We start from the raw sequence: 72089 nt of genomic DNA, 5'->3' as shown, positions 1-72089 counted from the left end.
CTAAAATTTAGTTAGATAACAATTATGATTGTTTTCATATTTAGGAATAACAATTAAGACACTTGATTTGAGTGACAATTGTAACTTTAAAATATTAAATATAAATACTTTTTGTAACTTCTTAGAAAACCTTTATAAAATTTTCTCAAGTTGATGGATAAAAATAAATATAAGTTAAGTATTCAGGGCGAAAAGGTGTAAATTATTGATGGAAAACAAAAGGTGTAAATTTATGAGACTTTTTCTACAAATTAATATAAATACTAATATAATAATATATTTGGATAATGATTATAATGAATTTTAATTTATAGTTAATATAAATGATGACATAAGCGAGAATCAATTTTATGAAATTAAGCGATTTGATTAGTTAATAAGTTATTAGTTCAACTGTTTTATAGTATATGTATGTATGTATATATATATATATATATAGATAGATTTTAGTTTGAAATTAATGTAAAAATTAAATTTTTTTAGATAAGTTTCAAGTTTATATAAGTTTGACTCGTTTATAGAGATATAGACTCGTTTGATATGTAGATTATGTACGAAGTCAAGTTTGACTGCATTTTAATTATAATATCCACCAATTTCATCTTGCCACCCCGTCACTAATTATATTTTGCCCACATTACAAGCAATGAACAAAATGGGCAAATGGCCTTAATTTTTCAAAGAAAACCAATTAAAAGTAAGGTGAAGTTGACCGCCACTGCGATCAGGGCGTAGAGAGTGGACTTCTATAAAACCAACCACTTGATCATATTTATGTAAATCTTTGGTGCTGTAGAAACAAAATTTCTTGTGTAAAATTGAATATTAGAAGAATTCGTAAAATTAAATTTATTTAAGGATTTTGTTCAATTGTTGGCCTCTAAACCACAAAAAACTACCCTCACATAATCTCTTTATATAACTAAAAAAAGATAGTCTAGAATCTTTTTTTAGAACGACATTCTGAACTACTGCTACTCCTAAATTACACGTATGTTTGGGATGAAACCCAAAACTCTCGAAAAATTTTAATTAATCAACCCCAAAAATGTGGATAATGAGACTCTAACCCAGATAGATCCTCCCAAAATCAATGACCTTACCTATGGGCCACCAACCTCATTGACAAGATAATCTATATCTTATGTGGTTATGTTTTTTGTTTGATAAATCATCTAATTTAGATAGAACCCATGATCTCCCGCATAGCACGAGTACAACATAAGCACTTGAACCACTATTGTTTTTGTTAATAAGTTATGTTTTGCTAGAGCAAGTTTAATTTTTTTATCCTCTTTCCCTTTATCGGAATTTATTCCAAAAGTTAAACACATTGACAATTATTTTTGACATGATTGGAAAGCAAGAGTCATGCTTTAAATCCTTAAAGCTACCAACAAATAAACTATACCATTTAATTCTTATATCAGCAAAAAATTGTACTAAAATACATTATAGAGAGATTTTACTACGAATTCATTGATTCTATATGATTTATTATATTATTATTCTTTTACCACTTTATTCGTACATGAAGTCGAGGGAGAATGGAATTTTCATGCTGTTAAAAGCTTTTAAAATCTTGTTGCCAAGTGTACCTTTAATAAAAGTTATTGTGCTTTCTTATAACCACTAAAACACACATGTAAAACTTAATTATAAAGGATCATACATAATTAGTTATCATATTTAATTTTCTTTGATTCTTTTATCAGTTAAATTTTATTTTTGATATCTATATCTATACTTCTTTATAAAACAAAACTACTCTTCCTCCTCCTTAATTTTAAGAAACTGAAATGACACATTTACCCTCAATCTTAATACATTTTTATTTTTATTTTATAGACTGTAACTAAAATGCCTTTAAGAAGAATTCAACCTCTATCTCTCTTTCACGCAGAAACACATAGCAAAAACCCTAACTCAAATTCCCTCCCCCCTCCTCCCCTCTTTTATATCCCAGGCAACAATTTATCACATTTGCGACCACAATTAAATTACCTTATGTTAATAACCACACCATCACTGTCGTCGTTATCGCCGCTGTATTGCGCGAACACCAATCTAGTATGTAGTAATGCAAAAGTCATTAAACCATCTTTAATTGTGAATGAAATCAAAGGTGAAATAACGTTGAGAGACTAATGATCTTTATATAAGAAATAAAGGTTACGGAATCGCCCCCGATCAGCGCATCAGGCTTGTATGGAAAGCGACGGGGGAAAAGAAATAAGCAAAATGGTTCACCGCGGTTGAAAATGAATAATGGGCTCCGTTCTTTTATTTGTTTTGTTTTTGTTAGTTTGTTATATTTTAAGGTAGAGGTGAAAAAAAAACCGGTTAACCGAACCAATTCAAAAGTTAACCTATTCAAGATCATACATCGAGATATAAAAAGAAAAATGAAGTCACATACATCTGGAAAGAAAGAAAAAGCATCGGAGACCGGAGAAAGAACCAACTGATCACCTCTTCAAGATCCTCCACTGAATCACCTCTTCAAGATCATCAAAAATATTACGTACCGTGTGGCTGTGTGCCTGTGTGTGTATGTGTGTTCCACTAACCGCCCAGTCATATATATATATATATATATATATCAATATATGTGGCGGCTATGAGGGGTAGATGATGATGAAGAGAAATGGTGTTATCAGTGGTATTTGTGGGTAGATCCGAACGGAACAACTTGTTTTATGTTGAAAAATAAAACCCCTTTTGGCTTATATATTATTGATAGTGGGCGGTTAAAAAAATAACCTATTAGGTTAACCGGTATCGGTTAACCGGTTATTATTAACCGAAACCGATTACACCAGTTATAGTTTTTTAAAACCCAAACCGGTTATTAACCGGTACCGGTTAACCGTAATCGGTTTTTTCTTCTTTTAAAAATAACCGGAATCGATTACTAAAAAAAATAACCGGAACCGGTTAACTGGTATTTGCACCTTTATTTTAAGGTATGACAAGATCTTAAATTTAAAGATAAAAAAAATAAGGAAAAACAAGGTTCTGATAATAATAAAATAGACGTTTGCTCGCACGATGCATCAATAATGGTAGTAGCGAAGACGACACCGGTGACGGCGATGTGCAGCGGTGGTGAGTGTAAAATTAATTGATTTAAGAAGGGTTAACATGATTATTTGAGAGTTGAGGGATATATGTTGTATATTGTCTTAGGGTATAATAATTGTACTAGATGAAGATTTACCATTTAAAATTTTGAATTGTTTAAAAGAAAAATATGTAATTTATTTTATATAATAAATGTAGATATAGATAATACTAAAATGTCAAAAGGTAAAGGTAAGTGATTCTGTATACCACCCAATTTTGATCGTACACCACCAAACATGCTATATAGTATTGTACTGTACAACACTCTAAAGAACATTTGGTGGTGTACGGTCAAAACCAGGTGGTGTACAGATCATCTCCCAAAGGTAAAAGGTTAAAAATGATTTACCACAAATTAAAACTCTAAACTATCAAAAATACCTCACTCCTTAATTAATTAATTTAAATATCTTCACCTGATATACCTATAATGTCTTTAATAAAATATTCATAATTTACAATACAAATCCTTCAATCCTTAAAATAACTAAATTGCCTCCTTTAACGTCAATTACTTTTACAATTTACCACCATTGCCGTCTCCACCACGATCCCATGCTGCAACCACTATTTCCGTTTTAATATACGGACATCTGACTCGTACAGGTGATAAAAGTATATGAAAGTAAAAGTTTATCTACATCTATTATTGAAAATGTACCGCATGAAACAGATATCCATCGAGTCGAAGTATTCATCGCTCCAAATTAAGCAAATATTAATGCACACAAAAACATTGATATTTTTTTTCGTGCGTGTGAAAATGACTTGTTTTTCACCAAAAATGACATTTTAACCCTCGACAAATCCTTTTTATACCACAACATCATCTCTCCCCATTATTCCAAATCTCTTTCTCTTTCTCTCTAATAAAAAAAAAAACATACACCTATGGAATCTCAAAATCATTGCTCAGTTATCATCATCGGTGCAGGAATTTCCGGTAATTAAACATCAAACATATTAATAAGATATATATATATATATATATCAATAGTTCTATAAATTAAATTACATACACATTTGTACATATATTTACGAGATATGTAAAAATATGTTTCTATAGGGATATCGGCGGCACAAGTTTTAGCCAAGAACGGAGTAGAGGACATTTTGATTCTAGAAGCATCTGATAGCATCGGAGGAAGGATTAAAAAACAAGATTTTGGCAACGTATCGGTCGAACTTGGTGCCGGATGGATTGCGGGTGTGGGTGGAAAACAATCCAATCCGGTTTGGGACCTTGCGGTTCAATCCAACCTTCGTACATGTTTTTCGGATTATAGTAATGCTCGTTACAACATTTACGACAAAAGGTACAATATGACATTTGTTAATTAGAAAATGTTATACACGTAAAATTAATTTACGTTTATATAACATTTTCTTGTAGTGTGTTAAATTAGGCAACACACAAGTATTACACTTAGTTTTTTTTTACCTTTTCTCGTATTCTATCTACTTATGTCGTACCATATGATGAAAAATGACATATATCAAAAAAAAAAAAAATTTCTTAGTTACTAGTAATATTGAATTATTTTAGGTATTTTTTCTGAACGGCTGTTTTATTAGAGTAACATATTGTGCCGGTGGAAAAAATTCAAATGTATATAATAAAATTGTTACATCGAAATATAATGTTACATATGATGTGTTGGCAGTGGGAAGATATTTCCGAGTGGGGTGGCTGGAGACACGTATAAGAAGGCGGTTGAGATGGCGATTGAGAAGCTACGAACAGATCAGGAAAGCCTTCTATCATCGGCTCATCATGTCTCCCAACTTTCCACGTAAGTCCTCTTAATTATAATCTACATATTGCTTTCACGCACTACACACGTACATAAATGTTAGACATACGCACAACGTGTGCTTTTTTGGCTTTCTTTGGTAGCTTCTATATATCTCTTTTTTTTTTTTTTTTCTTCTCACACTTCTCTTTCTTTATCTATATCTATACTACGGAGTACATTGGTATATAATTCAAAATATCTACGGAGTACATTGGTATATAATTCAAAATATCTCGTCTTTTTTGTTCATTAATTTATATTGTCCCACGTAATACATCTACAATATATGCCTTAAACACCACACTAACATTTTTTATAAATTTATTTTTATATTAATAACCGCACTGCTACCAACGTTACCGCCACCATCACCACAGTACACTATCACATCGCGTGCATGTGCACGGACATTTACGTGACTAGTATATAATATATAGTATCAAGAATTTCTATCTGTTTTTTTAAACTTTTGTGTATATGAAGTTTTAATTACTTGTTGATTTGCTGACCGATATGATTCACATCTTGTCCTTTTTTTTTTCTTTAGTAAACCAGAAACACCTATTGAGTTGGCAATTGATTTTATTCTTCATGATTTCGAAATGGCTGGTTAGTATCCTAGCCACTCCTTTTTTTTTTTTTACTTATGAATATCATTTCCATTTAGTCATGTAGATCAATTAAGACAATTTTTTTATTTATCAAAATGGTTGATGGAGCCAATATAGGATTAACTCGTTTAGTAGAAATTCGTGTTTATTGAGGTCATGAGGTGAAGTTCAGAATTTAATTTCTGACATGAATATATTTAAGATTATTTGGGGGTATTATAAAGTAAAAGTAGATTCATCGGTTTTTTTTTTTTTATGTTCAAAAAAAAGATTCATCGTTTTTTACCATATAGAATAAAAAAGTTGATGGAATGTGATGAAGTAAATGACACCAATGAGTAGTTTATGATACTTTGACTTAGTTCCTTTTTATTTTAGCTTGAAAGTCAAGTTTAAGTTGTGAACTTAATACATATTCGTGATTCTTTTAATATGATTGGTTTTTGGAAATAATATGTCATGATAGGATGAATGACTAACCCATATTATTATAACAAATTAAAATTTTCGTGGATCGGTTGTATTAGATTGATTAGTGGAAAGATAAACTATTAGATTATATATATAAATTTGTTGTAACAAGACTCTCCTATCTCATATTCCATTTCCATTTGGGCATTAGCTCGCAGTTTTTGAAGGCTTTTGCAACTTTTTGGAAGCATATACAATTTGAAACATATTATATAGTTAAACTAGACCGAAAACATGCACTTTGAGAAAAACAAATATATCTCACTACATGCATGGGTAATAAAATATATGATGAAATGTCGTTTCTTGGTACTTCAAGTCATGCTATCTTATTATACTCGGATTTTCTAACTTGCGTGTTAAAGAACATACAAAAAAAAAAAAAAAAAAACAAACAAACAATTTTCAGTTCAAGTGGTTAAGCTGAGATACCAATAACAATAATGGAGAGGTTTTGCACGTTCAAGTCCCACATTAATGACACAAGTTAGAAAATCCCTATTATATGCGAATTTATAAAATTTTGACGCTTTATTAAATCTTTTATTATGTAGAGGTCGAACCAATTTCGACATACGTGGATTTTGGGGAGAGGGAGTTTTTAGTGGCGGATCCAAGAGGTTACGAGTATTTACTATACAAGATGGCGGAAGAATTCTTATTTACATCGGATGGCAAAATCCTAGACAATCGTCTAAAACTAAACACGGTTGGTAGATACGTACTGCTGATCATTTTAGATTTGAGAGTTGTGTTTCGTATTATATGCCAATCAGTTCTTTGTTTTATTAGCCAGCATATATACAGCCAGTTTTCTTCTGTCCATTTTAAACGTGAAGGACAGATATGCCATAAAGTGGCTAAATTTATTTAGGAAATAGTACATTTGATGGATCAATTTGGAAGATATATAAACATTCACATAGTAGGGTGTGGCTAAAATTAATAGATAATGATAAATATGTCGCGTCTTCTGTAGCGGCTAAATTGGTGTGGTTTTCCCTCCCCTGTGGTTCCTTGACTTTGTGAATCGGTCGCTAGTAGTAACTGCCTGCCCAATTGGATGTAACGGCTAGCCGTCCCGTGACACGAACGTTAAAAAAAATGTGTCTAAAAGTGTGTCTAATCTATTCAATTTTTGACACGTGAATTATATATTTTCTCTTTCATAATCTTTATTATTGAATTTACCATGTGTCAATTCATTCTTATTAGACATACCTTTAGGCTTATATTTTAGGCACATTATATATCACTTGAGTCGTTTGGATCATGATATTTTCATAATTAGGAAGAAAAAAAAAGGTTTAATATCATTGAATTTTGACTTCGCTGTGTCTTCATGATATTTTCATGTCGTACGATTTCTTTTGAATAGATACTTCTCTGACCATAATACATTTCATTTTTTTATGAACGAGAGCAAGTACCTGCCGCAATTGATATCTAGGTCATGAAGTATGATAAGTTATAGGAGTTGATATGTCATAGAGTTTGATAGTCAAATGCCTTAGCCGTATGGGCTCCGCCCTCGGATTTAAAAATTTGTCGAAAGTATATCGAATGACAACTCTAATGAAAGAGCATGAAATTTTTAGAACACCCATACAATTTTTATAATTTATCGATGTACGGTTTTTGAGATAAAAGATTTTGAATGAATTGGAGGAATAAATGATTTATGGAGGAGAGAGAAAAAAGATGATTGGTTAAGATTTGAGGAGAGAGAAAGAGTATTATAGTTATTTTAGATAAATATAGAATAGATAGGAGAGACATTTTAGGGAAGTACTTAAAATCAATATTGAAAATTTCAATAGATAAAGTGAGAAGAAAATTGTGAATTTTAAGTAATAGACTTCGCTACTTGTAATTTCTTATGAAGATTGAAATCTTTAATAAGTTTGGTATTGATTTTCTTATTGTTGTTAGCCAGAAATTTTTACATGATTATTTTGGTGCTTTTTTAGATAAATTTGGTGCGCAAGTTAAGAACGTTACGCTTTGTCAAATACTAATCATAAACGTAGAAGACCCAAAGTTTCCAATGCCAACCTTTGATACTTTATGTGCAATATATATTTGAGATTTTTGCAAGCATTTATGAAAGCCACAGTCACCAACCTCTGTCTTTGACCCACTTCTTTTAGTGCCTTTAATTTCCAATCACAACCTCCTACGAACGGCAAAAGTATCAAAGCCCGGTGTTGGGAACGTCAGGTCTTCCACTTTTATAATTATCTAGCGAAGCCCGACATTCCCGACTTGTTCTACAAATATATTTTTTTTTACAACCCCTATATATAAATCCATCCAAAATATACCATTCATCCAAAAAAGAATTCATGTTAGTCGAGTGCTTTTGAAAGACGACAACTAATCTAGTTGCACTTATAAAACGCACATACATATAGGGGTTGATCTACTTCATAGATTTATAAAACATTTCTTGAAAAGAGCTTTTCCCAGTGCTCTATGCACGGTTATGAAAGTACATAAAAATTTAATCAGACTACACATTTTTCTATAGACAAATTAGTTTGTACCACAATTTAATATATACGAGTAGTTGTTAAGCTCAAGTTATTCTATGCACAGAGCTCATTATCTTGCATTGTTTGACTTTGTTTAAAGAATCTATGATGTCTGTCTTCTTAAATTACTACGATGTACAGGAAGATAATCTAAGTTAAATTTAACTTTACTAGTAAAGTTAGGAATATTGACCTTTAGATTAAAGTCATCTTTGAGTATTGATCTTTGATTTTAACCCAAGAATCATGATATTTTTAACTTACTAGTAAAGTTGGAAACAACTCTAGCTAGATGATCTATATTCTGTGATATGTGTGTTGGTTCATTAATTAAAATATTGTGTTATCGATATTTACTTTTGGAAATAAAATAAAGAAAGTAAAATAACGACGTTCATACATGTTTTCATGAATGCAGGTTGTCCGAGAAATACAACACTCGAGGGATGGCGTTACAGTTACAACAGAGGACGGTTCTGTTTACGAAGCCACCTACGTCATTTTGTCAGTTAGTATCGGTGTTCTTCAAAGCCAACTCATTTCTTTCGAACCTTACTTGCCTGTGAGAATCCTTCACTCTCTCCCTCCAATTATTTGTGACATAAGACTTATTTACCTTGTATATAGCTAGCTTGGTGTCTCTTGTGTATTCGTGTGATGATGTCTTATTATAATTGACCCGAAACAACCTCTATATATTTTCTAATCAAAAGTACAACCCCAAGCCATGTGGTTTACTTGCACGTGCATTCGATCTACATTTAATATTAGGACAGAATCATCAAGAAAACAGAAAAATAAAGGGCATCTGCAATCTAATTTCATTGCACAATCGGGCTATATGATATGCATATAAAATTTGATGCCATATATAAGTTAATGCCATGAATTCGACATCATCTAGTTAATGTCTATAAGGTGCCATTTGATCTTACATAAGGCACATGCCTACGACAAAGCTATAAGACATACTATATATAGGGATCAAAATTTGTGGCCACCACCTAGTATATATGTTCCAAATCTTTATCACATTTTGCAAGCTACCATTTTTCATTGTGTTGTCCTTATTAGCTATCTAGGTGCTTTCCATATCTACAATGATTTAGTAAAGAGTTCCACATCTTTTAGCTAGATTAATCTCTTCTATCGGATTTTCTAGTGACGGGGCCAGAACTGAAAATAACCTGTAACACATATTTTTTGACATTACCTTGTATCCGTGCATAGTTAACAACTAGATTAATACGATTCTTAGCGATTTTTAAGGATTTTTAGTAAGAGTTTTTTGAAACTTTTAGTAGTTTTCATTTATCATTAAGTTGCACAGATACAATTTTATAAGCTTCATTGCTAAGAGAATATCCAAAAGTTTAGAGTTAGTAATATTGACGGGTATCTTATATTTTTTAACACATGACACCAATAAAGAACACAATGTTTATTAAAGAAATTTACAGTATATGGATTAAACGAATATGTAGACCGGGCTACCCCTATCTTCAATGTAGTTCCGTCCCAAAGATTTTTTGTTCTTGGACCATATACCAGCTGCGTCGTTACTGAGTCAGTTCTAACAATTTAGGGTTTATTTTAATGAACACATTAAGGTAAGAGTTGTTAGCATCATGGGCCATGTATTAGTTGGAATGTGTAAATAATTTGTTTCTATCGAATGGTGGGGATACCTTTGTCAAATTTAATGTTCCACAGCATTCCCCTAAATCCTATGGATGAATATGCTGGTTTTAGTACAATCCATCCAATGGAAAGCGATATTACTTGTCGACATATTAATTTTTTATCTTTAGATTATTCTTTGCATTGCAGCTTGGGTTATCTCAATTGCTTTAAGGACCCATGATGAAGTTATAAAGTACGATCTTATTGGTTAGAAATTTTGCGTAATAATACTTTCTACTTGATTGTAACAAAGCTTATACACATTTGTCACTTGTTTGCTTAGAGTTCTTAAAGTAATACAAAAATGAGACTAAAAAACAGACTTGGAATTTTCATTTTTTTGTTTCAGCAACAGGCTTTTATAATAGGCGCGGCACACACAAGTAGGGGTTAAAAATATAAGCTTAATTAGAAACTTTATCCTGAGACACGACACCACCATAATGGCAATTGTATAAGTTCACGGACTTATAATGAAAAAGAAAAGGATATCCACAAGTTCTCAAGGTGTTTAATGTATTATGGTACCATGGTTAAAAACTTACTACTAAGTAATTTATTTATTCTTGAATGTGACTTTCTGTGAAGTAAACTTTCTTGAGCACATATGGGCAATGCATGTCTATTGACTTAAAAATACTAACCAGTTTGTTTTGATGAAAACAGAGATGGAAAACAGAGGCCATTAAGAAATGTGATATCATGGTGTACACAAAAATCTTCTTGAAGTTTCCAAGTAAATTTTGGCCATGTGGTCCCGGAAAAGAGTTCTTTATCTATGCCCATGAACGAAGAGGCTACTACACATTTTGGCAGGTATGTTTGGATATATGTAGCTATCAATTAGCCCACATTTACCATTTATGTATACTTTATATTGCAACTAAATTAAGATATTTTTAGTAACTAACAGAGTTGTTTACCTCATGAGTTTGTCTTCTTGTATAAGATCAATAGAACCCAAATGAGTCGATTGGCTTCTAGTTGAGTAATATAGATGAGTTCACCATGATGCACTATATGCATGTCTTATATTCAAATAGCATAACATATTTAATAAATATTGCAACACAAAATGTTAAGGTTGTCACACTTTTTTGTCCCCCCCCCCCCCCCCCCCCCCCCCCCTTTTAAACGATATTATCTAACATAAAGTTATGAATTACTCCATTTAATATGTAACAACTTCACAATCGTTATGGCTCGGGGATGAGCAAATAATCCCGAACATCGAACATGAACCAGTACCAGGACTGGCCCAGCCCGATCATACCTGAGCTACAAATTCTTCTCGGTTTCTACGATTGCTTGACTTAAAACTATAGTCAACCTTCACTTGCCTAAGTCGCATGCTTCTAAGGTCCTAATTTTACCAACATTTTAGTCTTCAGGTTTAGCCTGTCTGGGCCATTCGGGTCTTTGACCCGTGCTCATCTCTACTACATACTCTACTTTTCTACAATACGTTTTGTAACTTCACAACTCACATATATGAGTTTAAAATATACTACACATATTCAACCAAAAACTAACCAAAATACACGAGACATCGATAAAGTATGGCCTGTCATTATCGAATTCTTTGTACATATAAATTACTAATATCAAATGAATTTACGAACTTAAGGGAGTTTTTGCATATTTCTTTAATATCTATCAAAGAACTAAAACTAATATCTTTATTAATGATCAAGTCATTTGGTATACATTTTGAATACTAGTAGTTTAACATATGGACTGAAAATGGTTTCTACTTGAACAGCATATGGAGAATGCATACCCCGGGTCAAACATTCTTGTCGTAACATTGACAAATGGAGAATCCATACGAGTTGAATGTCAATCAGACCAAGAAACAATGAGAGAAGCAATGGAAGTGCTTAGGAACATGTTCGGTCCTGACATTCCGGAAGCTACAGACATACTCGTGCCACGCTGGTACAACAATCGCTTCCAGCGTGGCAGTTACAGCAACTACCCAATCTATGCTAATTCTCAACTCGTTGAAAACATTAAGGTACATCATCCTGCCATATACTTTTCTTATGTTAACATTAGAACATTCTAAATTGATTACAATACCTGCAATTGTGGCAGTTAAGTTTTATTATGATTTCTTTTTAGGCTCCTGTCGGGCGTATTTATTTTACGGGGGAGCATACTAGCGAAAAGTTTAATGGCTATGTACATGGTGGCTACCTAGCCGGTAAGTTGTGATATATGTTGTGGTTTTTTACGGCGAAATTGCATCTAACATAGTTTGCTCTTATTTAAGTTACTGTGATGTTTCCTAGCTAAAATCATCAATATGTCGAGATTGAAACTGAAGACGGTCCACGTATCTAACATTTAAAACTTTTGAACTGCGCTCTTTGAATAGGTATAGACACAGGAAAAGCTTTGTTGGAAGACATGAAATCCGAGAAAGATATGGAAACAAATAGTGAATCCATTTTACAACCATTACTAGCACTAACATTGTCACAAACAGAAGCAGTAGCCGCCGGTCTTAAAAAATGCGATATTCACAGGCAGATCTTTCATGGTAATAGCAAAAGGGGTCTTCCTGAGGCCATCTTATGACTACAAAAACCATCAGCCAAAGATACAAGGCGTGATATCCAAACGCCAGGTTTTGGCAATGGGCGAACTTTGAGAAGTTGCAAAGCGGCAGGCGTTGTTAACCCAATGACACCGGGTGGCAAAAATGAAAATTGATATAGATTGGCAGGGGAATAGGGGATGGGGTGGCACTAGTACCGGGTACATAATACTGAGGTCAATTGATTTGTAGGTGACTTATGAAAGGAACTTTTTGAACATTGTAATCTCTTGGTTCGAATTGACATATACAAATGTTTTTTTCAAGTCATTTTAGATGAATGGCAATTGCATAATCTAAACAATTATTGAACAAAATCATGTTAGAACAATAGAAACAACGTTATATGCCAATATTTTGGTTAGCTTGAGGTTTATTTAGTACTCGTATTATTTAGGGGTAAGAATGGGCTTTTAGCCTTTACCATTCAAACTTTTGGTTCATGGTCATCTGTTCATATAAAAGATATAATATCTTAATTAAAAGGTAATATATTAAAGGAACTTTTTGAACAGATCTGTTGGCTCGAGTCAACTTAAGAAGTAATGTCCATGTTTTCAAGTCATTTTAGACAAAAGGGGAATTGGATAACCTAACCAATGTTGAACCAAATCATGTTAGAACAATAGAAACAACATTAATGTCAATTGTGTGGTTAGCTTCAATGTTTGCCTTGATAAAAAAAAAAAGTATGGTTTATCAAAATTACTTAATGCATTAAGTTATCAAAAGTTTTTGTTTTCTGACTTAAAAAACAAAAAAAGAATTATATTGACTTAATCCATAAAAACATTATCTATCCAATTAATCACTTTATTAATTCAGTTAATTAAAAAAAGGAAAAAGCCAAAGGTCTTAGTTGTTATCTGGTTTTACGGGCCAAAATGGGCTTAATTTCAACTTTTTGGCTCATGGTCCATAGTCCATATATACAACGTCTACAACTCTAACAATAGTATACGATAATCTTAAAAGATAATTGTCATAAACTCAATACCAATCAGATACTTTTCTAAAAAAGAAAAAAATAAAACAATCAGATAGAGTCTTGGGTTTCTCATCTCAAAGTATTTTACATGAGGAAAGATTGAAGGTCCAGCGATTTGTTGGTTAAAATTACCTTTAGCACGTCTGAATCGAAATAAACTTTACCAAAAAAAAAAGGTTACTTTATAAAAAGTGTTTTATAATTAAATGATGTATATGCATATTAAAAATATTATTATACACGAAAAATCAATTTTAATAATTATAACATTATAGTCGAGTGTGGTTTTAGCCTTTAGGGTAGTATATTGATGTAAAATTTAGTTCGGAGTAATTTAGCACATATACCTGTATAGTAGTTTAATACTATTAAATTGATCATTATTGTGATTGGAAAATTGTTGTAGTAAGAATATCATTACCTTTAAATACAAATGCACCTGTTAGATCATTCATTGAAATTGAATAGAGAACGTGTACATGAGTACTTGTAAATATAATTACACCTAACATAGATTAATTAACAAGTTGAAAGGTGATATAAATGTTTTTTAATAATTTGCTCTTACGTGAGAAGGCCCATGTATACAATCCATATTAACTAATTCTTGTTTTAGTTATATGACATTTGGTTACATTTTCCCTTTGTTGATCGGTGGTTAATAAAATTAGCCGTTTAAAAAGTAAAATTGTCGAAAACGTATATCTAAAAATAAGGAATAATAATAATAATAATAATAGAAAAAATGAAACCACTGTCTTATTTAGTACAATTCCAAACTTTCTTATTGCTTATATAGTTCCAAGCTTTATTTAGTTAAGTACATTTATCTATTTGTCCCCATTGATAAACAAAGACAGTGCCTTAAAAAGATTCACTGCATTTTCACAAAATGGTGTGAACAAATGAAAAGCATGCCCCTCTCCTTTGGCTTCAAGCATATCTACTTGTCCATCCCAATCACTCTTTCTCAAATCTTCATAATACTTCCATCCTCTATCCCTTAACAAATCCTTTTCAGCCACACAAACAAGCACCCTTTTGCAACCCAATTTCGAAAGATTAGGATCCAAACCCGGGTTAATTATCGGGTCATCTAACCCATTAGCCAACGGGTATCCAACCCGCCACAAATTCCCTAGCAAGTTTGTTTGTGTCATGTCAGCAATAACCTCGTCACCAATTAAAGTTTCTCCCCAAAAATACGGATGGATCAACACAATCCCACCTAGCTTGATTCCATCTTGATCAAATGTATCGACTGCCTTCTCTAATCCAATCCTAATCCCCAAATGATGACATATAGTAGCACCAGCACTTTCTCCACCACAAAAAACTTTTTTAAAATCAGCATGTTCATTAAGCCATGGCTCATTACCCTCTCCACTTGCATGAGAAGCAACCCATTTGAAGGCGGTCCAAGAATCATCAAATGGAGCCGGAAAAGTATGCTCCGGGGCATTTCTATAATCGATAGAAACTATAATAATATTTGCTTGCAATGCAAGTTTATTCAAAAAAGGTTGGAAAAAGGCACTGGAGGCGGTTCCAGCTACAAAACCGCCTCCATGAAAGTAAATTAGTACCGGGACTTTTTGCTTCTCACCAGCAGTTGTCCCGGGCAAGTATATCCTTGCGGACAAGCCAGTTTCTTCTGATACTAGAATATCTTTGGAGCAAACACCAGTAGATTCATCAGTGCCTGGAGGAAGGACCTCTTCTCCGACAAGCCGTTCGATCCGACCATTTTTGTGGATTAATATAAAGGGGGAGAGGTCATGAAGTATCTCTGAAGGGTTAGGTAAAGGAATTGGAGCAAAGGAGAAAGACATATGTCTAGTTTGAGATAAAAGAGTGTGTATTGAGGTTTTGACATAAAAATGCATTATATATGTGTTTTAAAGCCAAAGTGTGGGACACGAAAGTATTAATTTACACTACTACGAGTATTATTTTTCTTAGGATAAAACGCCTGTCCTTGTACGTTAATTATTGACTCTAATTACTTTCGTACTCGACCATCTCCGATGCCCGCCTTGGACATATCGTCTCGGGCAACGTTGTGAACACGCGGGGCTTTATGCTGCGCGACTGGGTGTGATAGGCGGGATCGGCGTGGAGGCCTTAATGGGGGTCGAGTGAAATTTTTTTTTTTTATTTTTTAGGTCGGAGTTTTTATGTCTAACTAGATTTTCATAAAAAGATAATGTACTTTTTTCTAATCGTAAAAGGCTGTTTCTTTTCTTCCTAAAAAATTACAACAATCTTTAATTCTTTTTAGTAATATATTTATCTCATGTACCATAACACAACTAAATTTCGTTCATCTTAACATCATGTTTTCCAATTCCAATTAACCTTGAAAAGCGTTTGAGGTGTTGTATGATGATTCTGATGACCGTAACAAGGTTCTTTAATTAGTGTAATATTTGTTAATTAGTTTTCTTTCAATGTTTTTCATGAATAAGTAATGACTTAATTATTAATCAATACATAGAGTTTCTTTAACTTAAAGTAATGTGTTTTTTTTTAATTAATGTAATTTTTGTTAATTAATGTCCTTTGTAATGTTAATTTTATAATGAAAAAATGTCACTAATCAATTTTATACATAAAAGGCCAAAACATTATCAAAGTGTGTTTTTCTACCGTGATGGTTTTACCTTTAGGATGGGTTTACGTTTTTTTTTTTTTTTTTTTGAATATATTAGTGATACTTTTATTATGATAAAGTTAATTCTACACACTTATATCATGAAACAAAAAATAAATATTGATTGTTTTTTAAGCAATTAGCCTTTTCTTAATTGATGATGATATAATGTTATAATTTAAGACTTTGGGGTGTGATGACGGATGGGCTCTGTTTCTGTTGATATATATTAACTAGAGCGGTACTAACGCAACGCACTATGAATACGATGTAGGTGGCGGTGGTGGTGGTGGCAGTGATGGGTGATGGTGGTACGTGAACGGCGGTGGCAGCGGTGGTGGTGGCGGCGAAGATTGGTGGTAGTGGTGACGGCGACGACTAGTGGTGTTAATTATTGATGTATTTTGAATTTGATAAAATGTTGAAACTTAAATTGTTAAACAAAGTAATTATTTAATTTGCTTTATAATATAGTTTATATATAGATATAGATCTAGATAAATAAGTATAACGTAACTTCCTCATGTATCAAATGTGGATATTTGTTCTGCAGGTTAATGGTTTACAAAGAAAATTTACTTGTGGTTAGAAAAAATAATAAATTAAATTGTACCTCTTGTAAAAACTGAGAATAGTTACATATATATGCCTTTTAAAAAAGAAAATATATACTTCAATTCCAATAATTTTTGTTAGTTGAAAAACAAAGGAAAAAAAAGAAAGAAAAAATAGTTAAATATAAGGGCATGCATATTGTATTCAAGATTATAGATTTAGATGATGTATAATTAGTATACAGTGGATTATTATTAGGTCTAATCTTGCTTATAACTTTGTTAACGACTAAATTTCAAGATTGTAAGAAGTAAAAACAAGCTATTTGCATTTTAGACATTTCAGAATAACTCTACTTATAACTGTGGTATTGATTAAATACGGAGATTGTAAGATACAAACTATCTATTAGAGTATTAGACATCCCATTTCACGTATGAAGTTCCATTTCATTTATGATAGATAGCTCATAACTGTGGTGTTGATTAAATATCGAGATTGTAGAATACAAACTATCTATTAGAGTATAAGATGTTCCCAGAAGCCAGTTTAATATTGTAGTTCATGGACAACTTATATATTCTATACCACTTATGTAATTTGATGTCTTTTGGTATAAATTTCATTTGTTTATGTATGAATTCAAGACTACGTATGTATCTTAACCTTATCTGTATTTTGGGTATGAATTTTGCAATGTTTATGGACAAGTATGTCTTATGGATACAAATTACCATTTGTCAAAGTTACTAAATTGTCAAACTTGCAAATTGTCAAAACATATCAATTTTCCCATTCATATAACTACTAGTTTACAACATACATCTTACCAAAAAAAAAAAATATACAACAAAATTACAGTAGAATTACAATTACTGTTAACAATAAAATACATAGCTTAGGTTCATAATACATACAAAATAACAAGAAACACAATTACAATCAAGGACACCACCAACCAACGCTTATATTCCTTAATTTTATCATCTCTTTGTTTGAGTTGTGCTTCAACTTTGTTCTTGGACCTCAACAAACCAGGTATAATATCTCTCGCACGCTGACACATTTGTGAATCAACCCATCCGATGAATCTGCACGCACTTAGAACCCTAATCAAGATTTAAAAAGTATAAAATTAGATCCAAATTGTTAACCTAATTGAACATATTCATAATACGTCACCTGTTTGGGACAAGAGTAAAAACGTCTTTCTGCGTTCTTATCCGTCCATTATGTACGGATTATAGGTTCCTTAACCGCACAAACAAAGTACCATGATCTGGTTCTTCGTGTTTATACATTGAAAGAAAAAGAAATAGAACTTTGATGTAATTGTATGGAAAATAAAAAAATGGGATTGATTTTGTTATATAAAGAAAAAGAGAGGGATACACAAAAAAAAGGGGTGGCAAAAGTCATAATTGCCCTCACTAGTTATCCATGTGCGAGGGCTAACGGATTGAAGCAAACGAACGTGTATGTAAAAGAGTGTATGTGACCCTTATCCTCCCAAAAGGGCTGTCAGTGTCATTTCAGATGAAACTTGATCACTAGGGTAAACCACAAGGACGATGTGGGCTGTTTACTCTATATTAAGTCATCTTCTTTACCTCTATAATACCACGTGCCTGCAACTTAAATCCGTAGCTTCCACTCTAATCTTTTCACTTTTGTGAAAGTTTTTCACACCGCAAAAAATATGATTAAACAATCAAACATACAAAAAGGAACCACTGAATTTCCATATAACCATACGAAATAAAAAATAATTCAAGGCACCCCATGTACGGTTTTCAAGTTGTTGGCGTTGAATGATAGGGATGAAAACCAGTGACCAAAAAACCGGCTTTAAAAAGGAAAAAAATGAAATTCGGTGTCTGTAAGGCCGGTCTTAAATCCAACATACCCACCTGGGCATGAAGACAATCCACGTAATGTTAAATCGATGTCTGGCCTTCAATTAGTTGTACAAAGCCGGCATTGTCAATGACGTTTTCCGTAGTTTTACAAAACCTTCAACAAAAATTCGCATATACACCATATGAATCGAAGATTTCTCCCCCATCCAATTTTTTTGACCCATTACATCCGCCACAGTTTTCACCAATTTGATTATATTATGACCAAAAGTTACCATACATGACAAACCTGGCCAACGGAACAATTTGATGGATGTAGAAGTGTATAAATAAACGAAAACATGCGGACATACCAAAAATTAAGTCTTGGTTAGTTAAAACAGTGTTCACCTTTTCAACCGTCCATATATATTTTTTTCTGTTGGATAAAGGTTGTCATTAAAAGCTTATGACAGCCCTAAGGGTTTTCATTAAGAGCTTATAACATGCATAAAAAAATAATACTTTATATATCAATAACCGCCCTGGAATTTTCACAAGACAAAATATAAATTTTAATGCATCAAATTAATTGATACTGAACAAAACTTGTTTTTTTTTTAGCAAAATAACATTAGAACCCAAACTTAAAAACAGAAACATAGTTGTGTACATATAATATACAAGGGGAATTAACTCGTAACTTGCTGATCACAAGAAGAAATATATGCATCTATCTATCGCCATATAAAATAGGCTTTAATCATTGATCCAAACAGTAAGTTGGTTCGAAAGCATTGTAAGTAGAACGAAATAAAGCAACCCATATATGCATAAATTTTTTATGGTTGAACCGGCTTGTGGCTACGGTTTTTTCCTATACACAAACATTGTATGTAAATCACTATTTTAATTGTGTACATAAATAAATCCTAAAAAGTTATTGTGTGCATGCCAAATAAGCAGTAACGGCACCTAAAGTTTGTCTACAAAATAACTTTTTGAGATTAGTTAACTACATTCTGGCGCACTTAGCCCAATTTAAATCCACAAAAGTTGTCTGCAAAACATAAACCCACACACAACAAAAGTTAAGAAAGCTGCCAAAGTTAAATATGAAGTGAAATAATATACAAGTATGATATACAAATAAACTATAACAGTATGATAAGATTGAAAAGGATACATCAACTGAAATAACATCACAAAATTTTCACATGTTTAAGCATCTTCATGTATCTAAACATTACAAAATAGGCAGAAGATGTAACTGGACAAAACAGAGTATATAAGTTTTATAAAAATTGTATTTGGTAAAAAATGTACAAAGTTATTTAACAATTAATATTACATAAACTTCTCAGTTGGCAGTACCAATCGCAAGACTTGTTCCCCTAGAGAAAACTACCCTCAGTCTAATATTAAATGTCCAATTTTGACTTGTCAAATCTTCTGCTTGCAACTTTGACTATAAATATCTTTTTTTTGTGTTATATAGAGGTAACGAAAGTTATATCAATGAAAAGTACACTAAAAACTCAATCTGTTCATATATTTTATATGGATTGTTAGTTAATATAAACAAATATTTTCACAGTAAAAGTTTAAAGCATAAAATCTGACAAGTTAAAATTGAACATTTAATATGAGGCGAAAAGAAAATAATAAAGTTTAAGTAGGATACCTGATACACGTACTATCATTAGCACATGGTAGCAAGCAACAACAAATAACAACTAACACTTAATAAAGTTTAAGTAGGATGCCTGATACACGTACTATCATTAGCACATGGTAGCAAGCAACAACAAATAACAACTAACACTTGTTTGCGACATTTGATCATTCACCTAGCAAGCACCCTTAGGCTATCTCCAATGCTAAGGACGTTCTTAGGCGTCTTTGAGCTGCCACATTATATCCTTATACATCCTTACGAATCCTTCAAATCTTATAATTTTATCTCCAACCATACAAACATCCTTACATATTCTTACATATCCTTTTACATCCCCTAAAAACAAAAATATATTAGGTAATGCCCTTAAGTAAGGACATCCTTAAAAAAATACTTAGTTTTGGACAAGCTTATACGACAAAGAATATCCAAGGGCAACTAAGGGCACCCAAAGGCATCCCATTGGAGATAGCATCTATAGTATCAATTAGATCTCAATGGTGTTAAAGAAGCAATGAAGAAATGGAAGTCTAATTTATTTTATCTTTTAATTTTATTTATTTATTTATTTTTAAAACAGTAAGGGTCGGATCACGTTATCTGAACTGGATAACGCGAACCTACATGATACCCTCCCCGCCCGCCCCGCCCACCTTCATACGATGATTTCTGGAAGAAAAAAAACATACATAAATTACCCAAGACTCTAAAATTGAAGCTGCTCCATATCCAATATGCTTAAAATCTGACAAAACATAAAGAAATTATCCATAACTGATTCATACCAGGTAACTAACCACGATATATTGATATGTGAGTATCGTAACAATGGAGGAGGATAAACTTTGTAGATAAATCAACAGATAAAACAAATTTAAATCCACAAACGTTGTCTGCAAAACATAAACCCATACACAACAAAAGTTAAGAAAGCTGCCAAAGTTAAATATGAAGAAATAAAATATAGAAGTATAGCAGTATGCATGATAAGATTGAAAAGGATACATCAACTGAAATAACATTGCAAATTTTCACATGTTTAAGCATCTTCATATATCTAAACATTACTAAACAGACAGAAGATGTAACTGGACAAAACAGAGTATATATACAAAGATGGAATAGTTTATCGAATATAAGTTTTATAAAAATTGTATTTGTTAAAAAATGAACAAACTTATTTAACAATCAATAATACATAAACTAGAGAAAATCCCTCCGTCCATATTAAATGTCTAATTTTGACTTGTCAAGTCTTCTGCTTGCAACTTTGACTCCAAATATTTTTTTTGTGTTACGAATATATAATAGTTGACGAAAGTTATATCAATAAAAAGTACATTAAAAACTCAATCTGTCCATATATTTTATATGAATTGTTAGTTAATATAGTCATATAGACAAATATTTTCACAGTCAAACTTTAAAGCATAAGACTTGACAAGTGAAAAATAAATATTTAATATGGAACAGAAGAAAATAATAAAGTTCAAGTATGATACCTGATACATGTACTATCATTAGCACATGATAGCAAGCAGCAACAAATAACAACTACCACTTGATTGTGACATTTGATCATTCCCCTAGTAAGCACCCACACTAAGTTTTTTTTTTAAAAAAAATAAAAGAGAAGATTGGATAAAAGAAAAAAGGATAAAAATTTATATTTATAAAATGCATTCTTGAGTTTCATCATTTAAAATAAAAGAAACTGAATAAAAGGACTTATATGCATTATTGAGTTAAAAAAAGAAGAATAAGAAAGGATAAAATATGTAATTTTACATTTATAACCTCATAGTTGTTATATTTCATATAAAGGTTTGAAAGGTATATGGATAAATAACTTATCTTTCTTTCCAAATCTTGCCAAATATGGAGAGAAAGTTTTTAGGTTCAAAAACCTCCACTTTTCCTTTCCATCACTTTTCTTTCTTTTAATAAATTAAACTTAAGAATGCAAAAACATAAGGGGGAGGGAGCCGAAAGGTTGAACCTTTCCATCTCTCTTCAACCATCCAATCAAATTACCCCACCTCATTTCAACCCTCCAACTTTTTTCTCAACCTTTTTTAGTGGCAACCGAAGCTCCCAACATTTTCTTCAAATTTTCATAATTTATCCTCAACACTATAAACTTTATATAATTAACCATTTTTTTTAATTTATATGTTTTATTAATAACAAAACACATTACATAATATTAAAAAAACACATTACATAATAAAAGTAAAAATACTACATAATTGGAAAAAAAATAGTTTATACTATGTTAAAAAAAAAGGTTGGAAAAAAAAACAAAAAAAGTTGAACAAGAAAAACAAAAAAGATTTATTCATTTTTATTAGTTTAAAAAAAAATTAAGCAAAAAGTTGGGATTAATTGGGATTTAATAAGCAGCTAAAAAAAAAAAAAAAACTTACTTACAGCTAAAAAAAAAAAGAAACAAAAGAAACTAAAAGTTTCAGCAACATGTCAAGTTTGGTCCCTGGATCTTTCTTTCTTTCACTTCTGGTCCCGGTCCCTGTCTTCAACCTCCCCCTCATCTCCCAGGCCCCAGCGAGCTCCAAGCTCGCGCCACCCATCTCCCTCTGAGCTCGCGGCCATGGCATCCGAAGCCCTCTCCATCTCCCACCTTCGGCTCCCTCCCCCTTAAGTTTTCCTCTCCTTCCCTTTCTTACCCCATAAAAATAAAACTCAAGAATGCACCCTTAGTATCAATTAGATATCAATGGTGTTAAAGAAGCAATGAAGAAATGGAAGTCTAATTGAAAAAAAAACATACAGAAATTATCCATGACTATAAAATTGAAGTTGCTCCATATCCAATATGCTTAAAATCTGACAAAACATAAAGAGATTATCCATAACTGATTCATATCAGGTAACTAACCACGATATAGGTGAAAACCATATATAAACCTGATACAATTAGTGTAAAAATAAATATTGCTAAAAAATTTACCTCTTTATCTTCTTCTTATTTCATTTGATTAATGAACAGATAAAAAGGAAAAAATATAACTTGAGTCATTCCGTCTTCATTTTACTGGAAAGCCTTAAAAAAGAACATTGCTATGGTTAATTGAGGTCAATGAATTGAAAAAAGAAAAAATAACAAAAAAAAATAAAATGGTTGTTGATCTTGTTTGAGAATGATCAATACATTATTTAATACCGAATACAAAGAAATCAATAATTAATAACTGTACATTAAGCATTCAGCCAAGGCTCAATTCAATACCCACAAATTCACTGCTGGTCGAAATTAAGGAAGATTAACCCAATAACCCAAGTGAAATCATAAATTCCCAGTAAGTTATTTTAAACCTTAATCAAAATAAAGCAACCCATGCATCCATCCATCCAACCGAAAGTAGTAAAATCTCGTTAGCTAGCTACTTGCGGGTTCTTCTACATGCCCATGATCACGAGATAGAGCTGCTAATTGTTGTCGAAATTCTCCAATGGTATCGATGCAGGACAGGTGATCTCTGCTACACGTTTGTACTTAGGTCGACTGTACTTTTGTCTGATTGCTGTCAACTCATAATTCGGGGATACGAAAACATGAGTGTGCCCCTCATTGACACATTCTTGTAAATCTGATGGCTGGTAGCAAGTAAAATGCGTCAAGTACGAACACCATGGTTTCTGCGATGAATCATTGTTAAGTAGTACATACCTTGCTAAGAAAATAGCCGATGCAGCAATAAGGGAAGGAGCGTAACAGAGCATATCATAATCGAGAAGAGACAAGTCACATATGTAGCTTGCCAAATAGAACTCTAACTGCCTTGAATCACAGGCCATATTATCATCCCGTTGAGCAGCAGGCACAGCAAGAGCGCTGCCGTATATTAGCCATAAGAAACATACAACAGTAGGAGCAGTCATGTCAAACTTGAAGAAATTTAGAACAGAGGATTCCATTTGCAATACCTCATCCTTGGAGTAATAGTCGCAGCCCTCTGCTATCACTAACTGCGGTGCACCATGGCCACGTCTTTCCTCATACTTTGAAGCGATCACCATACAAGCAACACCAAGCAACTGAAATCTTTGACAATCAATGGGATTACCCGAAAGGAATCGATCTATGTAGTTGATAGTCAGATACAATGTTTTGGGCAGCAGCCTATAATCTCGAGCAACCTCAACAAGCCAGTCGATTAGCATTGCACGCATGCTCGGAGTAATTTCTTCCGCCTGCTGGACCGTCTCCAGGAAATCTACTGCAGGCTTTGTCTTTGCTTCGGAAGCTCGAAGACGCTCATAGAAATACATAGCTTCACACAACTTTTGGTAAGTTTCAAGACCAAACTTAGCAACAATCTTGTCTTCGTCAATATACCCCATCTCGATATGTATCTCGATCGATCGAATCGATCCCTCTTGCAAACTCGAAAGTCGAACCGATTAATAAAACCCCACCAGCCAATCCTTACCAACAAATATATATTTTATTTATATTTATATATAATATGTGTGTATATAAATTTCGAATGACTTGTTTCTTACGTACGGTACCAAATTAGCGCCTAACCCGACCATGGAAAATAGTGTAACCCGACCACCCACTATTAGCGGCGACGTCGCCGCAAATAGTGGGCCCCTCTGTCAGTCAACGCCTGCAACCATTCATGTGATGTCTGTAACGATTCCGTAGTCTCGTGGGTGTGGACCCCACTATTAGCGGCGTCGTCGCCGCTAATAGTGGGTCCCCCCACTTCGATATAACCCACTTTTTTTATATAATTGTATTTAGGACATCATATTAAATTTAATCCCCATTAAAAAGTTTCTTAAAAATAGCCAAACTTAATGTAAATAATATATATATATATATATATATATATTTTTAAAGATTATTTATACTAACATTTTTTTAGAATAAAATTTTATTTCGAAAAACATTTGTTACGTCATTCATTATACTTGTTTTAGTTTTGTTTTCATAAATTATGCCTCGTCATTCATTAGCACACGTTGTAACAATTTTTTACTTAGACTATGTAGCAAATTCACCTAAGTTATTAGACAATATTAATACTTATATTAACATTTTAGTAGGTTTATATGTATAACCAGTAGATTAAATTTAATTATTTCATCTTTATCAAATATACCCTTCTTAATTATATAATATACCATAAATAAAATAAATATATACGTTTTAAATAAATATTAATGTTAAAAAGTGTAAGTTAGTTGTGGAATGCAAAAATATTGTAACTTGTAAATTACAATATACTCTTTTCAATTATTATAATATATCATAAATGTATGATAATATGTAAATCTTTCAAGTTTCAAATTTATATATAAATCCATGTATTGAAAAACTAAGTTAGGCAAAATTCTCCAAATCCCACTCATTTCTTACATTTTTTTTACTACGGTCTTTTTTCACTTAGGTTATTTTTATATAATATATTACATTTTCATGACTTTCGAAAGAGACAGATATTTCAAAATATGTGTAAAAATGTGTAAGTGCTTTTTTTTAAAAAAGTTTTATACTCCAATGATAAAAAGTTTTCAAAAGCTTAAAGTTGAAATTTATATTTTAGATGAGAAAAAAAATTAAAAACTTTTTATTTATCAACCTATTATTCATATTTTTGAATTATTCTTACACTAAAGTAAAATGTTTAATTTAATTTTAAAACATTGAACGAATTTAATCATTTATTATAATAGGAGGGTCTGGTGGTACTCTTGGCATGTTTGCGTACAACCAATTTTGATACGCATCTTCTTGATTTGCGTACGTTATTGCTAGTCGACGTGCAGGATCGGTTGCGTGAAATTCCCATTCCGGATTCTTGTAGGCCATTGGGTAGTCGCCTGCTAATTTCACTGCAACAAAATGGGTTTCGTTGTTTATCAGAGCAATACTTATCGGTTGTTTGAATAACAGCTGATCTAAGCCGTGATGCATCGGAAATACTGTTCGGGGGTCACGTAGGCTAACGCAGTTGACTATTATACCCAGCTTATTGGCCAGGAGGATATGGAACCACACTTTACTCATCCAATGATGTATGGGCCGGCTTCGTCCATAATAAGATGTTCGCAGCGCCGTCAACATTCGGTTGCCCTCTGTTTGCCCAAACATTTGCATGTACCCTTCGAGGTCAGATTCAAACTCCGCTAGCATCTGCGTACGAACCCACTCTGCACCCATCTCCTCATCTAGCTCCAAAGCTACAGCGGTAGCTCGAAATCCACAGTTACCGTCTTCTTTAACAGTTACCGTCTCCTTCCCGATATGTCAATTCCCGATATACACAGACTGACCAGCGTTGCAGACTAACGTGACCGCCGACGTGGCAGTGCCACGTCATCACCATTTGCGGACCGTCTTCTTTAACAGTTACCGTCTCCTTCCCGATATGTCAATTCCCGATATACACAGACTGACCAGCGTTGCAGACTAACGTGACCGCCGACGTGGCACTGCCACGTCGGCGGTCACGTTAGTCTGCAACGCTGGTCAGTCTGTGTCGGGGGTCCCACTATTAGCGGCGACGTCGCCGCTAATACCTTGATGGGTTGACCGTTGACCTGGTGGTGTTACCCAATGCCATTGCTTTTTAATTATATTATAGAATTATAGGAGAAAAAGGGAACCGACCTTCTAGTTACCATAAATAAAATTCTCTATTTAGAGTCCACGTGGAACATATGAACGTAAAACCGGTTTTGGGTATAAGGACTCCAAACATCCCACGACAAACCGTTACATTGTTACCTTATTAATTAATCCCTTATGTGACCATTATCCTCCCAAAAGGACTGCCAATGTCATTTCAGATAGTTATATATGGATGAAACTTGATCATTAGAGTACTAAACCACAAGGACGATTTCGGCCGTTTACTCTTTAAAATATGATGCATGTGTTTGATAATGACTAAACAACACACGTTATAAAGTAAAACAGGAAAGATGAGCATCAAAAAATTCACAAAACATGTGCTTGTAATCCAAAAGAGCCAAAGCTACAACATTATTATTTAACACCAAAAAACATTACTTCATTGCGAGCTGTCCACCAAATTGTCAATTTACAACTAATCAAAAACTTACAAAATTTCACGTCAATCGGCTAATACATCGAAATCTATCCTGTTTTCTGTAAAGCTTGGGGTTCTTTGGTCATCACCAAGTTAAATATTACAGGCTCATATTCCATATGTGACAACTCTTCGATATAAATCTCTTTTCTCAGATCAAAGACCTCGGGTGAAAGGCAAAATAAGTCATTAGTTCAACTATCTTATACTCCAATATATATTAAGATTAAGATTACAGCCGCCCCTATTGGTGGCATGTGATCATTGAGATATGCTTAGAGATATGCTTACAGCAGAATTTATAGGACAAGCATCAGTCTCTGTTATTGGTTTTTAGATTTATTTGGTGGGTTTTAGAACGAATGTTTAACAAGGAGACAATACAATATACCTTATTCGATGAAATTTAATCCATGCATTGATGATAAATAGCTCCAAAAACACATTTGATAAAGACATTATAACTCACTGGACAATGCAATTATATTACAGGTAATACAAACCTTGAAAAGCTTTCGATCAACATCATTGTTGGAGGTGCCCATGACTTTGACACATTTTTCTAGCTGATCTTGGTTTTTTGGTGAATTGGGACTTGGATCCAATTTTGCTTCACCGGTCTGTGTTTATTTATCTCAACCACAAACTTAACTGCTCTGGACAGTATTAGATTCTACAAACAACTTCAACTCATGAAAGGCATCTTAGCATCTCCATTTTGTTAGAATTGTTATGAGTTTTAGTTATTTATGTGATGCTTAAATATTGTTTAGATGTTAATTGATGATGAGGGGATTTAGAAGAGTTTGAATATGTGATGGACTAGATAGAAATAAACTTAGATTTTATTGATTGAAGTTGTTGATGTTGTTATTGTTGCATCCATATGTTACAAGATGGCCATATTTATAGGCCTTCAAAGTCGGTTAGACTAATCTAGAAATTTCTAGTAATTAAACACTAACCAAATATCTAAATGATTCTAGATAATCCTAGTTAATTCTAACTTTTACTACAACTAATTTATTCTAGTAGTTTCTAGAAATACATTAATATTTCAACACTCCTCCTTAATGTATTTCGATGTTACTCCAAGTATGTTACGCAAGAACTCGAACTTTGGTCTTGGCAATGCTTTAGTGAAAATATCTGCAACTTGTTCTTCAGTCTTGCAGTAGTGTAGCTCAATCTCTTTCTTTGCCGACACTTCTCGAAGAAAGTGATACTTGATGGAGATATGCTTTGTTCTTCCGTGAAACACGGGGTTCCTTGCCATTGCAATTGAGGACTTGTTGTCGCAGAATATTTTTGTAGCTTCATCTTGTGTTTCGCCCATATCTTCTAGAATTCTCCTTAGCCATATAGCTTGATTTGCTGAATTTGCGGCTGCAACATATTCGGCTTCTGCTGATGATTGTGCCACTGTATCTTGCTTTTTAGACACCCATGAGATTACTCCAGATCCAAGTGTGAATACGTATCCAGAAGTACTTTTCATGTCATCCACCGATCCGGCCCAATCACTGTCTGTATATCCTTGCAGCTTTAAGTCTGTAGTGGGCTTGTACCATATTCCATAGTTCATGGTACCTTGCAAGTATCTTAATATTCGTTTTCCAGCTCCATAATGTATCTGAGTAGGGTTTTGCATGAACCTGGATAGCAGACTTGTTGCGTACATAATATCTGGTCTTGTAGCTGTTAGGTAGAGTAGACTTCCAATGAGACTTCTGAATCTTGAAGTATCCGCCTTCTCAGATCCATCTTCTTTTCTCATCTTCTCATTGGCAACTGATGGTGTGGCTACGGTTTTACAACCGTATAGTTTGAATTTTTTCAGGAGGTTTTCGGTATATTTCTTTTGGCATATAAAGATGCCTTCATTTTCTTGACTAATTTCGATGCCAAGAAAATAGTGCATCAATCCAAGGTCGCTCATCTCGAATGTTTTCATCATGTCATGTTTAAACTCTTGTATCATTCTCTCATTATTTCCCGTATATATTAGGTCATCGACATATAAGGAAAGAATGAGAGTGTCAGAGTTACCTTGGGTTTTGATGTAGAGCGTAGGCTCACTTTCACTCCTCCTGAATCCAGAACTTGTGAAGTAGCTGTCAATACGACTATACCAAGCTCGTGGAGCTTGTTTTAGTCCATATAAAGCTTTCTTTAGCTTGAGAACCTGATCTTCTTTTCTTTTCGTGACGAATCCTTGTGGTTGCTCTACGTATATTTCTTCTTCCAAAAACCCATTTAGAAAGGCTGATTTCACATCTAGTTGATGAATCTTCCATCTTCTTTGAGCTGCTAATGCCACAAGTGATCTTATAGTATCAAGTCGAGCTACAGGTGCGAAAGTTTCATTGTAGTCGACTCCAGGTTGTTGTGAGTAGCCTTTAGCCACTAGTCTTGCTTTATGTTTTTGAATAGAACCATCGGGGTTAAGTTTTGTTTTGTAGACCCACTTAACTCCAATGATTTCTTTATTTTTGGGGAGATCAACTAACTCCCATGTATTGTTTTTCTCGATCATCTTGATTTCTTCATTCATAGCTGTCACCCATTTTTCGTCTTTGGCAGCAGCTTCATAGCTTTCAGGTTCTAGAGATGTGTAGTTGCAAGTCTCGTAGACTTCAGTTAATGTTTTGACTCTTCCAGGTGTTGACTCCGAACTTGATTCCTCTTGTGCTAAAGGTAATGTTGACGGTGAAGAAGTTGGTGTAGTGGGGCTCGTTTCTCCTGTACTTTCATCTCTTCCAGAATCTTCTATTTGTAGTGGTTGTTGAGTAGGAGTCTCCATAGATATTTTTGGAAGATATATCTGTTTATCAACTTTCTCTTTCTCCCAATTCCAAGAAGCTTCTTCATCAAACTCCACATCTCGGCTGATCACGAGCTTATTCGACTTTAGGTTATAAACTCGATAGCCTTTTGATTGTGTGCTATAGCCCAAGAATATTCCTTTATCTGATTTTTCTTGGAGCTTGTGACGTTTCTCCTTTGGAATGTGGATGTAGCAGATACATCCAAATACTCGTAGATGTTTTGCTGATGGCTTCTTTCCACTCCATGCTTCTATCGGAGTTTTATTTTCCACAGCCTTCGTCGGACATCTATTTAGCAAGTATACAGCCGTGTATACAGCTTCTGCCCAGAATCTGTTTGGAAGGCCTTTTTCATGTATCATAGTTTTGGCCATTTCCATTACAGTTTTGTTTTTACGTTCAGAGACACCGTTTTGTTCGGGAGCGTAACCAACTGTTAGTTGGCGGTGAACTCCTTCATCTTCACAAAATTTATTAAATTCTCTAGAAGTGTATTCTTTTCCTCTATCGCTCCTTAGTGTTATTATATAATGGCCACTTTTCTTTTCAACGAAAGTTTTGAATTTCTTGAATATCGTGAAAACTTCTGATTTTTCACGCATAAAGTATACCCAGGTCATTCTAGAATAATCATCTATGAAGAGGATGAAGTACCTGGATTGGTTATGAGATGGAGTTCTCATTGGTCCACATACGTCAGTGTGTACCAATTCTAGAATACTCCTTGCTCTCCAAGCGTTATCACGAGGGAAAGGTTTTCGATGTTGCTTGCCCATCATACAGCTTTCACATGTATCAGTGATCTCCTCTATGCCAGGCAAGTCCCTCATCATATTTTTCTGTTGGAGAATTTTTAGTGCGTGAAAATTGAAGTGGCCAAATCTTCGATGCCATAGCCATGATTCTTCGACTTGAGCTTTCATGGCCGTGTCTTTGATGTAATGCCAACTAAGTGGAAAATTTCTATTTTCCATTTTGACTTCGGCAATTAATTTGTTATTATTTTTCTTGTCACGAATAACGCATGTCTCATCTTCAAAGTGTAAAGAGTAGCCATGCTCCATCATTTGGCCAACACTTAGCAAGTTACTTGCTAAGCTTGGAACTAGAAGAACATCCTTGACGGATCTCGTGCAGTTACTAGTTTGGACATCTATCGTACATTTTCCTTTAGTGTCAACGAGTGCTCCATTCCCTAATTTGACACGGGACTTTACTGACGTGTTGATGCTGCTGAATAATTTCTCATCTCCGGTCATGTGGTTGCTACAGCCACTGTCGATGAACCAAATATCTTCCTTTTGTTCTTTCGCAGCATGACACGCGTAGAATAGTTGATTATTGTTCTCCGGTGTATCTCCGTCTTCTTTCGTGTAGTTAGCTCGATGATTTTGTTTTAGACGACAATCTTTTTCTAGATGTCCAAATCTTTTGCAGTTATTGCATTGTGGCTTTCCTTTGTGGAAACAATCTTTTTCCAGGTGGTTTGTCTTTTTACAAATACCACATGGAGGGTAGCTTTTTCTTCTCTGATCAAACCCGGTTTTGGGTTTTTCTCCTCCTCTTGATTTTTCTTCAAAATTTCTTTTCCCCTCACTGTTAGATTTTTGAGACCTCATTCTGAGTTTAGACTGAAAGGCACTTTCAAGTGAGTCATCACTTCGCCGGCTCAGTCTAGCCTCATATGCTTCTAGAGAGCCCATTAGTTCTATTACTGAAAGAGTCTCAATGTCTTTTGACTCTTCAATAGCAGTAACGACATGATCATATTTTTCAGGCATGCTAATAAGTATTTTTTCAACAATCCTTTTGTCGGTTATATAGTCTCCATAGGCTCTCATTTGATTTACTACTTCTTTGATTTTAGAGTAGTAATCTTTGACGGTCTCAAAATCTTTCATTTTTAAATTTTCAAAATCTCGCCTTAGGGTTAGTAGCTTGACGGATCTCACCTTGACACTTCCTTGAAATTCTTCTTGAAGAGTTTTCCACGCCTCCTTGGCTGTTGTAGCTCCCATGATACGTGGAAAAATAGATGGCGTCACGGCTTGTTGAATGTAGCCTAGAGCGGCAGCATTTCTTACAACATTTTTGTTGTGTTTTTCTTATTGATCCGCAGGCAGAGTCTCGACATCTTTTGGAGTTGTGAACCCGACTTCGACAATATCCCACAAGCTTTGTGCTTGGAAATATGTCTTCATTCGGATACTCCAAAAGTCATAGTTGTCACCATCAAAGATAGGAACGGGAATATTGTATGCACCAACGGTAGTCATGGTGTATTTTTAGTAAACGCCCAACACGGCTCTTGATGTCACTTGTTAGAATTGTTATGAGTTTTAGTTATTTATGTGATGCTTAAATATTGTTTAGATGTTAATTGATGATGAGGGGATTTAGAAGAGTTTGAATATGTGATGGACTAGATAGAAATAAACTTAGATTTTATTGATTGAAGTTGTTGATGTTGTTATTGTTGCATCCATATGTTACAAGATGGCCATATTTATAGGCCTTCAAAGTCGGTTAGACTAATCTAGAAATTTCTAGTAATTAAACACTAACCAAATATCTAAATGATTCTAAATAATCCTAGTTAATTCTAACTTTTACTACAACTAATTTATTCTAGTAGTTTCTAGAAATACATTAATATTTCAACACATTTATAGAGATTAATGCGTGTTCTTAATTATAACAATCTTCCATTGGTGAATGTGTCAACAGACGTTCATCTTTTGAAAACCGGGTTCCAGGATCTGTAATCATGGCATCATGTTGATTAATTTCCATTAACAATAACAGGATCTGATGATAACTAATTATGAAGTCGCTGTCAATTTCAATCTCTCTCTCATGAGATACTCCTTCATCCACACATATATCCTTCACAACATGGAAACCACTATCGTCATAGCATGTTATCAACTCAGGCAGTTAGCATTCTGTATCATGTTTATCGATGTAATCTAAAGGAACAGTAGAAGGTGGTAGTAAGGAATTCCCCAATTTGTCATCTTCAATTGTAGTAGCGATGTTGACTTTCACGTCATTCATAAATTGAATATCAGTTAAGAATGGATTTACATATCTTTTAGACTATAAGGGGTTTAGGGTTTAGGATGAGGAGTTGAGAGTTATAGAAATGCCCTTTTTCCACTCATGTAAAGCCATGTGACATTCACTAATCATGAGGGGCATTCCCCCCAGCCATTACCTTGGAGTAAAGCATCCCCCCTTACCTTTTTCCTATAAATACTTTCATTATCTCATTCCAAAAAGTTGTAAAATTCACCGAGTAGAGCCGAGTACTCTTCGAGTACTCGCTACAAGGTAGGGTGTCGAGTAGACCGATTACCCCGAGTACTCCCCGACTTGGCCACTTTGACCCCGCTTACTCACCGCATACATCCGAGTACCCAACTCGCTTGTCAACCGACCTGGGAACGATTAGCGACTTCCACAACCTTGCTAAAAACACACTACAAAATTCTCAAATTCCAGAAAGCACATACATAACTCAAACAACGAACTCTGGATGAGGAAGAGCACGCAATCAAGCAATGTGTCCTATCGGACAATCGCAACCCGTACGAGGCAGAGCACGCGGGTAAGCAAGTCGTTCCCCCATTTAGTCACAACCCCGAAAAGGTAGAGCACGAGGCCAAGCAAGTCGTCAGCCGCAACCTGAACCTCAACCATTACATCCATGATGTCTCGAGTTCAACCTGACAGCGGAATTTTCAATCCACCCACACTTGCAACAGCCGGTCAACTTCATTGACGAAGAATTGAACGAGGTATGGGATTCTATCATGGCTCAAAACCAAAACGAACTAGTTAGGCCATGTGCTCCAGGTTAGAAGCGAATTCATTGGGACGACAGACCTGAAAGATACGAGACCAACAATGGTTAAAAGTACGCAAACGATTTTGAATCGAAGTCGGATGATTATCACAATGATTACCAGCGCTGTAATGATGGTGACAGTGACATTTTGTCGACCGATTCCATTTATGGTTGGCGGCATTAAGTGGTCAATTCGTCCTAATGTTTAAGTTTTATGTAATGTTTAAGTTTTATGTACTTTTTTATGAGATATCTTGTACCATTGATCTATTTGTTAGCTGGTATTGTAATATTCGTTAATTAGTTTCCGTTTAATGTTTTTCATGAATAAGTAGTGGCTTTTTAATCAATAGATAGTGTTTCTTTAACTTAAAGTAATATGTTTTTAGATTAATGTAATGTTTGTTAATTAATGTCCTTTGTAATGTTAATTTTATAATAAAAAAGTCACTAACCAATTCTATACATAAAAGGTTAAAACACTATCGGAGTGTGTTTTTCTACCGTGATGGTTTTACGGTAGTATTTTTATGTTTTGTTTTAAATTTATTAGTGATACTTTTATTATGACGAGAGTAAGTACCCGTGCGTTGATGGTGGGGGTGATCGGTCATAAAGTGTGATAGCCAAATGCCTTAACTGTACGGGTTCCGTCTTCGAATTTAAAAATTTGTCAAAAGTATATCGAATGACATCTCTAATGAAAGAGCATGAAATTTTAAGAACACCATATAATTTTTAATGTACGGTTTTTGGGATAAAAGATTTTGAATGAATTGGAGGAATAAATGATTTATGCAAGAGAGAGAAAAAAAATGATTGGTTGAGATTTTAGGAGAGCGAAAGGGTAATATAGTTATTTTAGGTAAATATAAAATTGATAGAGGGACATTTTAGGAATGTAAATATTAAAACTTTAAATTTAGACAATGACTTTTTACTTTATAATATAGTATAGATAAAGTTAATGCTACACACTTATATCGTGATAGAAAAAATAATATTTTTTTTTAATAGAAATTAGCCTTTTCTTGATTGATGATGATATAATGTTATAATTTAAGACTTTGGGGTGTATCGTTCCTTTGGATTCTAATAGTACTACTAATCTAATAATTGGATGGGCTCTACTTCTATTAATATTAATAACTTCCCTCATGTATCAAATGTGGATATTTGTTCTTCATGTAATTAGTTTGCAAAGAAAGTTTTCTTATGGTTAGAAAGAATAATAAAGTAAATTGCACCTCTTGTAAAAAGGGTAAATTACAAAAATCATATCTGAGGTTTGTTCAAAGCTATATTGGTCATATCTACAATTTAAAAATTACGCGAGCCATACCATCATTGTCAAAAACTTACATTAACCATACCTATCACTGACGGCCGTCAATTTGGCTGTTAAGTCAAGTCACGTGTTGTGCATGTGAGGTATCAAAACCGTAATTTCGTATATACTCCAGGTATCATTTGTGTAATTCACCCTAATAAAAATTATTAATATATTTATATTTCTATTTCATTTATTAAAGTGGTTAGATATTCTATATTAAAATTCACACACATACACACAAACACATATATATATATGTTTTTTTAAAAAAAACCTATTTCAAAATAAAATTTTAAAAATTATAAAAGGATGTCATCATACGATACAAGTTTAGGCTTAGAAATTCTAAGATTAGAAAAACGATTAACTCTGGAACTTTAAACATAAAATATTACAAATTGCTAATTTTGAGATATATTCTAAAACCGTAATGGGCATTTGATATTGCTCTACCCCTCTAATTTGAGGAGGATGTCAACAAACCATACGAAAAAATTATATTGCTTTTTAAAATTATATTTTTTTAAATAGGTTTTTATTAAAAAGAATAAATCATAAATTAATAATAATAATAATAATAATAATAAAAACATAATAATAATATATATATAAGTGAAAATTTTAGTGGTTTTGATGGTTCTCATCCTTGTTATATTTACTATACACATATAACAAAATAATCATGACATATTTAATAATAAATGCATTCTTGTATCAACTATTTTTCTCGATATACTTTTCATTATAAAAATTATTGTTTCATAATAAATGTCATATCTACCCAACTTAATAAATGAAGTATAAATAAAAGTCTAAAATTCTTAATAATTATTTTTATGGTGAATTACACAAATGATACCTGGAGTATATACGAAATTACAGTTTTGATACCTCACATGCATGACACGTGACTTGACTTAACGGTCAAATAGACGACCGTCAGTGATAGGTATGGTTAGTGTAAGTTTTTGACAACAGTGGGTATGACTCGCATAATTTTTAAATTGTAGGTATGACCAGTGTAGTTTCAAACAAACCTCAGGTATGATTTTTGTAATTTACCTTTATAAAAATTGAGAAGAGTTACATGAAAATACTTGACAAGACTTTTGTTAGTTCAACGGTTTGGTAGGACATACATATTTTGTTCAACAGTATTGATTTAGATAAATTTTATTATAATTAGTATAAAGTGGATTATTATTTGGTATAATCTTGTTAACGACTAAATATCAAGATTGTAAAAAGTAAAAACAAGCAATTTAGACATTTCAGAATAACTCTTTTGCTTATAACTATGTTATTGAGTACATATGAGATTGTAAATACAAACCATCTACCAGACATTTCCGTTTCGAGTATAAATTTCCAATTCATTTATGATAGCATTTAATTTATGTTATTTTTTCCCGATAAATGTGGACCGAGTTTTAAAAAAATGATGCATGTTTTATAATGGGAAATGATATTTGTACCACTTATTTTGATAGTTTTACCACAACGGTGCATTACTAGTTTGTACAGTCAGCTGTAAAAGTTATACGTCGTAGACTTGTGGTACATTAATCAAAAATCATGGTACGAATATCACCTCCCTTTGATAATGTGTCTAAACAACACACATTATGAAGTAAAACAGTAAAACTGAGCATCAAAACTTCACAAAACGTGTGCTTGTAATCCAAAAGAGCCTGAGCTACAACAGTAATACAGTATCATTTAAACCCAAAAAACATTACTTCATTGAGAGCTGTCCACCAAATTGTCAATTTAGGACTAATCAAAAACTGACGAAATTTCACTTCATTCGGCTAATACATCAAAATCTATCCTATTTTCTGTAATGCTTGGTGTTCTTCAATTGTCACCAAGTTAAACATTACAGGCTCATATTCCATGTGGCATGTGGAGAACTCTTCGATATAAATCTCTTTTCTCAGATCAAAAGACCTCGGTGAAAAGGCAAAATAAGCCGCACAGCATATGTGTAGTAAACATATCAAAACTGTGAGTTACTAAGAAATGTAACCATGCATCTTGTATTCTGAAATAACCCATCCAACTTCTGCCAGACAGCAGATTGAGCTTCTAAAAGCTTCTGGGCCTTGGTTTGCAACTTGGATTGTCGTCTGATAGTTTCACCATGTATCTGGCAATAAGAACATATAATTAGCTCAAATTACATTAAAATAACTTAAAGATATCTGGAATTTAAACCTTGTGAAATGATATTTTATTTGCGTTATTGGTATTTACAGGTGGCAACTTGATACCATTACTCATGCGGACAACTTCGGTTATAAAGTCAGGCGAGTCAAAACAAAAACAAAAAAATAGCTAAAAGGAACAGATTAAATGCATTCGGAAAATACAGGACTCGCTAACTCTTTAGGGCATATAAGCTCCTAAATTGTTTTATTCAAAAATTCAGATTATGATTGTAATAATACTGTTTTCGCAATCATAACTAGAACACACTATATATTTATATAAAAAACTCTTAAATGATCAAGAAAAAAAAAGTGCATGTGGGTCTACTAATTTTTGGCAAATACATGGTAGAAGATGCCCGTTTAGACTTGAAACTACTTTGAGCCATTATCCAGCCCGTTAAACATATCACCTCTAGTTGTATAGTATATACTGAGTACTCGAGTAGAAGATCAAAAAGTACAAACCTTCAAGAACAGTCGAATTAGAGCCTGTATGAACTCAAAGTTGTTTCTGCATGAGATTTCATGTATTAAATATTCGAGTATAAGTTCAAGGACAAGTAGCTCTGGTCTCTTTTCAGGTTCTTGATCATCATCATCATCAATGATCTGAAGCATCCTTAATTCCATATCCAATGTGGACGGGGATAAACTTTTTAGATAATCTGTGTACGCCTCAACTGTATATTCAAAAGCATGAAAATTATGTTCAAATTTGCGGAACAGCAAAAAAAAGAATATGGTATTATTATTACAAGATTCATATACTAAACACCTACAGTTTTTCGTTTCAGCAGATGACTTGAGAAACTGTACAAACGGCGAAAAGGAAAAATCTGTATTCCGAGTAGATTTATCAAGCTGATCAGCTTGTATGGCCTTATCATTAGTCGTTTCACTTGCTTTAAATAATATTTCACCAGAGAGAGATGGTATCGAAGGCAAAAAGAAAGGTGCCTTTTCAGGTTTCTTTGGAGGCTCGATTGGCTTGTTGCGGGCCTGCAAAATACAAAATAGTTGTAAGTATATAGTACATCAGATTATGATACGGACATGACAGCTTGATAAAGTATGTGGCATAAGTGCTGCGTAATTAAAGAGTTATGGAGACCTTTATGATGTCCAAATTTATCAAGCTTTGCCACTGACTCTTAGGCAACAGTGAAAGTGTGACTAGGTCTGGGATTTGTTGATCAAGCAGTGTAACGTGAGTAATGGCTTCAGGCTGAGAGTTGCTTAAAGCAGGTTTATCAGAAACGTCATCTTTTGAACCCTCTACTGAAGATATGGATGGTAATTTAACATTCACAACTTCCTTTCCACTTCCATATGAATCAATATGTGTGGGTCCAGAAAACATCGTCTGGTTTACCCTGATAAGAAGAATGCATAAAGTTACACTATTTACTTTAGAAGCTTAAAAATTACTACTGTAAGTATAATAAAACAATTAATTAAGAAAACTTACATTAACTTCTACTCAGAATATTTAAAATAAGTATTTGAGATAGTCAAAAGGAGTCAATTAAATTATATTTGTAACCAACAAAAAGAGACAACCAGATAAACTTAGCATAAAACCTTCACAAAATGAAATATTGGACGTTTGAGTGTTCAACATGACACCTCAAGCCAAAAGGCATAAAAATTTGGAAGAACCAATAGACTAGGCTACAAATTCATCACAATTAGTTATTATAAAAAAGTATGCATAAATCCTACAGCCAGAAAAAAGATCAGGTTAAAGTCAGGTTCATTCTTGGTACAGGTCGAGTTGGGTTGACCTGCAGACTCTTCTTCCATTCCATAAAAAAATAACTAAACTGAGGCGTTTAGTATGATTACGAAAACTATAATGCTGCAGAAACAATCAGATTATTTCAATGCAAGGATTCAAGGTTATAAGGATGAAACATGCAATTCTGATGACTGACAGCTCATTTAATCAATCAACCCATTTCGCCCAATCCCCTTGTTAGCTCATTTCGCCCAATCCCCTTGTTAGCTCATTTTTGTCACAATTTCCAATCTTAAAAAGCCTAATTAGGCTAGGGTTTTGCTAGGTTCTGCAATAACAATAACAAAAGGATTCTAAAGCATTGGGACCCTATAATAACCAAAGCCATGTTTTTATTTAGAACGGAAGCTAATCACCAGAGCCATGTACAGAGAAGTAAAGAAAAAAATTAAACAGAAGTTGCGCCTTACCACAGGTAGACACCATTCTGATCAACATGAGTTGTTGCCAAAACATCCATATTTGGTGACATAGACAAAGCAGTGATAGGTACATCAACACGTATAGCATCAATCTGTCTTGCTAGAATAACATCCCAAATCCTAAGAGTGCCATCCATACTACACGACAAAAGCCATTTTCCATCCTCACTAAAACAAATGTCAGTGATTCTATCAGTATGACCTTCAAACTTACGAACCAGTTTTAGTGCAACAACATCAAACATACGAATAACTAAATCATCCGTAACAGTAGCCAAAAGACCTGAAATCATTTAAAAAGGCTTATCAGTAGTAGTGGTGATTCTAACTCACTTACCTATAATTGGGTCAATTCTGGTCGATTTACAATGCAATCAGTCAGTGGGTATTATTTAAGGATTAGCTCAATGGAAACAGGTCAAGAAATGTTGAGCAAAAAAAAGTCACAGAGCTGTTTTCAAATGCTTAAAAACTCCTTAAACCTTATTCACTTTATAAATTAAAGTCAGATTATTTTGTACAACATCAAATTTTAGCCTGTTTCAACCCACCCACCCAGCCTATCTTTTCACCTCTACTCATCACGTACATGTGTGCAGGTTAGTATATATGTGCTCGACATAAAAAGAGACGACGAAACAAAATTATGAAAAAGGTGTACCATTAGAACGGTGGTAGATTATCTTAACCACTGTGTAACCTATTTCCCACTTGGATTTCAGCTCACGTCCTTTAAAACTCCAAACCTGAAACAAAATGTAATTTACATAAGATTAAAACTGTAGAAAGTAGCCAAGTAGGTATAGTCCGGTCAGAAGATTAAGATCATGATCTTGGAAAACATTAAAAAAAGTGCACATACCTTTATATCACCATTATATCCGGCACTGATCAGTAGGGAGTTTGTTGAATCACAAGCAACACCAACCACCTCTCCACTGTGAGCAGAACTTTTTTCTGAAACATCCACATAAGATCCTCGGCTCAAGCCCGATTGAAGATTAAACTTCTCAATCCAACCACCTGCTGTGCCTAATATTGCAAAGTTGCCACATGAACTGATAGCACATGCCTGCCATCAGATAACAAATGCTAATGAAACTGCAGTTCATATAACTTGAAAGTCGTTACTGACTTGGACCAAAACCGTTGACGGAGTAAACTTATTTGGACCAAACCGTAATTTATGAAACCTAGGGATGAAAACGATAAATTTTGACCCACTAGAATTGTAATTTACTCTATAATAAATTAAATATGATGTGGAAAAAAACATATAGATTGAAGCTGTGAATAGCTGTCTCAAATACCACTAAACATATAGCTATGTTGACGCTTATAGTAATGAAATAAATAATGGCAAGTTGCATAGAATTAATACCTTAATCGGAGCTTTAATATCTGTGCTAGGTGTCAGAATGTGCTCTCCAAGCACAAAATTTTGTAGCCTCCAGACATAAGCATGCGGAGTATCTCTATGACATGTAACAACATTTGACCAATCCCTTTCCCTAATTTCAGCTAACATAATTAGCCCAAAAATGAAAGATTAGATGACAAGCTTGGACATAGCATTAGGTTACAAAGTTAAGACTAAAAGATATCCACAATAATATGAATACCTTGATTAAAGTAACTGCAAAATAAACTTTAAACGGAAAATTTACTTGATGATACTAACCTATAATGCTTCCTTTTTTCAAAAAAAAAAAATAGTTACCACCATAGATGACAAAGAAAATTTATAGATACTGAATAAATTAAAACTTTAGATTAAAAGTTCAAGCTTGAATTTTCAAAAGCAAATTAGTAACAGATGCATTACAAGATCAGATTTGATAGACAACATACCAACATCAAATGCGATCACAGGCTTCAACTTTATTTCTTCTTCCTGAAAATGATATAATGGATAAAATATGAATGCCAACAAACTGTATGGGTTAAAATGTCAATGTGACAACAAGATCATGTGTATAAATCAAACATCAATATTATATCCAATAGGATGTTTTGACTTTTACAGTAGCAAAGAGACAATGAATGCTTATGAGATCATCTTATAGAGTTTGTACTTTTAAGTTTAACCCACTTCTTGAACACGTTTCTCAAGCTGTTGTGCAAGATTCTTGGCATATAACAATTTCTGCATTTCTTTGTATTTAATAAAGCCACACAACTTATCTTAACGAACACCATCTTATGCACTCACGCACTGGTAGAATGCCAACTTGAATGGTGCATATAATACTCGCTAACATGTCTAGTTCAAATATTTTATGGTTGATCACAGACTTGTCATGTATCTTGAAACCTAGATATGTTTGATCGCTCGTGAACTAACAGGCTATCAGGTGCAAGAAATAAAATTGAAAAACTTATCAAACATCCTACAGCAAAAAATAATATTCAATAAAAAAATATATGCGCGAATGCGCCTCACAAAATCCAAGGTATCACGCATCCTGCATGCAAAAGTAATAGCCCATACCTTCAATTTGAGTTTCTTTGCCCTTTTGGTTACATGACGCTGAGAAAGTTCTCTACTTTGTTGATCCTGAATGCAAGAAACAAGTACATAAGCGTGAGAGTTTTTTTAGATGATATGTTTATCATTCGGTTTTGCAGAAATAGAGCTCTAAAATATATGTAACGTGGACACTATCTTAAATCATAAAAAGTAAAGTAGTAAACCGAGGCCCTATTCGTGTAGACTCTTTAGGAAGCTGTTCAGACTGACTGGCAAGAGTAACACATCATGATTATGTTTTCAGTGCACAACATATAATCAGTTCAAACTTAATTCACAATGAAACCGCAAGCCGCATTGTCATTTCAAGGCCTACTTTTGTTCACCCGCTAGCCCGCTATTTTAGAAAAGATAGAATGTACCTTTAAGTTACACTAGTTCAGACAAAAAAAATCCTTAAAACGATATACTTTTTTCCTTTTGTCAGGGTGAAATGGTACAATGACTATAGACAACTAGATACTTCACCCTCTATGACAATGTGAAATGGTCCAATAACTATGGTCAACCTCGGAAGTACAAAAGCTTCCAAAAAATCTCCAAGTGATATGTACGTGCATTAAATATATACGCATATATCTAGTAGTACTTCCTCAGAAGTCCAAATACATCAAAAGACAATCTCCATATAAATGATGTTTACACGTGTCTAATATATACAGTTATACACATGAAAGATGAATATACTTAATACTGTGAGCATCAAAATAGTATTCAACCTGAATAACAGAGAAAAGGCGGAAAGCACGATCTTGACCAGCCGATAGAATGTGTCTCCCGTTAGCATAAAACCTACAAGTTCCTCCACCAGTACCAGTATTCAATAGACAACATTAATGGTACGCATTTCACACTATAAACAACTTTTTTTGTACGCATAAAACACACACATCGTGACATGCTTGATGTGAACATCACAGTATATTACCTTATACAGAGAGGTGGTGCACTGTGTCCACTTCGAAACCTTAACAAACGAGGATCACCACCAGTTGTATCGAATATCCACATCTACAAGGACAGATTAAGTAAGATCCAAGATAAAACAATATTCTGTGCTGATACTACAAGAGATGTAGAAAGATGATATGTTGTCTACTTGTCTGTAAAGGTACAACACACAAAAACAGAGAGATCATAGTTTACCTTTATAGAGTTGTCTGCAGATGTACTCATTAGAACTGGTTCGTTAGCAAAAAAATGCAATGAAATCACAGAACTATCATGAGCATCTCTAATAACAGATTGCAGTCTCCTCTTTTCAAGATTCCATATGCTGATGACACCAGATGAACCTCCAGATGCTAGAAGAGGCTGACCATCTGCAAAATAGGGTGAAAAGTGTCACCTAGTCTACATGTATAGAAGCAAGTACAGTATACAGACTTCAAATCACTAAAACCAAAAAAGAAATATTTTCCATGAAAAAAATAATTATAGAGATTCAAGTGCAGCTATGTCTACAAGAAAGTCAAACCAAAAACAACCAAATATAAGATCTTTACCAGTTCTGAATGACAAAGCAGTCACAGCACCTCGAGTAGACTGACTAAACGTAACAAGTTCTTCATCAAAACGGATGTTGTGAACATGAATCTTTCCATCGGCACAGCCAACAGCAATGACATCTAAAGCGGGAGAAGAAACGCAACAAGATATAGAGGTTTTCCAGCCTTTAAATTCATAAAGTTTCTTCTTTGTGCTGATGTTCCAAAGCTGAAGTGAACCATCCTGACTTCCAAGAATCACCTGTTTATGTGCTTTTATCAAGTTAATGCAAAGAATAAAGAATGAACAGTAATCTCCATAACATAGAGGTGAAAAGGATACCTTGTTTAAGTAAGTGTCTGGATGCATAATACAACTTGGAGTGAATTCGCCATCTAGCAAGATATGACCAACTGGAGCAGGATTTTCATCCGTTCCTTTGAACGCCCATATGAAAACATTGCCTTTTACATCAACACTAAGGATGTGTTCTCCAAACAGAAGCAGCAAGTTGACCTTGGTCTCATGTCTGATCCATGTAGCCACCTGTTTGCATGAACTATGTGTTTCAGCGGATGCTTTCCAAGACAATACTACTAAGCATTTAAGCACTTGCCTTTTACATCCATACATTTGGATCATCATAACAAACAAAGATATAAACCTTGCTCTCGCATTACAAATTAGACAACGCCAATGTCTAAGGACATAGACAGTGATATAGCATTTCTTGCATGAGTTCGCAAGCGCAAGGGTATACTTGCCAGCATAAAATGCAAACATTGAATATGTATGAAGAATCATGTGAAGTACACTAAAAACATTGTATACATATATATAGATTTACACCTTAAATGATATCATAAGGAACTTAAAAATAAGATAAAATACAATACAAAAGTAAGTAGGTTAATAATAAACGATAGATGGTTGTGTCAGAGAAAAGATGGTTGCTTCAGAGAAAAGAAGGTTATGAACCTGATGAGCACGCTTGAATACACCAATACGATTTCCATATGCAGCAAATGTATAGTCACGATAAGATGCCAGAGCCCGAATCTTGTTTGAAAGTTGAGGGCCTATAAAAAAAAATCAAAAAATCAAACTAAGAGAATCAACCATTGAACAACAATAAAGTTCAAAACTTTTTTAAAAAAAGTAACGCGTCAAACCTACTACTTTTTTAACATCAAATGTATAGCAGCTTAACACGGTTTTGAGATTTCATTGCAGCTAAAAAAACTTCATTCCCATCTAACATACTTTAATCAATACACTTGATTCAACATCCTTACTTTCGTCCAATTCTATGCATAACAAACTTAAACTTTTTTCCCCACCCACTTAAAGTAACGCCATTACACACAATAATTGAACTTTCGTCCAGTTTTCTGAAACAGCTACTAATTAAAGTCCTGCTCTTAAACTACTTCAATTAATTCCTAGATGCAACAATGCGAACCCTGGACCCCCACATTGGCAAACGACCAAAAAAAAATAAAACTAACTTTAGTAGCATTGCATCATATTAAATATACATACATACATATATATATATATATATATATAACAAACTTACCAACAAGAACAAGGCTGAGCTTGGCACACTGGGAAAACAACAAAAAGAAAATCAGATGAAATTATGTTGAGTTGAATAGTATATATATATATATATGAATAAATGAAAAAAGATAGAAACGAAAAGGGGGTTTGATTAATTTACGTTGTAAATCTGCCAGGATTTGCCAACACTGACGGTGACGAAAGTTTCAGTGCCTAAACGTTGAACAGAGAAAGGGACAGTGCTTGTTATGTATCCAATTGCACGAAAAGGTTCAAATATCCCCATTTTTTTATCAACGGAATTTTCAGAAATTACTATGGAGGGAGGGACTGAGAAGAATGAAGAAAATATAATGATTTTTAGGAATTAGGGTTTTAGAGGTTTTGGAAAACACAGAGCTGCTATATTGGTAAACGACGTCGTATGTCTTTAATTGTAGATCCTTAATTAAAAAAATATTATTTTAAAATGTGTAAGAAGTTTTTCTAATAAAAGTCTTAAAAGTATCTTTTGTAAATAAATATATAAAATGTTTTTTTTTTTTGAAAGGAAATAAAAAGTTTTCAAAAGCTCAAAATTATTTCAAGAGCGGCGTCGATGTTTGAAGCGTGTAGTCGTATTTAGCCGGATGGTTTTGACGGTAACGGTTAAAAAGAATGCAAAAGGTTTAAAAAATGTTGAAATGAAAAATTATAAAATTACAAAGAAGTAGTAAAAAAAATACGTTAAAAAAACAAAGTGGTACAAAAAAGAGTACAAAAGTTATAACAATAACCAAAAAACCTTTAAAAAAAACAAAATTGGTACAAGGTATTAAAGAATTGTAAAAGAAACCTAATATTAAAATAAATACAAAAGCCTAAAACATAAATGGTATAAACAAAAAATAAAAATTTAGAAATTCAAAAACCCAAAAAAAATATAAAAAAAAATAAAAATTTGGGGTTTAATTATATAAAACCAAATTTATATATATAAGTTGAGGGGATAGAAAAATTCAAAAAGAAAATATGAGGGGCTGAAAAGAAAAAAAGAAAAAAGAAAGGAGTCAAGTTATAAAAAAAAGCAAAAATAAAAACAAAACAATAAAAAGAAGAAACATAAAAGGGCGGTGGGGAAGGGTTTCAAACCCAACACCTTTCCTTCCGAAAGTAAAGGCCTCAACCATTACACCATTTCAATTTTCTGAAATACAATTGCTAAATATGTTACATATACTGGAAATACAGAAAAGGACAAAAAACTATTGTTCACATTCAACTCCTTTATTATAGAAGGTAATTTGAAAGAAAATGGAATTTTTTTTAACAGCATTGGTGATTGGACTCAGCGGCATGCCTCTTCATCGTACGGTAGAGATCGACCACGTCACCACACAGTCAATCCGAGGGCATCACTAGCGGTAGAAGTTTCACTACTTTTCTGGAGGAAACTAGTTAAATGCTAGAGAAAAACCCTCATGCTCCACCTCATTAGTAAAGACTTTCCAATATGCCTTTTAAAGGTTTTGAACCCGTGACCAACATTTGGCTGAAAGACATAAGAAGCATTAAATATTCAGTTGGGCTAAATCCCAAGGACAAATGGAAAGCTTTTTATTTATCAACACAAGGGAAAGCACATGCGCGTTGCGGCGGTGAGATAGTAGGGGTGTAGTGTGATAGGTCATAGGAGATGATAGGTAATAGAGTGTGATAGCCAAGTACCTTAGCCGTATGGGCTCCGCCCTGAGATTTAAAAATTCGTTGAAAATATATCGAATGACATCTCTAATGAAAGATCATGAAATTTTAAGAACACCCATATAATTTTTATAATTTATCGATGTATGGTTTTTGAAATAAAATATTTTGAATGAGATTTATGCAAGAGAGAGAAAAATGAGTGGTTAAGATTTAAGAAAAGAAAGAAAAATGAGTGATTGAAATTTCTTCTAAGAGTATTATGAATAAATGACATGAGTATTTTTGGTTTTCAATTAGTTAAAGTTGAAAAAATGGGGAGGGAGGGGGGCAAATGCTTTATAATGTAGTAAAGATAAAAATATTGGTCATGTTTTCATATTATTCTTGCACTAAAATAATGTATTTTTATACCATTTTAAGTTTTTAGAACTTTTTTTTTACTGGAGTAGAAAACTTTTTGTAAAAGCTTTAATACACTCTTATATATTTTATGGCAAAAAAGTTTTTAAAATTACTATTATAGATGCTCTTAAGTTGTTTATTGGGAAATGATCCCTACACAACCATTTTTAGCCATACACAACACTATATTTATTATACAGTTGTACAGTACAATCATATAATGCATACATTATTGTGTATGACAAAAACATGTTGTGTAAGGACCTCTATTGTTTATTATTTAGTTTTCATACCCTGTTCTATGATATTGTTGTTGATTTATACTATAGTTTTTTAGGTTTCTACTTTTTAGGTTGCATTTTGGACTAAATCAATCTTGTATTTTGGTTAATAATAATTTGATTTATGAATAATTGATTTCAAAACAAACCATTAATGGCTGGATTGGTACATGAGGAGTTTGAAATTATAAGGATTTTGGTTCAAATTTAATTGTAAGGAAAATGTTTTTAAGAATGAAGACATGTTTTCAGCATGAGGTACACTAAGATCACATATCAATCAAAGATGGTTGCAATCTTGTTTCAACTTAATGATTTAGATACAAAATTAGTTATCATTATTCAGTCACAAAAGACATATTAAAGCTACCGCCAAGGTAACCTAGTAAGTAAATAGGTAATGATTTGTGTATCATTAATTTTTAACCGTATATTGTTAAACATGTGTGAAGATGTTCGACAATCAAGCCCAATAACACATTAAACCTTTTTTATTATTTTGAGTATGGTTATAAACTAATAATATACGGACCACAACCTATTTATATAAGGTAAGAATAGAATCAACTTTATTTTTAAAGTAAGAGTTGTTTTACCAACCACTCATTCAACTTATGTGATATTTAGTTTTAAAGAGAAAGTGAATGTGTTTATCTATGGTCTAGTGGATCTTTGCTTTTGTTTTATTCCTTTTATTTATTTTTAAAGATCAATCAATAATACAAGTATTATTATAAATCAAAACCAGTAGAGTACTGACATACAATGTCAATCATACAATATAATATACACTAATAATTTTATTTTTACATTATAGATATTATATGATATTGTGGAATATTAATTTTAAAGATGAATTGTTATTAAGAAAAATTGAAGATAAAAGTGATAAGAAAATGATATTGATATGAAAAAAAAAAAAATGTAATTGAAGAAATAAACCGTTAAAAAATGGTATTAGTAGCGATTGCTGGGAAAGCCGGAAAGGTGGACAAATTACCCACGCAATAAAATCAGACCGTTCCTTTCAAACCCCATTACCCTACACACAGGCAGCCACTTTAGTCAATCAATCTCCAACCACACACACTTGTCTCCTTCAAATGTCACCCCTGATATCTATCTCCGGTGGAACCCCATTTCCGATTATACTTCCAAACAAACCCACAGTCGGCCCAGCTTCCCGACGACGTTTCACGACTTCATTTGCTTCTCTGGCATCATCCCCGCAGTCTCCACCACCTCATCCAAAGTCAAAGTCAAACACACCCTCTTCAATCCCACATGATAACAACTTCAATTACGCCATTTCGAGCCCCAATGGTGCTAATCCTGGTTTGCAGTTTGTCAAGTCAGCTGAATCTGATATCGAAAAGGTCTGTTTTTTTTCCCTATCTTATGTCTTTGGTTGATGGGGATTTAAATTTGATCCTTTATTGATGATCGTTTGGTTTTATGTGTTGCAGGTGATATTTGACTTTCGGTTTTTGGCACTTCTGGCTGTTGGAGGTTCATTAGCTGGATCCTTGCTATGCTTTCTCAATGTAACTTTTAATAATTTACTTTGTGTAATTTTGCTTAAAATCGCCAATATTTAGTCTTATTAGGTGTATGTGATTGTGTCATAGATTATCAACGTACTTATATCTATGTTTGACAGTGATAACTATAGTTTGATATGTCCTGATCTGATCATTAAACTTAGTAATGTGTTCCATTTTTGTTGTTTTTCTAATTGGAGGTGAGTAGTACGTCTCCCTTTTTATTAGCTTTACACTACCAAATATGTTTCACAGACATTGTACAATACAACACCCTAAAACACATTTGGTGGTGTCCGACGATGGCGTACAGATCATCACCTATTCTAATGTCACAAAATGGCAACGTACTTTCTGAAATGTTTCAACTAGTCATTGGTAAATGACCAAACTGGAGCACTTTTTACTAAGCTTGTCGATCAAACCAAATTGGGTCAACCTGAAATTTAATTATCTGTGCTGAATTACCATATTGGGATAGTAATATAGCCTAGTTTCAGTGGCACCAAGTTAATTGAGATTGTGTAATCCCAGTATTATGTATTGCTTAGAGTGAGTATCTTCAATAAGACAGAGACTTTATAGTTTGATATCTGAAAGACTACAAGTTATGCTACATAATGATATAGATTTTCTGAGTACATTGAGTTAACTAGGTGTCACTGACTTGTTTTGATGTTGCAGGGTTGTGTTTATATTGTTGATGCATATAAAGTCTATTGGACAAGCTGTTCAAAGGGTGTTCATACCGGGAAGATGGTGCTTCGATTAGTTGAAGCAATTGGTCAGTTTCTCTAGACTTTAGTTCAGAATTTCTGTTATCTTGTCCAAAGTATTAATCATTCTCTAGCGGTGGTAATATGGGTGGGTTAGGCATTGGGTAAAGTTTGGATCTTGGTTAAGCAGACCTTTTTTAATTATGGGCAGGTCAGGGTAGGGTTGACTATGAGACACTATCTTGTTCATTTTTTTAGTTTTTATTTTCTAAGTAAGAAAACAATACTGTTACAAAAATAATCTAAATCTGTAGATAAAACGATTATGAGGTTCTCTGCTTTCAAAAGATACTTGTGATGACTTTCAACTTTTTCCTCTTAGAGCTATATGCCTATGTGATTAATCTTTTATTTTGAAAGGCAAATATATATTATAAATTGATCAATCTAGCAAGATGCTAGAGATTACATTGTCCGGAACATGACAAACACCTATATGATTAGTCTATTTGACCCATTTGAGATAAAAAAGACAGCCCAAGTCGACACATCCATAATGGATGAAAATGCGCAACTATACTTTTCTACCTTCTAGCCAAAGGGTTGTAAGGTAGTTTACAATGACTTTTGTCATCAATGGGTGTTTTCTTCAAATGATTCAGTTGCTACCCGATACATTTTAGGCTTTTGACTCTCATATCCCAGTAAACAAGTTAGGTTTAGTTTGAACTTCAGTCTTAAGATATAAGGCTTCTGAGATAGCTGCTTAGATAAATAACAAACAATTATGATGATAGCCCCTAGGATAAAATAGGGATGATTTTAAGTGACACTATTGGTCTGATGCTTGATGTTATAACTCTTATATGTACATATTCAAAGAGGATGCAGATTGGTTCTGGTGTAATTTTATGTACAGTTAGTGAGCTAAACTAGACTAGGTAGACACTAACATTACCGAAACTAAAATGATGGCTTTTGTATCCCTATGAATTATTAGGATCTTGTTACGCTTTTAGAATGGGATTGCCGGATTGCCACAAGTTACGGACTACTGTTATATATCATTTCATGGTTAATGATGACAATTGACTATTATTAGTAAGACATCATCAACTTTCTTATTTGTCATATTATCCTAATGTATGTAGACACACAACTAAAACTATTAGCTTCTCCTACTTAAATTGTACATTTGGATGCTCTGTAATTTCTGCTACAAGAAACCTCCCTGCCACAGTACCACTAGCTCTAATGTATTAAAGAAAGCATTAAAGACAGCTTGAAAACGGCCACACATCTATTGAAATCTGAACTTTATTTACGAGGACTAAGGCATTATTACATTTGGGATAAATCATCCACTAAAAAGTTGACAACATGCAAGCCAGACCGACTTTTCAATAAAACGTCCTTTAGGATATCAATACAGTGAGTAAAATAAAAAAAATCATTAGGAAACATATCTGATGTCTAGATATTCAAACGGAATTACAGCTTATCAGAAGCAGTAAGGTACAAAATTAAAATAGCTTGATATATTAAGGATAAAAAAATACTATCACTCTCTTGCAATGAGATTCAAAGTTGCTAATTTTTGAAAGGATAATGCAGATGTTTATCTCGCTGGAACGGTGATGCTCATATTTGCTATGGGTTTGTATGGATTATTCATAAGTAATGCTCCTGATAATGTGTCACCAGCAGAGGATCGTGCTCTCAAGGGTTCTACCCTTTTTGGGATGTTCGCTTTAAGAGTAAAGTCTCTTGTCAATTGACTAATGAGTTTTTGTTTCAAACTGTGGGCCTACTTATAATCGTAAATATATGTATATGTTTTGGTATGCAGGAGCGACCTAAATGGATGAAGATTAGCTCACTCGACGAATTGAAGACAAAAGTTGGACATGTGATTGTGATGATTCTTCTAGTAAAGATGTTCGAGAGGAGCAAAATGGTTACCATAGCGACTGGTTTGGATCTGTTAAGCTACTCCTTTTGTATATTCCTATCGTCTGCTTCGTTGTATATTCTTCACAATCTTCACAAAGATGACCATAAATAATTAGCTTCAACATATAGATATATGTCATCCAAATGTTTTATCACCTGAATTTTATAGCTTCTTTTTATAAGGTAAATAAGTAGATACGTATTACGTGTAAACTGTAGTTGACTAGTTGAGTATTCGTTTATATCTTTATCTTTAATCCTCTCTTTATAGATCATATGTTATGCGATGTAAATTTTAGACCTTTGAGTACACTGCAAGTACAATCATGTCACACATCATAAATTTTACAAATAACTCGATAAATTTAATTTAAAATTTTGTTTAATAAAATACATATTCATATAGACTCATAATGTAGACAGGTGATACTTGGTCGACAGGTATGGTTACTAAACTCTTTACACTTTCATGCTATTTTCTCGCTTTGGTCGGAGGTCCTAATGGAAGCAGTCTCAAACTTGTTATCATTATCTTCACCACCATACATAACGCAAATACTCTGTCTAGTTATAAGGGCTTACTATGTGAGAATGTAATGAACCTTGTCTGAATTTTATTGTAGAAAAACAAACTTTTAAAATGTTAATTTGATGTAAAATTCATTAAATATAGTGATTCACGAATGATCACCCGTTATATAAGAACAGGCTGTAGAAATATCTAACATGTGAATTACATGTGGTATAATTGAAAATCTTTTTCATTTTATATTCGGATAATACCATTTCAAACCAAACAAGACCGTTCCTTTCAAACAACTACCCGCCAAAAAATCACAGGCCCTACACACCAAAAACACTCATGAACCACTACTTGCACAATTCAATCTCTACAAACAAAAAATCTTAACTTTTTTCTATGAATATGTCTCAAGTGGTATCCATCTCTTGCAGAGGACCACTTCCCGTATTACTTTCCGCCAGACCGACTTCAGGGAAGCCGTCGAAGCGTGCTAAATCCTTTTCTCGACCCTTTTCAACTTCATTTCCTTCTATAGTCTCGCCAGAACCCAAGTCAAAGTCAAACGCAATTTCCTCAGAAACACCTTTTGTTGTTAATCCGACATCCAAAACGGATGATGACAACTTGGATTTTGGGCTTGGTAATTCGAATGGAACCAATTCTGGTTCACAGTGTGCGAAGTCGACTGAATATGGCATTGAAAAGGTATGTATGTTTCTTGTTCTTCGTGGTTCAGTTTCACGAAATTGAACTTGCTTTCCTTTGTATTAACTATACGGTTTAGAAGCCGTGACAGAGCTACGTGGTGGTCAAGGTGGCCACGGCAACCCCAAGATGTCTAACAACACTTTTTAATTTTAGTACTATTTTTATGAATTTTTTTAGTTAAAAGGTAATTGGCAACCAACGAACTACACACTTCAAATCTCATACACTCAATTTTACTCTTGTTAGTAGCATGAAAACTATTCGGTAACCTAAACTAAAAATCCTGGTGTTTAGAAGTCTTTTATTTGTGAGGTTTGTAATTGTCCGGGGCAGGTAAGGAGAAGATTAGGTTCTTAAGTGAAGAATGGTTTATGTTGAATGGAAGTTTGTCTTGCAATTTGGGTTGTGCACTTTGAACTCTTAACAGGTAACAATGCAAACAAATCTATGAACGGAGAAACAAAAAAGAAAACACAAGATATAACGTGGTTATGTCTGGTGGTGTGATTACTTTGATGCAGGGGCTATAAGGTTAAAAGTGTTACATGATAAACCCGAATTTTGAATATGTTTAATCATACAAGCTTAGGGTAATAGGAGGTTGGGTGGAAATATTTCTCTTAGCACATAAATACATACTTTAGAATTTCCTAAATTTGACTCTGTTTACTTCTCTAAAACATGTTAGTATTTTTATAGGTTCTGCACATTTTTAAACTTCACTTAAATAAAGTATACTATTTGTTACGCTGAAATTGTTATTGACGGACATGGCTTCCCTAGCAGCGTCTGGGTAATTCCTTTTGTTTCCCTGTTATTTCTGAGCAGGTGATATTTGACTTCCGGTTTTTGGCACTTCTGGCTGTTGCAGGCTCATTAGCCGGCTCCTTGTTATGTTTTCTAGATGTAATTCTCCCTAAAACTCATTTTTATAAATTCAAATCACTTTATACTATCTGCCCCCTTTTTTTCGATATTTGATATTCTTATGAATGGATTGACCAGATGTTGTTGATTTGTTTAAATCTTCGTAGGGCTGTGTTTATATTGCTGATGCATATAAAATATACTGGACGAGCTGTTTGAAAGGAGTTCTTTCGGGCAAAATGGTGCTGCGCTTAGTTGAAGCTATAGGTTAGTTTATGTAACTACACTTTTTTATAGTCTCCGTCGTCTCTAAATCAGTAAATTATGAGTCATGATCTTCCTTTCATTCAGACTTTATTCTAATTCTTACTCTGTAATCGATGACTGCATATCCTGCTGAACATTTACACTGTAAGTTTCATATGTCGGCTAAAGGCTACTGTCATGCTTACCAGTACATAAATTTGTTGCAGATGTTTATCTTGCTGGGACAGTCATGCTAATATTTGGTATGGGTTTATACGGATTATTTATCAGTAATGCTCCAGATAATATACCACCAGCAGAGGATCGTGCTCTCAAGGGTTCTTCCTTGTTTGGGATGTTTGCTTTGAGAGTAAGCTTTACTATATCGCACACACACGTATACATACACAGACACATCATAGTTGATCACATATAAAATCTTAAACCAAGTCATGGTTTAGTTAATTAACCATTTTCTTTAACCGGCACATTTTTTTGTTGTCAAAGTTGGGAGTCTTCGACGCAGATTGATGATAATTGTTCATTTAACTGATATAATCCCGTTGAGTTGTAGAAACGACCTACATGGATGAAGATCTCGTCACTTGATGAACTGAAGACAAAAGTTGGACACGTAATCGTTATGATTCTTCTAGTGAAGATGTTTGAGAAGAGCAAAATGGTTACCATAACAACTGGTTTGGATCTTTTATACTACTCTTGTTGCATATTTCTATCATCTGCTTCTTTGTACATTCTCCACAATCTTCATAACTAACTTCATATATTAACCCCTCATCTTCCCACTTTATCTGTGAGTCAGTGGCATGTATAAAATTTGTATATTGATGTTAAATTTGTTTAGACGTACATGTATAGAATCTGTATGTTCTTACTTTTGTACATATATATTTAAGAGATTATACAAATATTTCAAAAACTTATTATGTTCATATGTACAATTTTTTAATATATGTCATGACAAATTTAATAGTCTCATGATAACTATGATTATTGTTTTTCTTTCTTTTAAAGTTTCTACTTGACGATCCAAATTTACATCTATATACATAGTAAGAGTAAGTAAGTAACCGGTCAGAGCCGCCTTCTGCGGGTTTTGAGCCCCAATACCTCGACGATGTATGGGGGAGGTTAAGATGTAGGCAGACCTTACCTCTACCTAAGTAGAGAGACTGCTTCCAGTTTCTACCTAAATGGTAGAAAATGCCCTCCAACCTTTGCATGGGATGAGGATCGAACCCATGACCTCTGTCTCCAGAGGCATAGTGATATTATATATTAGATTAGGTTAAAAGGGCAATTTTGCCATTCAACTTTTATAAGGTCAAATTTGCCACTCAAAAAGTATATAAGAAAGCAAATTTGCCACTCAAATTGGTCTTTATGTACAATCTTGTTATTTTTTCTATCAAGTTCATAATTGTGTTGCCACTAAAAAAAGACGGCCCAATGAAGAAACTGGAACATGACCTATTGGGCTAGGTCCGGGCATATGGGTTTTGGGACAAGTATAAGATGATTTTTTTAGTGGGTTCAAAGGTAGGTGACAGTTTTATCCGTATACCCGGAACCCGACTAGAACCAAAGCATACGGTTAACCCGTATATATTATATTGCGTAATAAAATGTATGAAGTTCTAATTGGGCACACACGTTAAAACTACATAAATATTTATAGTAAGTAAACCGTTATAAAGAAAGAAAAAAATTAATGAATCCTCGGGAAATCTGATACGTAAGTAAAAGAGGACTCATCGGGTCCAAGTTTGGGGTGGTGGGACTCATCAGGTCCAAGTTTGGGGTGGTGGGATTTAATTTTATCCCGGGTCCGAATTGAAATAACTTAAACCTGACCCACATATATGACTTATTTTCATCCCTAATAATATCTGATGTCGGACCCTATATTCATAGTCAGCAACACAATCATTAAATTAATAAGAGAAATGTGAAAATTGCACCTAAGGATAAATTTGAGTTGCAAATTTATCGTTTATATACATTTTTAGTGGCAAATTTGACCTTTTAAAATAATAGATGACAAGTTTGCCCTTTACATATATTTTGAGCGGCAAATTTGGTCTTTTAACCATTAGATTATTATCTTTAAGACTTGATACTAATATAGTTTGAAATTCAGCTTTTATCTGACAACCCCTTTTTTATATCCTTTTTGTTTTACTCTTATTATTTTAGTTAGATAGAAAGGGATTGTTGCAACAAAAACACAATGACACAAGAAGCCCAATCCTCGTATATATGAACCAAACGAGAATAGCCAGAAATAGTTAGCAAATTGCAAAATAGAGAGTCATTTGGCAGGGTTTCATAAAGCACGAAATCAAACCATTTGACACTCGGAAAGCTAAAATAAGCTCCACAAATCAAACAAACTCAAACCCTTAAAAGTAAAAAATGTAATCAATGTATAGTTGACACTTATTAACATTGATTTAGCATAGTTCTGTTTACTCAAAACTTTTAAACTATCCTAAAAGGCAAATTGTGACACAAGATGTTACTTCCCAGCCAATTTTAAATTTCATTCTCAAAAATCTCAATGTAACTCAATTCATTAAAATCTTGCTATAAGTAGAAACACTATGTTTTCAAATGATGAAGAAGGTTTAATCCATATCCGTTTCTCAACAGAACTTCCAATATCAAACAAAATGGATAACTCTCAGTGGTCATTGTCACTTCACTTGCACAACTACTTGATTTGGTTTCCCTCTTTGGCAACAACTTCTTTATGTGATCACCGCACGGTCATACCATAAGTCAGTAACATTATATCGGTTGAAGCAGAATTGTCTTTCCATCAATAAGTCAACAGAGATGTGACAATATTTTGACAGGTGTAGTTTGGGTTCAGTATGATCTCTAAGGAGTGATATAAGAAAAACAAGCCAAACAAGTCAAGAGTCGGCCAAGAAAAAGTACATGACTTGACCCCATTTCAAGATGTTAACCATTTTACCTATCTATTATTTTTTGTATATATATTTGACATGTTTGAAAATTTTGAGCAAAAGATGTTTTTGGTTGACTAGAACATTGACCCAAACCATTGTGGCCCTTTTACATATTAATTGGTTGACGTGCGCCTTGTATCTTTCTAGCGGGTAAAATGGATATAACACACACTAGTTAGAAAGAACTAAAACCATTTTGGCCCCTTAAATAAGAATATGATTTAAAAACTTAGTAAATAGTGTAATGATACTTATATAGGCCAGACATGAATACATAAAGAGACAACACCAATGAACTTTTGGGTTTGAAGGTTTGCTGGCAAAAAGGCCTGATCTATTAAGGAGGCATGTTTAGGTTTTCCTTGGGGACAAGTTATTTACCCTAGCTATTCTCCTATATATATATATATAAATATCTTCTCATTGTAATTGTAATCTTATGGTTCAAGAGCATCAATAAACTTCCTAGTTTGTAGCCGGTGGATTAAGCCCTCCACTGGGGCGAACCACGTTAAATTCTTGTGTCGTTTATCTATTTTCTTGTTTCATCTTCTTTTCTTTTTTTTTTAATTGCTTCCAGGGCTGTGCTTAGCTAAGGTTGTTCCTAACAAGTGGTATCAGAGCCAGGTCTGTTTTTTGGCTGTTGTGGCTGTGTTTGATCAGGTTCTATTCAGATGTGATATTTTGATTTGCTACAGCTGTGATTTGCGCTTAGGGTCTTGGTTTTGTCTCTTGTTCGCTGTTTTTCCTCTCACAACTGTGCAAAGAGTAGCCGCCATTGCTGTTCAGTCTGCTGCCACCACTAGCCGTCTGCGATTAGGGTTTTTCAACCCCTTTTCGCCGTCTGCTACTGTTATTTGCAGCTGATTGCAACTGTTATTTGCAGTTGTTTGTTGTTGTTATTTGCAGTTGATCTGCTGTTTTTCCACCGTGTGTCATCACCTGTTAACTGCCTGTCGCCGCTGTTGCAGCTGTCGTTGCTGCTGTTAGCTACCGTTGCTGTTGGAACTTTGTTAGGGTTTCTGTTTTTTGGGGTTTTAGTGTTGATTGATCGATTGGAAGATGATAAAAGCATTGATTTGGTTTTCTTGTTCGAGAAGGTTTTGGCTACTGTTCTTGGTTGACATTTTTGTTCGTCATTAATCAGAGGTTGATGTAATCTCTCTGCTCAGTTTATAGAGTTGTATCTCGGTTTATTCTGATTCACGATTAGGGTGTGGCTTTTTGCGGGTGGTTGTAAGTAAATTTGTTGTTGTGATATTACCTTGATCGATTAGAAATGAAAATAAGATAAGCACTATTGTTTGAAGTTAGTCCATTGAAACGAGGTATTAGGTTGATTAGGGTTAAACCTTTGTTCGACCGGGTATATACAGGGGCTTTAGGTTGGACTAGTTTTTGTTAAATATGGTATTGGTGTGTTGAAGAAAACAGAGCTAGTAGGTTTGGAGTGCTTTGGATTTTGAGCATTCATGTTCCGAGGTTGTTAGGGTCGACACGAGTGAAAAAAAGTTAGTCACAACTAACACTTATTTTCTCTACTGTTATTGATCCTTGCTGTTAACTGGTCTACATATTAGTGTTTTGCCTTTTGAGTAGATCTTTGTACTCGTATTGGGTGAAGGTTTTTGCTGGTTGAATATGAGTGGATGTTCGTCTCAAAAAGTCTGGTTCAACATGGGTTGGAAAAAAAAAGAGACAATAGGAGCTGTGGGTAGTTGACTTGTGGGGTTGCTTGAGGTGCTCGGGGTTGTTAAAATTCTGCTTATGAGAATTTGTCTGGGTTGATGCATTGGGACTCATTGGAAGACAGTGAAGACTCTTGTACAGATTCTGGTTTGTTTCATTTTATGTTACCTATTGTAGTGAAGCACTGGTGAATCTGTTCTTTATACTTTCGGAGTGTGCAAATTACTTCACTACCAGAAGATTTGAACCAACTTTCGGAGAAAAGTCTTGGTTCACGGATTCGAAAAATATACGAGTCTAGTGCGCGGTAGATGACTCTAGGACTTTCATGTAGTCTGTTTGAGCGTATTCGGAGGTTTGAACTTGGACAAGATTTTGTAACTATGGGAGCATGAGGAGTGTGTTGACATATGTTGAAATCGACGTCGAATTCTGAAGAACAGGGTTTCGAATGAAATCTCTCGAGTGAGGCTACTGCTAGTGGAGAGTGTTGTTGTTCCTCTGGAAACTCTGGAGCCGGTATTTGAATTCAATAGGAGCCGGTTGAGATTGAGGAGTCATTGGTGATCTTTTCCATGATTGGGTGAGTTGTGTCCTAGTTTACAGCTTCAATGGGACTTTCAAGCGACTGATGATAAGGGCCACTATAACTAGGTATACTTGGGATGCATGGATTGAAGTTTGGTTTCTTCTTGGGAGCTGGACCTATGAAGACTTCTGTTCCTATCTATTTTTTATTGAAATCTTAGCTTGTTCGTGGAGAACTGAAGAGATGGAAAACTTCCATTGTTGAAGTTTTAGTTTGTTTTTGGAACCAGAGGCTTAGAGGATTTCTCTTATGTAAAGATCACTAGAGTTACTGTTTGACCGGGATATTGTTTGCTTGAATGGCGGACTAAAGTTTTTCGCGAGGCCTTCAAGTGGGAGATTGTTGGGTTTGAAGGCTTGCTGACCAAAAGGCCTGATCTATTAAGGAGGCCTGTTTAGGTTTTCCTTAAGGACAAGTTATTTACCCTAGCTGTTCTCCTATATATATACCTTCTCATTGTAATTGTAATCTTATGGTTAAAGAGCATCAATAAAGTTCCTAGTTTGCAGTCGGTGGATAAGCCCCCCCACTGGGGCCGAACCGCGTTAAATTCTTGTGTCGTTTATCTATTTCTCGTTTTATCTTCTTGTTTAATTGCTTCCGCTGAGCTAAGGCTAAGGGTTGTTCCTAACATGAACAACTTCCAAAACTTGACCATGAAAACTAGTCATTAAAGAATAACTCTTACGGTCACTACTACAGAATTGTCGTATACCGACAGAAAATTCTGTCGGAACTCCGTCGCTAAAAGCCATTACCGACAGATTTCCGACTGAAATTTTCAGTCGGAAAAATATAAGTGGGAACTTTTTCACCGACAGAAATATTTCTGTCGGAACGATTTTCCGACAGATATCTGTCGATATACCAATTTTATAATCTTTAGACATTCTGTCGAAACTTTAGACTTTCCGACAGAAATTGTGATAAATTTATCGTCGGAGCATTTATTAAATAATTTATTGTTACTTAATTTACTGACGGATTTTTTGACGGATGTGTGAAAACTTCCGACAGAATTCCCGATGGAATGAGTTATATCTTTCCAACAAAATTTCCGACAGATTGTGAAAAAAACCTACCATTGTTCCGACAGATTAGCCAAATTTGTAGGAAACTCGTGCTGTTTTTTATATTACCCGATGACTAATAAACCAAACGGCAGAAACCAGAAATATATAAATACCATAAAAAGAGCACCCACATGCATATCACATATCAAGATACATAATTCGCCAATCGCATACTTGTTCAAAATTCATTAGGATCCAAGTTTAAAAGGTTTGTTAGTTTCAAAAAGAGGGATCCGACTAGATAATATTGATACTAACTAGATTGTGGCATGCTCTTCATAAACTCGGCAAAGACTTTCATCTGATCTTGCAAACTTTTCACCGTCGCTTCCTTTTCTGTTTCGCGAGCTTGCAACTCAGCCACCTTTGCTTTCAGTTCGTCTGCTTCCTTCTCGGCTAATTCAACTTTCTTTTTTGTTTCTTCATTTACTATCTTCTGCCTTTTCACTTCTTCTTTTAAAATCTCCACCTATGAAATCAAGGACACTCATAGATACAATAATCAAGCATTGTTTAATAGCAATGTAAAAATTACACTAAAAGATTAGCTAACCAAAGTTCTAACCTGCTCCATAAGACCCTTATTTACCACAAGGCTAATAAAGATAAGTGCATATTATCAATAACTCTAAAGCAACCTCATTTATTCAATAACTTGAATTCACAATTGACTCTTGGTTGATGAGCCAATTGATCGGTAGCCATTAGGCTCTAACTATTGGATACAAATTATTAAAGTATTGCAATATAATTAAGATGCATGACCATTTCTTGTTTGCATATTTCCAATCGATCAAAATTTAACGATCTAAAAACTTTGAGCAACTTTTTACTGCTAAGAAGATTATATGATATTTTATAGGCCACGTACTAGTTATTCTGTTATTACGACTTATATTATATAAAATATATATCATACACAAATTAAATCAGCGAGGTACTGAATTAGGCAAAGAATAAGTACTTCAGAATCATGATTAGACTACATATAATATGCAAAGTACCGATCATCTTATACTAGTACAGTAAGTAAATAGGTTGTTGAGACCGTCTAATTAAGCATATATAACGAATAATTGCATTTAAGTAACAACTTGTGTAATTTTAAAAAAGAAATAATAATGAATCATCTTTTTCAGCAAGAATAAATACTATGAAATCAAAATAAAAAGTAAACAAACCCATTTTTACAGAAAGTTTATAGCGCATATATGCATATAAAATCTGCCTAGCTACGTGACCAAAAAATTAAAATCTTCGCATCAATCTCCCCTAGCTAGCTATCTTATAAATATATATACAATCTCTTTAATTTATCCAGAGTTTTGGCACACATTGATAATCAACAGTACGTAACGAAGAGAGGTCGTATCGATCCACCATATATGACGACCATGCTAGGTCTTTTTGTGCTTCTTTTATTTGTATCATCATATATATGACATACCTTCATCATCAGTATCCTTCTATTTTTCTTTCCTACTTAGCAATTGATACAACCACACCAAGTGTGCTACACAAGTAGTAACTATGAGAACAACAAACAAACTACTTGACAATTGATAAGACCAGACCCCACGCATTGATACTGATGTGTAAAAAAACAACATTGATAACAAGCTTATATAAAAACAGTAAGAAACCCAAATAAGCTTAAAGAAGTAACTACCGAGCAATTAAGACAAGTATAAGAACAGTTCATTCTATATACTAAGAAACCCAAACAAGCTTCCTTGATAACAAGCTTATATAAAAACACTCATATAGTTAAATCAAACGACATACTTACTGGGCAAAAAACTAAATACTAAGAAGCTATTAACCTGGGAGTATTAACCTTAAATTACCGAGCAATGAGCAATAAATAACCAACCTCTCCATTAGAAGGTCCACCTTTGTAATTATGCCATGTCACTCCCGTCATAGCCAAAATATCTTGGGTCGCCCCAAACAGGGTTCCCTTTTTCATACCGCCACACGCCTTCTCCCAAAGAGTGGCCACGATCTCGGTTGGGTGCTCATTTTTATCCGGCCCATAAGTTTCTACCAAGAGTTCATCATACTTGTCCTAAAAAAGTTATAAAAACACAATATTTACCAACTAAATATAATAATTAATAAGCTTTAAAGACTCTAGCTAAGAAAAAAGGTTACCTTAACATACGCAACTTTTGGAGTAGTAAACTCTTGTGTGTGAGTCCCGGACGACCCAGGCCCGGATGAACCTGATTTTTTTGTTATTGTGTGAAAGGTTTCATAGACTTCTAGGAATGTCACTGGACGACCCTTTTTTTTTTTCCTACAAGCATTGTAAATTTGTAATTTAGTTTATAAAGCATTAATAAATTAAAAAGGGCAATTTAGTTATTCGAACACAAGTTACCATGGACACTAGGGTATGGATCATGCTCGTGAACCACCAGAGTGTGCAACCATCTTTCCTTCATTTAATGTGCCCCTGTTTCGTTTATTCTTAACTGATTTGACATTCCAACTTTCGGTATTCCACTAAGTGTCAATCATGTTTGCCCAGTGTTGTTGATCAATCCATTCTGGGTAAAAAGGCTTAAGGACACTCCAATCATCCCCAACATTCACACCATTCTCTCTAGCTAGGTTTATGGCATCCTCTCGAGCATCCCTCATGACATCACGAAACCGTCGCTTCAAAAGACACTTCCAATTCCGCTTAATTATATCATTATGTTGTGAATCCCACTGAAACTTTATCTGCAAAGACATAAATAATAAAATTATACCAGATTTCTTTTATATACCAGATTTCTACAAAGACAACCGTAACTTTACACACACACACACACTAGATATCTTTTGTAAACACATACCTGGAAACGTTCCCACATCAAGTCTTCATTTGCTTTTGGAACCTTCCTGAATGTTGGCCAATTCCCATCAAACATTTCCATCAAAATTTCACGCACAACACCAGACACGCCTTGTACATCAAACCTAAAGAGTTAAAATAATGTGAATTAACATTAATAACCATGATGTATATAAGTCGAAATGAACACAAAAAATATTATACATACACGGTCCCAAGTGGGATAAGAAATGTCTTGTATATGGAATGAGCAGACATGTGGTCTGTTGTGTTCGAGCCCTGAACCATACATTTTTGAAGACTCACTATTATACTCATCAGCATTGGAAGAAGCATTGGGAGAGGCAACAAGAGGGGTATTGGGAGAGGTATCCCTAAGTCTAACTTCCATAGGTGATGACATTGGTGATGAAATGTGCTCATTTAGTGGTGATGACATGCGTTCATGACGAGGTCCATCTGGATCGTTGCTACCTTCAGAATTAGTATTGTTCCCTCGACCTCTAGTGGTATTTTTTCTCCTACAAATTCCGCCTCCGCGACCCATGATTCTGTAAATAACATTAAAAAAATAACTAATAAGTAAACATATAATCAACGAGAGATCAATGAGCAAAAAAATGACTTTGATAGTTAATCAATAAACTATTGCAATAAACATAGACATAACTTTAACAGTTGATCAGTAAACAAAGAAATAAATTTGATAATTAATTAGTAAACTATTGCAATAAACATAGACATAACTTTAACAGTTAATTAGTAAACAAATAAATAACTTTAATAGTTAATCTAACAAATCATTGCAGATGTAAATAGATACCACATAATATAACTAACTTTAATAGTTAATAATCTACTATAATCTGATGAATGATCAAATAAAACAAGATCATCGTCACAATCCTCATCCGAGTCACCAAATATATCTTGAAACTCTTCTTCCTTGTCACTAGCTTCTGTAGTATCTTCATCGCCATCATTATTACTAACTTGTGCAATCTCCTCGGGTGCTTCCCCGGAAACAAGACAAACTGGTTCATCTATACTTAAGTCAGTTACACGTAGCAGTCTTTCATTTTCTTGAAAAAAAGGTTCCTCATCCATGTTATCATCATCACCCATTTCATTCACTTCACTGACAGCTTCCGTAACTTCATATACGCTTCTTGGCTTTGTCTTAATAACAGCCCACCACTCTTTCAAGTCCTTTGTCATTGAAGGATAAGCTGCATAGTAGACTTGTTGTGCTTGTGATGCTAGGATAAAAGGGTCTGTAGAATAACACGATTTCTACACTGAATTCACGTCATCAATGGTGGATGTGATGTATGTGTGTTCTTGGTGTGGGAGTGTGTGTTTTGAGAGAGAAAGTGGATGATTGGAATTAATGTGTGTGTGAAAGTTACAGGAATGAAAGGAATGTTGTTGTTCTTCTTCTTAATGATCTCTAAGGTGTGAGGGTATTTATAGTCTATACCTATACATATGCTAATTATCACATCTAGTCCCTCAACCTTAGTGATCATTAAACTATGACTTAACAACAAGTAAGTCCACTAATCTAAATTACAATTTATCACTATTTTTGGATTTCTAACATTCTCCCCCTTAGTGATATATTGTAATGAATGAAGTACGTGTTATTTTGTCTTGTAGGAATGAATTTGATGAGCCCGGTGGTGAAGACAATTGGTGTGTTGAAACAAGTCTTCAAAGCTTTCTCTTTTGTCTTTGGAGAACTTGATTCAGTCTTAGTCTTGGACTTCTTGAAGTTAAATCATGTGGTGATTCTCAATGTTCTTTTTGAACAGAGAATTACAAATGTGTGTGTGTCTCGAATCTTTGAGGATTGTTGAATCATGAATCAAAGTTGTCTTTGGAGATGCGGAAGGTATGAACTTGTCTTTGATTCTTCAATCTTCGATTCTTGAGTGAAATTCAGCTTCTTGGAATGAAGTTTCATGAATATGTACTCTCCCCCTTTATGTATGCATTGGAGCTTCTTGAAAAAGTGTTATTGTATGACTTGAAGATCTTGAATGAAGTATGTTGATGAAGACTCTTTTGAAGATTTACTTTTTTGACTTGAATCTTCTAACCAATCTTTCAACTTTTTGAAACTTTGATCTTTGTCATATAAACTTGAACACTTTGGAAAGTAAGCATTTGAATGAAGTTTAAATAAGTCTCTTATGATTGAATCATGCTCCCCCTCAATTTATGAGTATTCAGATTTTTGGAGCATCTTTGAACTTATGTGCCATCTTGAGTTAATATCCATTCATCTTCGATTTAGAAACATCCAAACATACACTTTTCTCCCAGTCTAATATCTTCCCCTAACTAATATCAATCATAATATCTTCCCCTAATTAATATCAATCATAATATTTTCTCCCCCTCATAATGACTAAGTTTGAAACCAGTGTCATTATGCAAACATTGATTGATAGAATGTCAAAAAAAAATGACACGATTCAAAGTTAGAATTTGTGTATATGGAGAAATGTCGACCATCGAACCATCAACCTAAACCATTAGACCAACCCAAAGAATCCTATAGGTGACTAAAATATAAGGTTGAAGTTGTTGGTACAAACGTAATAGCATGGTGTTGGTGTTTTCTGTGTTTGTGAGATGAGGAATGAAACCGGATAAGAATGATCCGTTAGCATGTTCAAAAATCGAAAGGATTAATGAAATGACCGATAGAAATGTATAACATTTTTCGGATTTCCTATGTATCATTGAGATATGCACAAAGAAATACTCTCACATAGTTCGGTCTGCGACTTTTCAACCACGAGATTGCTTCAAAGAATATAAATCATGGTTAGTACAGCCGAAGCGTTCGATAACCACAATCTATTATCCTTAAAGACTTCTTAGGTAATATCCGAGGTCACATTTAGACTTCTCGTTAACTCAATAATCACATAAATGTAATTATGAGACCTACGTTCAACGTTGGAAAAGATGTTAGCATTAGTAGGATTTCCATTTGATCATCATGGAATATCAAAGAAGATATCACTACAAATGTTCCGGCTATATCACAAAGATAAGCAGTAATATCACAAAGATATGACTCGAATGTGTCCTAAAGAAATGAATAACGATCAAATGAATGACCAATCAAGATAGTTCTAGACACAAAGTGATCAAATGAAGTCGGGGACAGGAGCAGAGTGTCACCCTTTTCAATATTAACACCATCCAAATGAAGAGTTAATAGATATGTGAAAATCTCCGTGAGAATTGAAACAAGTATTTGTTAAGAAACACTCGAGTGGTTAGGTAAAGATGTCCATCGCTTCACTGGGTCCATGAAGACTTCTTCGATATAGAGATATCAACAAATGACATCTGATAGAGACGTGTTTTACCCGGTGATTTGAGAATTTAGGGAAGGGTATCATTTCTTTTAACCCTTTTCTCTCAACATATCCCATTAACCTCTCACTTTTCGACTTTAGTCCCTCCATCCTATTTGCACGAAAACATCATCACTCAAAATTCCCTCACTATCTAATGAAAGAAGTGAATACTCTAGGGTTAGAACTCATCGGCAAATGATAAATTTCATGGAGTAAATTTTGAGAAAAAAAACTTAATCTCTCATGTGCAAACTAATCACCGAACTTCTTTTGATTGAAAATCATTAGAAAAACACCAAATGTATGTATGAAAATGTTTGAAATACATTTGAAGTTTTGGAAGTTTTTGAAATCACAAACTCCTCCTTAATCTATGCAAGAATAGATCAAAATGTTTTCCATAGAAAAGTGGAGCAAAAATTGTTTTTGTGAAGTCAAAATGAGTAAAATCTTTCTTGCGATATTTTCGGAAAACTTGAGAGTCTATTGTGAACAAGATTTTTCAATTGAGAAGCACAAAGTTTTGCTTCAACAACAATGTTCATAGTAAGACTGCTAGGGAGTACATCATGGCGTTCAATCCGTCGCATCTTACATCAACAAGTTGGAGGCAATAAAACAGTTAAGCAAATTTTAACTCAATCAATTGTTCAAGATGAGACAACTAGGGAGTACAACAAGGCGTTCGATCCTTCGCTTCTCATATCAAAAATTGAGAGTTTTGAAAAACTTCATTTGAAAGAAATCAACTGCTATTACACATACATATTCATATAAGACCACTTGGAAGTACACAAAGACGTTCGATTCCTCGTTATCTTATATCAATCTATATGTATAACCACAGGATCTTACCATGTACAAACATTCTAAAATAAATAAATCATTGAAGAACGGGTTACATACATAGTATATGCAAGCCACTTTGAAATAAATAAAACAATGAAGAACGGGTTATACACAGAGTATGTATAAGCCATTTTGAAAAATCTTTTTGATATTTTCAAAATTTATATTTTCGTATTTGATTTTGTTTTTTCAGATTTTGTATTTTGGTTTTCTAGAATGTGTCAAGAACAAAATAATTTAAGTTTCAAGATTTAACATGTCAAGCTTGGAGATAAGAAAGTTAAACCTCTTTTCATCCAATGGTTTTGTGAACAAATCTGCAAGTTGATAGTCAGTTCCCACAAAGTAAAGCTCGATGTCACCTTTCTCAATATGATCTTTGAGAAAATGATATCTAACATCAATATGCTTTGATCGAGAGTGGTTAACTGAGTTGACTGCAATAGCAATGACACTCTGAGAGTCACAATAGATAGGGATATGATCATATTTCAGACCATAATCAGTTAGTTGTGTCTTCATCCATAGAACTTGAGCACAACAACTAGCCGCAGCCACATATTCAGCTTCAGTTGTTGACAGTGACACACAATTCTGTTTCTTGGAAGACCAACTCACAATTTTATCACCTAAAAATTGTAAAGTACCAGAAGTGCTCTTGCGATTAAGCTTACAACCTGCATGATCTACATCTGAATAAGCAGTTAGATTGAATCCAGTATCCCTAGGATACCAGAGACCAAAATTGGGTGTACCCTTCAGATAACGAAAGATTCGTTTCACAGCTTGATAATGTAAATCAGTTGGAGCAGCTTGAAACCTAGTACACATAGGTGTTGCAAACATTATATCTAGGCGAGATGCTGTTAGATACAACAACGAACCAATCATACTTCGATATCTCTTTTGGTCAAATGGTTTCCCATTTTTATCAGCATTTATGTTTGTTCGAGCAGCCATTGGGGTAGAAATTGAAGAACATGAAGTCATATCAAACTTTTTCAACATGTCATTTATGTATTTACCTTGTGATATAAAAATACCATTTGGTAATTGTTAGATTTGAAGACCCAAAAAGTAGTTCATTTTCCCAATCATGCTCATTTCAAAATGATTAACCATAAGAGATGAAAAGTTTCGGCAAAATGTTTGACTGGTTGACCCAAAGATAATGTCATCAACATATACTTGAACAAGAAGAACATGCTTACCTTGTTTGCGAATGAACAGGGTCGGGTCAATTGTGCCTTTGGTAAAGCCATTTTTAGCAAGAAAGTAGTTAAGGAATCATACCATGCGCGGGGTGCTTGCTTAAGACCGTAGAGAGCCTTGTCTAATCTGTGGACATGGTTTGGCTTTTTATGATCAACAAAACCTTCCGGTTGTTCAACGTAAATTTCTTCTTTGAGGTCACCATTCAAGAAACCAGTCTTCACATCCATTTGAAACACAGTAAAGTTTCGGAATGCGGCATAAGCTAAGAAAATTCGAATGGCCTCCATTCTTGCAACTGGAGCAAAAGTTTCGTCGAAGTCAACATCTGGTTGTTGGCAATAACCCTTTGCAACAAGTCGAGCTTTATTCCTTACTACCACTCCATTCTCATCCTTTTTGTTTTTGAAAATCCACTTTGTTTCGATTGGATCATCTTTTCTCGGATTTGGAACTAATCTCCATACTTTCAATCTTTCAAATTGTGCGAGTTCTTCTTGCATTGCCTTAACCCACTCTGAATCATGAAGAGCATTAGAGACAGTTTTGGGTTCGATGTTGCTAAGAGAAAGTGCAACAAGACACTCGTTTACTGAAGTACGAGTAGTTACTCCAGCTTGTGGATTTCCAATTATTTGATCAGTAGGATGATCTTTCAGCATACGTGACCATTTGCGATATGAGGAAGAGGATCTTGTTGTTGAATATCAACATCATCATCATTAAAACCGGAGTTTTGTTGAGAGATGGAATCATAGCTTGGTAGAACTCCTTCCTCATAAGATGGATGATCAAAGTCAAGTGGCACATACACATTTGGAGTGTTCAATGGATTTGTTGTCTGGGTAAAGCGAGTAGGTTGTTCTTGAACATTCACTTGAGAAAAATTATCAGGAGAGGATGGTGAAGAATAATCATTAGAAGAGGATGAAGAACTACTACTAGAGGATGAAGCACCTTGCTTAGAAGAACTTGATTCATTCATGATTGTTGTCAGGAACTGGATCATTGGTTTGAATTGGTTCAACGATGACTTGAGGTTCTTTATCATGAATCGGTTTGGAATTGTAGAATTCTTCAAAAAGAATATCTAATTCATCACTTGATGGAGTTGGAAACTTCTTGAATTTAGATGCTAAAGTAGAAGTACTTGAAGCACTTGGATTATCACTTGTTGGTAGCAAACTTTCTTGCTCAAATATCATGCCTGACATCTCATCAAACCAAACATTCATTGTTTCTTGAATTGTATTTGTTCGACGATTGTAGATTCGGTAGGCAATTGATGTCTTAGAATAACCAACAAAGTAACCTTCATCACCTTTCTTCTCGAATTTTCCAAGGTTCTCCAGATCATTCAAAGTGTAACAAACATACCCAAATATGTGAAAATAGTTGATGTTGGGTTTTCATTTGTTAACAACCTCATAAGGAGTCTTTTCGAAACGCTGATTGATGATAGACCGATTCTGAGTGTGACAAGCAGTGTCAACAGCTTCGGCTCACATATTGGATGGCAACTTGGAATAAGCAAACATTGTCCATGCTGCTTCTACTAGCGTTCGATTTCTCCTTTCAACTACACCGTTTTGTTGTGGAGTGCGAACCGCTGAAAATTGGTGAGTAATACCCTTGGATTTACAAAACTCATCAAAAACGGCATTCTTGAACTCAGTTCCGTTATCCGAACGGATGTAACGAACTGGGAGTTGAAGATTTACTTGAGTAGAAGTGATGAAATCAATCAAAATCTGAGTTGTTTCATCTTTGGATGTAAGAAACTTGACCCAAGTATATCTTGAATAATCATCAGCAATAACCAAGATGTATTTCTTCCCATTTCGGCTTTGTACTTTCATCGGCCCACAAACATCCATGTGAAGCAAATGAAGAGGTGCTAAAAAGTTTGGAGATTTCTTTGGTTTATGAGAAGCTCGCTTAATCTTCCCAACAGCACAAGAAGGACAAACATGCTCACTTTCATACTTATAGTCAGGCAAGCCTTCAACCAGATGCTTGTTGACCAGAGTATTGATGGTTTGAAAATTTAGATGAGAAAGCCTTCTATGCCATAACCAAGAATTCTTTGACGTAGCCTTTGAAATGAGACAAATATTATCGGTTGGTTGGTTATCATCAAGATTGACGGTAAAAAGATTATTGTCACGGTCACCACAAAGAATGTCAACTCCATCTAGAGTTTGAACTTTGCAAAGAGATTGTCGAAAAAGAACTTGAAGATTGTTGTCACAGAATTGTCCAACACTAAACAAGTTATGACTTAACCCTTCAACATAGTGAACTCTTTTGATGACAATTCCATTGCGTTCAATGTCTCCATAACCTAATATAGGAGCAAAATTGTTGTTTCCAAATCGAACTGTTCCCATGAATCGTTCGATAAAGTTCTTGAGCAAAGCTTTATTTCCAGTCATGTGTTTTGAACACCCGGAATCGAGTATCCAAACACAGATGGTTATTTCCCGCAATCAAAGAAATTTAACCAATTTTAGATACCCACTTGAAGACGGGACCTTTATGGTTAGATAACACAGGCAGGGTATATAACTTAGGAACTGCATTCAAACATGCTTTAGAATCAACATACGCATTAACAAGCACATCATCAATAAGCAAATTTGGATAAAAGGTACGAACATTCACACATGAATTAAAAGTAACATGTCTAAAAGCATTCAAATCAACCACATGAGTACAGGAATTAAAATTGTTTACAAACACACAAGGCCTTACCTTGGCATCATTAGCATTGTCTAACAAAGATGAAATGTTTGAATTAACAGGAGCACTCTTCTTCCTATTACCAGCCTTTTTCCTTCGTCTTTTCTTTTTTTTTTCAACATTAGTGAACTTAGATACTAATGACT

At 34.0% G+C, this 72089-nt stretch overlaps 5 protein-coding genes across 6 annotated transcripts; 3 read left to right on the top strand and 2 right to left on the bottom strand.

The window, feature by feature from the left end:
* The first annotated feature begins 3978 nt into the window (after positions 1 to 3978).
* On the top strand, positions 3979 to 13093 carry LOC122582065 (polyamine oxidase 1). Its single transcript, XM_043754414.1, has 10 exons — positions 3979 to 4069; positions 4193 to 4442; positions 4791 to 4919; positions 5470 to 5531; positions 6559 to 6713; positions 8957 to 9100; positions 10888 to 11037; positions 11984 to 12238; positions 12346 to 12427; positions 12602 to 13093. The coding sequence occupies exons 1-10, from the start codon at positions 4018 to 4020 to the stop codon at positions 12802 to 12804; spliced, it is 1482 nt and encodes a 493-aa protein (XP_043610349.1). The 5' UTR covers positions 3979 to 4017; the 3' UTR covers positions 12805 to 13093.
* A 1548-nt stretch (positions 13094 to 14641) lies between these two features.
* On the bottom strand, positions 14642 to 15643 carry LOC122583346 (probable carboxylesterase 12). Its single transcript, XM_043755763.1, has one exon. The coding sequence runs from the start codon at positions 15641 to 15643 to the stop codon at positions 14642 to 14644; it is 1002 nt and encodes a 333-aa protein (XP_043611698.1).
* A 21646-nt stretch (positions 15644 to 37289) lies between these two features.
* On the bottom strand, positions 37290 to 46007 carry LOC122581828 (U3 small nucleolar RNA-associated protein 21 homolog). The gene is made up of 18 exons (XM_043754125.1): positions 45806 to 46007; positions 45662 to 45689; positions 45061 to 45161; positions 44425 to 44628; positions 44100 to 44343; positions 43741 to 43916; positions 43523 to 43605; positions 43314 to 43386; positions 42556 to 42621; positions 41916 to 41958; positions 41446 to 41585; positions 40927 to 41136; positions 40726 to 40810; positions 40053 to 40347; positions 38956 to 39217; positions 38624 to 38843; positions 38310 to 38524; positions 37290 to 37780 (listed from the first exon to the last, which is right to left on the bottom strand). Exons 1-18 carry the CDS (start codon positions 45929 to 45931, stop codon positions 37631 to 37633), a joined length of 2721 nt encoding a protein of 906 aa, XP_043610060.1. The 5' UTR covers positions 45932 to 46007; the 3' UTR covers positions 37290 to 37630.
* Positions 46008 to 49019: 3012 nt separating this feature from the next.
* On the top strand, positions 49020 to 52437 carry LOC122581582. Its single transcript, XM_043753817.1, has 5 exons — positions 49020 to 49390; positions 49481 to 49558; positions 50240 to 50339; positions 51886 to 52028; positions 52121 to 52437. Exons 1-5 carry the CDS (start codon positions 49118 to 49120, stop codon positions 52334 to 52336), a joined length of 810 nt encoding a protein of 269 aa, XP_043609752.1. The 5' UTR covers positions 49020 to 49117; the 3' UTR covers positions 52337 to 52437.
* Positions 52438 to 53095: 658 nt separating this feature from the next.
* Positions 53096 to 55508, top strand: LOC122581742. 2 transcript variants are annotated; one of them, XM_043754013.1, is made up of 5 exons: positions 53096 to 53452; positions 54284 to 54361; positions 54490 to 54589; positions 54796 to 54938; positions 55076 to 55163. In XM_043754013.1, exons 1-5 carry the CDS (start codon positions 53144 to 53146, stop codon positions 55097 to 55099), a joined length of 654 nt encoding a protein of 217 aa, XP_043609948.1. In that variant the 5' UTR covers positions 53096 to 53143; the 3' UTR covers positions 55100 to 55163. The 2 variants fall into 2 exon arrangements, with proteins under 2 accessions (XP_043609948.1, XP_043609947.1); XM_043754012.1 differs by having other exon boundaries at positions 53101 to 53452; positions 55143 to 55508.
* The last annotated feature ends 16581 nt before the right edge of the window (positions 55509 to 72089 follow it).

This window comes from Erigeron canadensis, chromosome 9 (assembly GCF_010389155.1).
Source record: "Erigeron canadensis isolate Cc75 chromosome 9, C_canadensis_v1, whole genome shotgun sequence".
Classification (NCBI taxonomy): Eukaryota; Viridiplantae; Streptophyta; class Magnoliopsida; order Asterales; family Asteraceae; genus Erigeron; species Erigeron canadensis.
Note: the sequence above shows the minus strand (reverse complement) of the source record. Positions and strands in the feature narration are given on the sequence as shown.

What these genes read in the sequence shown, in the direction of transcription:
- LOC122582065 (XM_043754414.1), top strand. Translation starts at nt 4,018, where the DNA reads ATGGAATCTCAAAATCATTGCTCAGTTATCATCATCGGTGCAGGAATT. An exon ending in CATCGGTGCAGGAATTTCCG is followed by an intron (nt 4,070 to 4,192) that starts GTAATTAAACAT and finishes ATGTTTCTATAG; the next exon opens with GGATATCGGCGGCACAAGTT. An exon ending in ATCGTCTAAAACTAAACACG is followed by an intron (nt 6,714 to 8,956) that starts GTTGGTAGATAC and finishes TCATGAATGCAG; the next exon opens with GTTGTCCGAGAAATACAACA.
- LOC122583346 (XM_043755763.1), bottom strand. Translation starts at nt 15,643, where the DNA reads ATGTCTTTCTCCTTTGCTCCAATTCCTTTACCTAACCCTTCAGAGATA.
- LOC122581828 (XM_043754125.1), bottom strand. Translation starts at nt 45,931, where the DNA reads ATGGGGATATTTGAACCTTTTCGTGCAATTGGATACATAACAAGCACT. An exon ending in GCACCACCTCTCTGTATAAG is followed by an intron (nt 43,387 to 43,522) that starts GTAATATACTGT and finishes AGGAACTTGTAG; the next exon opens with GTTTTATGCTAACGGGAGAC. An exon ending in GATATAATGGTGATATAAAG is followed by an intron (nt 40,811 to 40,926) that starts GTATGTGCACTT and finishes ATTTTGTTTCAG; the next exon opens with GTTTGGAGTTTTAAAGGACG.
- LOC122581582 (XM_043753817.1), top strand. Translation starts at nt 49,118, where the DNA reads ATGTCACCCCTGATATCTATCTCCGGTGGAACCCCATTTCCGATTATA. An exon ending in CCTTGCTATGCTTTCTCAAT is followed by an intron (nt 49,559 to 50,239) that starts GTAACTTTTAAT and finishes TTGATGTTGCAG; the next exon opens with GGTTGTGTTTATATTGTTGA. An exon ending in TCGATTAGTTGAAGCAATTG is followed by an intron (nt 50,340 to 51,885) that starts GTCAGTTTCTCT and finishes AGGATAATGCAG; the next exon opens with ATGTTTATCTCGCTGGAACG.
- LOC122581742 (XM_043754012.1), top strand. Translation starts at nt 53,144, where the DNA reads ATGAATATGTCTCAAGTGGTATCCATCTCTTGCAGAGGACCACTTCCC. An exon ending in CCTTGTTATGTTTTCTAGAT is followed by an intron (nt 54,362 to 54,489) that starts GTAATTCTCCCT and finishes AAATCTTCGTAG; the next exon opens with GGCTGTGTTTATATTGCTGA. An exon ending in TTGGGATGTTTGCTTTGAGA is followed by an intron (nt 54,939 to 55,142) that starts GTAAGCTTTACT and finishes GTTGAGTTGTAG; the next exon opens with AAACGACCTACATGGATGAA.